We start from the raw sequence: 51,915 nt of genomic DNA, 5'->3' as shown, positions 1-51,915 counted from the left end.
CTCTTCATCTTTGCAGACACACTCCAGAATGGGTCTGGTAGAAATAATAACAACACAATAGTCCAACTGCTGTCACTTAAAGAGTTACAAGTATTTGCTCGTCACTTCCATCATATCTGTGTAATCATATCGGGGGAGTGATTGAGTCAGAAGCTAGACGCCAAACACACACTATGTTCTACTACCGCAATAAACGGTCGAACGTGAGTTATCTGACTGAACTAAACATCTTTTGAGTTTTGAGTTGACAACTGAAGGCTTCCACAGGTTCTCTGCCATGTTTGGAAGGGGAGAGTGACGTGAGGGGTGTTCAGCTGTAACATGCATTTCACCACTAGATGTCTAAATTCGACACACTGTACCTTTAAAAAAATATTCTTACATCTTTATTATACTCTTGTTGAAAAGGTTAAACACTGTGAAGTAACATATTTCTGTCCTGAGTCCTGAGGAAAAAAACATTGAATCTATCTATTCTATCAATCTGTTGTCATTTAAACATTGCACAATCTTGTGAAGTTTTACACACAGTACTGGTACTTTTGGGTTTTTTTGGGGGGTGGGGGTGTAGTGGGTGTTACAATGTTTTAATGACCCCAGCTGTTTGTACATATCTACCATCCATCCATCCATCTACAAGCAGCCTTTGTCATTTAAACATTGCGCACTTTTTACGCAATTTTAAGCAAAGTACTGGAAATGTCGTGGATCGTAACTCCCACTCTTCAATTTTTAGAGGGGCCTAGTCCTCACTTTCATTTCAGGGTGCATGGATGGCCAATTGATGGAGGCAGGAGAAGGAGGAGTGATCTCAGAAGAGCAGGCAGCCCAGATAATCATTGAACGCGTGCGCATTGTGCGGAAAGCAGCAACACTTTCTCTCAGTCTCCTCAACAGATGGTTCAATGGCTAATTTGAAGCCCTGTGTGTTCAGCTGCTGTATCCTCGCGTGTATCATCTGCGCCGTGGCACTGCTCTGCGTTTGGATCGCGTCACTGGCGGAGGACACATGTTCCAGCGGAGGCTTCAGACGCGCGGCCGTGTCTGCAGACTCGAAAGACTGCTCTGACGTTGGCATGTAAGTAGCTTCCTGAAACAGGAAAGTTTGGTTTGAGCTCCAAAACATTACAAGATCAGTGAATGTTTGTGTTAATAGATAGATCGTTTATTTCACTGTGATAACTCCAGCCAGTGTCAGTATTACCGGCCATGTGTGTGAGACACAACAGCTGAACTGAGTAATGACATAAGCAGTTTAAGAGATTTGATTTGCTCTGTATGAAGAATAGAGATTATACCTGGAGAGCAGTCTGCAGACCGGCCACTGATTCTCCGTTCATGTGAAATAAATGTCATGTCACATCCCCAAACTGAAAAAATGCTTTGAAAGCTTGATATCTAATATCGTGTTATGCGTGACTGAAACTAGTTGCCATGAAAGGACACGCGATTGGACTGTACTTCAGCCAAGACCAAACCTCAGGCTATTAGCTGTGGCAGATCTAGGATTTTACAACATCAGGGACCATAATTAACAGAGAGGAGCAAATTATATGTCCAACAATTGTGCAAAATTCCTGATTCAGTAAGATGCATTTACGTCGTTCCTTGTTTGCTGTTTGCTCTAAAGATTAACTTTTTTGCAAATTGTTCCTTAAGCACTTTATGTTGTACTTGAAACAATAGAAAATAAGGATTTTTCACAAACTGTCATGTTCGTTGTTAGCATTGTTAGTGAGAGAGTGAAGAAATATTTCTTTCAGAACAGGGGCACTTAAAGGTCCAGTGTGTAAGATTTAGGTGAACGGGATCTATTGGCACAAATTAAATATAAAATAATCTTCATGATGTTTTCACTAGTTCGTTTCATTTAAATTGTATGAATTGTAGTTTTCTTTATTGCAGAAAAGGCCCTTTATATTTAAATACTTTATATTTTTATTATTACGTTCTGTTTTTAACAGTAGTCCAGACTGGACAAACTAAACACCTTTTGAGTTTTTATGACAACTAAAGTCTACAACAGGTTCTTTGTCATGTTTGGAAGGTGGGGGTGAGGTGAGGGGTGTTCAGCTGCAACATGCAACTTCACCACTAGATGTCACTAAATTCTTCACACTGTGAAGGTGCATGAAAGAGAATCTCCGTAGAGAGGACCTGCTCTTAGTGTTAATATAAAGAGTCCATTCTAGGGTAAAGAGAATTCAATACAACAACAATTCATACAATTTACAATAGTGAAAACATTACTAGGATTATTCTATATTCAATTTCGGCCACTAGATCCCATTCACTTAAATCTTACACACTGAACCTTTAAGGGGTCAATCAGATTTAAGCTGGGGCCAGTGCCCCATGAAGCCCCATCCCTAGTTTCACCCCTGGTTATAGAACCTAATGCCCCATCCCAACTTCTTTTTCAGACCATCAGTTTCAGAGTTTCAGATCAGAGCTGCAGGACAAGTGGATTTTGTAATTCAAAATAACAGACTGCAAGAGGATACAGGTGTACGTCCACAAAAGTTTAAAAATAAGGAACCTCAAGTTTCAACGTTTCAGAACTTCCTGTTCCCAATGTACATGAACCAGTTTTTAGATCATCATTTACAAGGTTTTAACCCTGGAAGCAAACTGATGCACTGGGAGAATAATGAAAAAATGCAATTACACAGTGAAGAACTTTTTTTCAGCCTTTCAAAACACTGTGCAAGGCTTCAAAACGGATCTCGCAAAAGCTGTTTTAATATCAAGCTTTCAGATTCTATTTTACAGTTTCAGAACATGACATGACAAGATTTTCTCTCATAGTCCTCACTCCTGTTGGTTTATTGTCCTGTTTCAAGTGATTATGAAAGAAAACCAGGGTTTAAAACTCCCTGGGATGTCAGTCATTCTAATGAGGCCACCCCCTCAGCGGTGAGGCCTAATGTGAACTCAGTCTCTTTCTCTAAATATAGAGAAAGTAAAAGAGGTGAGATTCTTTTTCCTGTGCATGTAAAACGTCCGGCTTTTGTTTTCAGTTAATGAAAGTTTTTCTTTTTGTCGACAAGAATTGTCAGGAGTTCATTTCCCAGTTCATAGCAGAGACAATGAATCAGGTTTCACAGGGTTAGTGCTGAGGCAACTGGCAACACATCCACGTGATGGAAAACACTTTCAAGGACACGCTCTGACATTTATATATTTAAAGATAGAAATCAATAAAGTTTAAGACTGCTCTGTTAAACCTGAAAAACAGAGCAAATCATTCAATTTTACTTGAATCGATAAGATATAACAAACACAAAAGTCTTCAATCCTTTTATAGGGATAAAAAATAGACCACACCTGAAAGAATCTATCAGGATTGAAACAAACTGCCGCATCTGCACACAAATTGTATCATCAGTTCAGTGTTTCCTGTGCAAACTATGCAATCTTCATTTAATTTGGCTCCTGCTTAATGAACTTATTGCATCTCCGGTTTAAAGGCACAAACCAGCAGTGACCACTCTGCTAACACGGCCTTTGAGATGCCGTTAAATTGATTCCCCGAATAAATCTTAATCTGTTTCTCCGCCTCCTGCTTCTCTGGGTCTGCCTGACCTACGGAGCCAGAACATTCCCAATGCTGCCTTCTCATGTCGCTCAGTGAACAAATCTGACCCCTGTGCCGACTCCTGGATGAAAAGACTCCATTCTGAAAAGGATCCAGATTTCAGGCTGCTTGTTCTATTATGGTGTATAATTAAGTCAGTGAGCTAAGCTAATAAAAAGTCAGCCTCAAGCATCAGGACATGGCTTAACGTGCCTTTTGTAAGCACTCAAATATTTCGTCATGTAACCCTGAGCTGCGCACTTCATATCATTCAGCAGTTTTAAATGCTCTGTGGGTCGGCAAACTCTGAGCAGTCAGTGACTGACTGTGAGTTCACATTTCGCATAAACCCTGTGAAAACTGGTTGTTTTTCCAGGAAAATGCTCCAGCAGGGAGGGTCGGCAGTAGATGGCACCATTGCAGCTCTTCTGTGCACGTCCTTGATCAATCCTCAGAGCATGGGGATCGGAGGAGGGTCTATATTCACTATAAGAAATAAAACAGGTGGGGGCCTCTTGTTCATTTACCCCCACTTGGGTTTTGATCTTTCTAAAAATGATATGTATTGATTGTTTTAATCTCTCATCTCTTCTAGGCAGCGTTAAAGTCTACAACTTCAGAGAGACGGTGCCAAAGTCTTTCCAGCCAAACCTGCTGAATGACTGTCCCACCACGTTTGGGCTTTCCCTAGGTGAACAGAGTGGTGCATCAACGTCAAATCACTAATATTCTCCTTATACAGTTGTTCTTCATAAACCGTCTGAGAGAAATGTTTTACTAATCTACTATCTTACACTTTTAACAAGGTGTTTCAGGTGTCCTCTTATAAGCCTGTTAGAAATAACAGGTAACACTTTATTACCTCCACCAAGGAGGTTATGTTTTCACCCCTGTCCATTTGTTTGTCGGTTGGTTTGTTTGTAAGCAGGATTCCGCAAAAACTACAAAACAGATTACTATGAAACTTTGTGGAAGAATGCTGCAGTATGGGTCAGGGAAGATCCTATCACATTTTGGTGGGGATTCAGGACTTTTTAAAAATAAGAATAATCATAATAAGCGGTAGGAAGGAGCCTGCTCGCAGTGCTTTGTGGATGAGGAGGAGGATTTTAAGTCGGATGGGAGCGGGAGCAGGTGGAGGTTCTGGCCGTCAGGGGTGATGTGGTCACAGGAGCGGGTATGGGTTCGCAAACTGGCTTCTTTTTGACATTTTCATCATTTATGGATCTTGATTTTAAAAATCAGGCACATTAAGGGTTAGTGATATTGATTTTTATGCGCAATTTGGTGCAGCTTGATTGAGTTTAAAGAGGCTTGTTTGGCTTGGTGGAGGTATGCACTTCTAGTTTTCACTGCATTGCTCCTTCTATTATACGCGTCAGTCCATCTGAAGTTTGTATCAGTCACGTTTCCTTCATGTGTTGAATGCAGCTGCACTGTTTCCCTCCTCGCCTCTGCAGGCAGCCAGTGGATCGGCGTGCCCGGAGAGCTGCGGGGCTACGAGTTCCTTCACAGACAATACGGGAAACTGCCCTGGGCCAAGCTGTTCGAGCCGACAATCAGACTGGCCAGAGAGGGCATCCCTTTGTCAAAGTATCTAGCAAAGATCCTGAATATCCCCATGGTGAAAGGCATCATGGAAAAATCATCTCTTTGGTACAGCTTCTTATTCACTGAATGACTTAAGTTCTCCAAAAGTGATCATTGTCAGCAAAGCTCGAGAATATCTGTTGTGAAGAATCCCTGATAAGAAACATTTGAGGACACTGATAAACTCAAAGGGTCTAAATTCCCAGTTTAACTCATTTCACATTTGTTTTATGTAACCTCCCCGATTAACAATTAATCCCGAGCACTTAACCATCAGGATTTCACATTGTGTCATAGTTCAGCCTGGTCGACTCGCTCACTCCAACACTTTTTAGATTAGTGGAAATGACTTCTTTGCCAACATCAAAAAAAAGGTTAATTCTGTTTTTCTTACCACAGCTACATGACCCACAAATAAAAACAGCACTCGCCTTCTTTCAGAAATATTTGTGAAATGTTGCTTTTCCCTAATGCCAGGTTTAAGAAGGGGTCGTCTGGGGGTTAATTGTGGTGTGCAAAACTCTGTGAGACTGAATCAGAGTGAGTGCTCGGATGCAGAAACAGAATATTTGATGCATGTAATTTAATAGATGATCAGTGAATTGCATGAAACACACAGAGGTCACCCAAATGAAACTATTGCATTGTACAAGTATCTCCATTCAATGAATTTTGTTTTGTTATATTTGTAACATGTTCTAATGCATAGATTTTTTCTTTTCCAGTTCTCACCAACTTTTGTGCGACAGGAACAAAACTATTCTGAGCCAAGGAGACACCCTGTATTTTACTAAACTAGCTGAAACCATGGAAACCATAGCCAAGGGGGGGGCAGATGCCTTCTACACTGGAAAGATAGGACATGACTTAATTCAAGACATACAAGCTGCAGGTCGGGGTGATGATGAAATACTTTTGGTTGGGCAAGCGAGGGGGAATATATGGAAAAAGAAAATGGGATAAATATTGCGCACTTAAAGGTGGTTTTGCTATTTCCTTAGGTGGAACGTTAACAATGGACGATCTGAGGTTGTACAAGGTGCAGGTGCAGGATGCATGGACGATTCCTTTAGGAAACACTCGAATGCACATCCCGCCACCGCCTGCTGGGGGTGCCCTGCTTGGCTTTATTCTCAGACTGATGGAAGGTTTAAAAGGTTGTTTTATCGTGTTTATCAAATTACAGCATCTAATCATTCACTGTGAATTATTAGGAAAAATCAAAAGACAGAAAAACATTTTTTTTAATGTACCTTGTTGTTCTCTTGCTCTGCAGAGTTTTCCTTGACTCCAGACTCCTTGAGTGTTAAACAAAGGATTCAGATTTACCATCATTACATAGAGGCACTTAAATTCGCTAACGGACAAAAGAGGAGCATCAGCGATCCTGTCTTTAATGGAATGGTTGGATACTTATTTAATTCCTTTTCATCTTGTGGGCATCTAAATTTTGTAGGGACTAAATAAAATCACGATTGGTCGAGTGCACGCATCCCCAGAACACCACAAATATATTGTTGCAGTTAAGAGAATTTAGAGAATCCATTACCTTCACTGGGAGATTGTTAAGAGAGAAATCAGCCAAGTTCAACCCCCTGCATACACCCCCATTAAGTCAAGCAGAAAAGAGGGAGCAGCAGTGTGAGATCCAGTGTGGACATGATTACATCTCAGTCCAGCACAACAGAGGATGCTTCAGCACTGTCTCATTGTGATGTCCTTTTTCCAGAGTGCAAAACATCTGATTGATCCCTCCTTCATTAACCGCATCAGAAAGATGATCTCAAACCAGACTCATGAAAACTCCTACTACTACAGTGTCAAGCCGCCACCCGATCACTTCGGGACAACACACGTGTCGGTCCTGGATGAAGACGGACTGATCGTCTCTGCCACCAGCACCATAAACCAATTGTGAGCAAGAAGAAGCCGCAGACTGAAGCTTTACGCATCACTGTCTGATTCTGAGAAATGATGCTGTGATACAAAGTTCATCCTCTCAGTTTGTTGTGTGTTTTTCGTTGTATAGATTCGGAGGAAGCATTTACTCCCCACGAACGGGCATCATCCTCAACAATGAGCTGTCTGACTTCTGTGGGCGAACAGACACAGTGAGGGCAGGTAAACTCACATACAGGACCGGAGCCCTTTAGCCGAAGCCATTTGAATCTAAGACATTTACTTAACTTAAGATGTTAAGTCTCTTTTCAGGCTGATGTGGAGTCTAACTGTTGTTGCAGGTGAACAGCCTCCCTCCTCGATGACTCCTGTGATACTGGAATTGGAGTCTGGAGGAATCCTCGTGATTGGTGGATCAGGAGGAAGCATGATCCCCACAGCGGTTGCCTCGGTAACTCAGTTGAACCTTGCATACTTGTTTGTGTGGTTTTCTTATTTGTTTGCTGACTTGACGATCCGTTGTTGTCGCAGTCTTTAATGAATCACCTGTGGCTGGGGATGAGTCTGAAAGATGCCATCGCTGCTCCCATCGTGTATGTCGACACAAATAACAATGTGAACTATGAGACTGGTTTTAACAAGGTGAAGTATTTATATTTCCATCCTCACTGTGTGTTTACAGCATTCAAATTCACCAAACTGTGAAATGAACACCATTTCTATTTAATTCATGGATTCTGACGGAGATTATCGGGGCATAATCTCAACAAATAGAGATTTAATTGACCTGCAATCAGTTTTAAACTCTTGAAGTGGGAAGGATTAGTGGTATTAATGTGTTTGGGTGTGTATGTGTTTCCCCTCAGTCTGTGAAAAATGGCCTCAGGGATCTTGGACACAAAGAAGGAACATGGAAATTCTTCCTCAATGTAGTCAATGCTTTGGAAAAAGACAAAGGCTGCATTGTGGCTGTATCAGACGAAAGGAAGTTTGGAGTGTCGGCTGGATACTAACAAGAGAGACGCTGAGGATGCAACGCCATCCCACTAAAATCCACCCTGAAGACTGACAACAGCTTTAGCCTTAAGAAAAATGCTGCATCCCTGACAACATATGTGAACAACAGGAAGCAAGTAATCTCAAAGGATATGTCCAGTTTATCATAACTCCATCTTTTCTATCAAACTAGTCAACTTAGTGAGTTTGAGTTGAAGAAATTACGCCGAAACCAAAACTAGTCACATTTTCTGTCTAAAAGAACTGTGGATGAGCCATGTAACCCTTCACAGTGATACCCAGACAGACATGTGAGTTGAAGGCTGTTGAGCGATGTGAGCCCCAACTTTGACTGTGACCTTTTCAGTGAATGTGAAACAGCTTCATTCAGGTTCTACAGCACTTTCTGATCTTCCTTTAAACATAAAGGAAACTCTGTAGAACGTATTTTTCGAACAAACAGAGCAGATTCTCAATAACAAAATCATTTTAGTTATTTTTTCACAAATCTTTTCTATTTTTTTACACATGATTTGTAAAATAATTTCACACTTTTGTTACAACTCTGTTTTGTCACAATAAATAAATTCCAAAAACAAAACCTGTCTTCTATCATCACCAGACCGTGCAGGTTGGTTAGCTGAAACCTACAATACATTTTATTAACCACCCTCTTCCTCTCTTTCGACATTTATCTGATCAGCAACAATCTACTCCATGTTTTCCTGTTTGCCTCATTCCACAGCAGCACTGAAACAATAGACGCAGTAATGAGATGCATTTCAGTGGAGAGACTCATGAATTAATGATGATTTCTGAAGTGGATTCTGCTCCATTTTCCTTTGAGGCAAGAGATGTGAATTATGAGAACATGCAAATCTTTTGTCTGTCTGAAGCCGCACCATCTTTGTTGTATGACAAATGACTTAATGTGGATAAGCTGTGACTGTGATAAGCCCTGGTGTCGTGATATCACCCTCTTTGTACAAACAGCCACTTAAAGTGAGCGACTGTGAGGAGAAGAGGCCTCCGCTTTTTCAGTCGGAGAAGACGCTGCTGAGAATTTTGTCGACTCTCTTCAACTTCCAACACATTTTTAGTCACGATGTCGCCTGATGAGGCAAAGTCAATTTGAATTGTGATGCATTCGAGGCAGATGGGGTGAATAAAATAAAAATACCTTGATATACACAGGGCTGTAAGGTTTTATTTTCTGAGCTGTAGAAGTGAGGTCGTCTTTAATTGGGCCTTGAAGTAAAACTCCAGCTGGACTCATTTTTACATTCACCATCTCTTTGAAAATTATTGGCATCACACATAAGATATTTTACCATTACCACTACTGTCTTGGGACCTTTGTTTTATGTCCTCTCCCATCTCTCCCAATATTTTGTTTTCTTTCTACAAGACAAGCAAAACAAGCCAACGCTAGAATAGCCCTCAGTGGAGCCCTGACCTCCAGCAAGTCCCAACAGTCCTCTAATGAAACCACATTTAGTTTCACTAAATCCAAATTTGTATTTGGATCTCCACCAAATAACACACAGTCCCCCAAACATGGCCTGTTTTTTCATCAAAAAACATCCAATCACTATGTTAAAGAAAGTGATAATAAAAAAAATCCTGGATCCGCCCCCTGACTTGGATTCAAACCTAAGATTAATGGGTTCTTTGCGGTTTTACAACATAGTTCCACTAAGTTTCATGGTAATTTGTCCAGCTTTCTCTCTTACAAACATAAGAACTAAAGAAATATAACATCCTTGGTGAAAGTGACAAATATTAAATGAAAGGACTTTAATCGAACATCTGTCACACAGATGACCGGGCAAACATTTGCACAAAGCATCTATTGTACCAATCTGACAAAAGCATTAAAACATTATATTTGGTGCAATACATGCTTCAGATGGCTGCACTTGCAGGAGAGCTAACGTGCACAATGCATAAGTTGGCTTGAGTCCTCTGGTTGGGTTGCAACATGATCTTTGCGACATGTTTTACAACCTTCTTTTTCTCCATTTCGCAGTTGAACTATGTCCTATCAATGCAGACAAAATGCGCCAAAAATAAATAATTTCCATTAATAATGGAAATGACCAAATAAATAATTCAACACAGGAAAATCCTTCATTGAATCTAGTTTGTGTTGTGAGTCAAACACTGTTTTATTCACATATCTTTATCCCAGTCATTTGCAGCTAAAAGCTGATAAAGTCATTATAAATGTACACTTTTATACATTTCAGTAATCATGCAACACATTTTACATCCGAGGCCTGAGTCCCAGTGGGGACAGTGAGCAGCAACAGCTGTAATGTTGTTATGGGATCATTACAGGCCATTGCACTCTGGGTTGTGGGAAATTACTGTAAGTCATTAAATATGTGCTGAAGGACTGTTTGTCCCCGAGGTGTTTTACAGCAGCTCTCAGATGCTTTCTCTGTTTGCCATCACCTCGCATGAACGAGCCCAGTGAAACATGTTAGTTTTAAATGACAGAGTTGATAGTTGAGTTCACTGTTGAAGTTTATTTTTTTAAATATTTCGTTTACTAGTTCAGTTGTTAGTAATAACATTTTAAAACTCGATCATTGCAACAAGCAGCTCCACACAGCTGATGATGTGTGCTTCATAAATAAGTGGGAATCAAACATATTTCTGACTGGGACAGGGTAAAAATGATTTCGGGATTAAAAAGTAAGTGTTGTCCAGCTTCAGTTTCACCTTTTATAAACCTGAATGCCAGTATAACTATATTAAATAATATTCCACATCTTCCCTCAAGTTCATTTCTTATTTACATACAAAGATGAGGTGACATAAGATTCCATTTTCAGAATCAGATTCAGACTGAGGCACTTTGTTGTCGAGGTCATAACAATGTTTTTTTTGTTATCTGCTCCATTATCTGAAGTACATGAGCATTATTCTAACGTAATGAGAGAACAATCAATGTCCAGGAGGGCTGAGGGTGGTTCCTGCTCCTTTAATACCTCTAGTGTTGCGATTCACGCAGCTACAGTCCCTCTGCACAATCACAGGTGTGTGTTTACGACCTCAGTACCCCGCAGCGTAGGCCCACTTGCGAGGATCCGACTGAGCGTGGAGTCCGTCCTCGTCACGAACCACCGCCTGCACCACAGCTCCTGTGGATTTGAGGTACTCTGTCTCGTGGTTCTTCGATGCCAAACCATCCAGGATGCTCTGTAAAATGACAAAGTAGACTTATTCCAAAATGTAGGTACAGAACGTGTTAGCATAGATTGGCTCAGAGATAAATGAGTTTCACTTAGATCAGTTTATTGACATTTGCATAAATACAAGTCCAGCTCTTCTAAGAAAAACAAAGAGCAGCAAAAAACAAATGAATAACACAAAATCGGTTGGATGTTAATGTCATATAAAAAGTTTATATTGGAGCATTACTAACAGATAAGACCTCAGGACCAGTTTGGTATCTATTGTTTTATGAGCCAGCTGATGTTTTCACATCCACGTGAAAGAATAATAATCAAGGTTTCGTTCTCTTATTCCAAAGTTTAAGGAAGCAATTCATTTTAAATGTGTGGAGTGAAATATCCTGGTAGAAAAGAAAGAATAATGATCAGGGCTTTCCCAAAGAGGTTGTAATCTAATAATTCCAGAAATATTTGTATGTAGATGACAAGATGATTTATCTGCTTCACATAGGAAGTGTATTTCCTAGGGCCAGAAGAAGTGCCGTATTGAATTTGGTGTGATTTAGACATGTGATTTGTTCAATATTTATAAAATTTGAATAGATAAAATTCTCCCGGTGGGGTTCTGAGTCTACAGGTTCACTGAACTTTGAATAACTTTGTGCAGCAGCGGTGATGCAGCTTAAGGGTTCTGCAGATTGAGTCCATGAGCTGGTTTTTATTTGCTGCGGCTCAATTCCAAACAATGTGCACTTCACTAGTCTGAATAATTAAACAAGGTTCTGTATTTACACCTGCTAGTTTCAACTGAGTCATCAGTAATATTTACTGTGCAGGAAGGGCAGCAGAGTTTTTATCTTTACCTGAGCAACAATGACAGCTTATCAGCAACTCTGGTACAATATGTGGAATGAAGTTGTAAACTTGACAAGCACTTCTGATGTATCATGAAATTAACTGGTTTTTATTTTTATCCAGACCACAAACAACACCATTTCCAAACCAGGGCTGTGATATTTTTCTCCTCGCTCCATTACAGATCCCTGAAGGTAAATATAATGAACAGTGTCCCCGGTGCCAGTTTTTGGTTGAAGGATTGTTTCCACACCACACTGCCCTGCTGTTCATCATATAGATCAGAGCGGTTTGCCGTGTGGCTGTGACACTCACTTTGTCAAAGTCAGGCTCGGCGACAGTAGTGTTGGGACTCAGCTGGTTGTGGAGCCTCGGCTGCGACACAGCTTTTTCCAGATCGTAGTTGAAGAACAGTGCATTCAGAATCACCTGCAACACAGCAAACACACCCGCCACGAATAGTTTAACAACAATAACAACACTACCACTGATTTATACAACGCTGCTTCAGCTCCGTACCGAGGTTCGTGTCTCACCTGAGCAATAGAAGTGGTGATTTTCGTTCCTCCTGAGCCTCCGACCACCATCTTAACCTTGTTGTTTTTATCAAAGACGATGGTTGGACACATAGACGACATTGGCCTTTTCCCTTTGAATAGAATTGTAAGTTCAGTGTTAATTATGTTTAATGTTGTGATTGAATATTTGATGAACAGCACAATTGTGTTGATGGGCTTCATCGATGCATATCCTCGCAAATATTTGTAACATAAACATTTACATAAACTTTATACACATAGCATGTACATCCACTGTCTTGTATGTGACCCCATTGTCGTAACATGTGTTGCAGAAGTGGATCCTGAGGTCACCTGAATCAATAGTGACATTTTGTTGTACTCTGGTTTAATTCTGTTTATCTACTCAGCTGACTGACACACATCCTTTCCACAGATAACATTATTTCCTATCACACAGAGAAATGATGCAATCTATAAGTCACATGTTCCAGACACAGAACAATACACCCCCCCCCCCCCCCCGCCTTTTTTTTTTTTATCAGGGTGTAACCCACACAGAGATTCTACTCAAATATAAACACAGATACTTTTTCATCACATTTGCAACATCCACCTTGCACGTGTGATCCTTTCTGCAGAAAGCTTCAATAAAACTCACTCTGAGACCAAAGAAACATTCAAATTTCCACCACACTTCTAAATTGTGTGAATACATTTGACTGACTCCATGTTTTTGTCTCAGTTCATAAAAAACGCAGTGAAACATTCCAACCCTGTGTGTGTGTGTGTGTGTGTGTGTGTGTGTGTGTGTGTGTGTGTGTGTGTGTGTGTGTGTGTGTGTGCGTGTGTGTTTATCTTACCTGGCCTGATGAAGTTGTTGGGTGAAGGAGGCACTCCAAAGCCATTTGTAATGAACGGAGAGCTGAAGTCGTCCATCTCGTTGTTGAGAAGTATCCCCGTCAAGTTTGACATGATTTTGGAGCCCAAACTGCAGGAAACCAGAAACCATTAGGACATCAGGGAAGTTAGAGACACACAGTCAGTAATATTGCTGAGAATATTTATCAAGTCCAGTTAGGACATCATACAAATGGTTGATGGTGCTGGTGGCTGCCACAGCACTTCCATCTTCTGCCACCACAGACATGTGCGATGTCCCGTGGTTGTCAGGCAGGAAAAACTCCGGCTCATAGTATGCAATGGGATGTGTGGTTTCATCTGTGATCCTTTCACGCAGCTCATTGGCATAGAAACGTGAAGTCATATTCTGGATGAGCTTTCGGGACGATAGAGGAACAAAAAGGGTTTTTAAATGCTTTACTTGACAGCAAATATATTTGCTTAGTATTTAATTTTCTTGTCATTGGAGTCTAATCCTGGTTCAATTTCAACAAATTCAACATAAACTTGAAACATGAGACACTTTTAGGGGATTTTGTTGAAGTGGTCTAATAATGATACCAGCATTGGACGACTTCCCACACAAATCTATGTACAAATTCAATATTCCTTTAAAGTATTTTAGTTCCCACAGATAAAACTGCTATTTTGTTTTCTGGAAAAAAAATCACTTCACCCCAAAACAGCAGTGAGGCTGCACTGTGAGGGGGAAACTATGACATACAGCAAATCTGATAATATTTCATGATGGAAAGTCCCAGTGGCTCCAGTGATGCCAATTACAACACTAACTACTTTAATCTCTACATGCATTTGCTTTTCTAAGGGTTTAAACTGAGCCAGGCCACACAGCAATGATAATCACTTCCACACAAGGTTAGTAGCTGTTAAAATATATTATATAAGATGTTTTTATCGGTTTCTAAATGCGCTGGTAACAGCTGACACACTCTCCACACAATTTCCGTATAAAACACTGACAAAACCAATTAATCATAAGAAATTTGACTTTCACTGCCTTTATTGTGTGATTCACTTCCATCCCCCAAAGGAGTTGTGAGTCACGACCTTACATCTGTGATGTTGAGAAACTTCCGATCTCCGAGCAACGTCCTCTTTGCATAAGCGAAGCGAAAGGCCTCCACGATGCGATGGTACGTGAGGATCTTTTTCCCAGTGCTCGCCATACTGTCTGAGGTGAAGTTGTACCCTGTAGAAAATACAACTGACATCAGTAACTCAATTTAAACCACCGCCTCATTCATTGGTCTTCATTCCAATGGCTGCTCAGGTAGATGGAGACAGCTAGAATAGACCCAGAATGCCCCTGTGTTTTTATTTAGTCTAAACGCTGTTGTGACGTGACCATGAGTATTAGCCTGAGCTGACAGGCACAGAGGAGGAAAGTGGAGGAAAGCCTCTGGGAAACAGGCTGAGGTTTGGTTTGATGGGTTTTTCAGCTGTCAGAGGGAGACAGCTGAAAAGAAAGTTTTAGGCATTCTCTGAAATGTGTGCGGGAAGCCTCCACCACTCAACTGTGTCCAATTAGAGGCAAATTGTTGAGATTAGTGTTACTATGAGGCAGGAGGGCACAGTAAGTGGGTGGTCAGTCAGAGGAGATCGAGGGATGGTTCAGGGGGATTAAACACTTTAAAAGGAAGTTTCTCATTTAATCCCAAGAGGCAGACGCTGTCACTGGAAAGAGACAGTGACTTCAACGCGGAGAGTTTGGGTTTTTCTGTTTCAAACTTAGAAGCAGCCAACGGAAGGAGGATGTTGAAATGATTGCATGATGATAGAAGGTAAGGAAAGTAGAAATGAGGCCCCATCTGATTGTTTCAGGCAGCGTTACCAGATGGAGGATTGTATTTGTATGAAAATGTTGCCCTTTGTACAATGTATGATAAAAAATGTAAATAAATTATACATAAAATAGGTTGCTTTACATAATAAAACAATGACAGGTGTTGGTATTTGTTCTTTAATTTCCACACTTTAAGTAGCAGCTTTTGGATATTTGGAAGATTAACTAATCGTTTTTAATTAATTTGACTTGATTAATTTTACCATTACAGCTATTTCATTCAGGGATTGAAACGTTATGTTAGTCCTTGAAAAAGTCCTTGTGCAAGAGCACAGCTGGGAAATCAGTGGAAGCCAGACCAGCTCTGGTTTCACACAGTTTTCATGCTGAGTCCTGTAGTTATAGTTTTTTATTCAACAAAGACGAGTCTGTGGATCAATATCTTCAACTTTACAACAGACGTGGAAGAGTTGGACACAGCTGCAGGAAACATTTTGGCACAAATATTATTTTTTTATAGCCAAGAATTTGAATATATTCTTCACAGCCTATATTGAATTGTTGCAGACATGTGACAATATGGTTCAAAGCACTCTTGGGTAACCTGAGGTCGACTGAGCTTTTTATTTTAAGGGTAGATCAGCCTGCTGCTCACAGAGGAGTCCTTTCTGCGACAGTGAATGGTGAAGTGAAGGCAGCTCACATTAAAGCTCGCTCTCTTCCCACTCAGGGTGCTTTTGGACAACACATCAAGGCTTACCATTCAAGATGTTTAATATCAGTGAGAGCACAGGGCCGCTCGCGGGGGCATTTGGAACAGCCATGTTGTACTCCCCCACATCCACCCTTAACGGGTCCTCATCCAAGACAGCCTCATAATCCCTCAGATCCTCCATCGTGATGATACCACCTAAACACAGATCGACAAACACTGGGAATGCACACTTGGCCAGAGCTGGAAACACAAATCCTCCTATACCATGGAAATTGGAGGAGCATGTTAAATACTATATCACACATCCTGAAGTCCTTTCAGCATGTGCATATTCGTGATAACGGCAGTCACAACATTTATGACAGCTAGAATGTAATTTTGCTCCGTGGGAACAGAAAGATGATCTAATCTGCACAAATATAATAAAGTTATGAAGATGCAACATCTTCACTGTGAATCACAAAGCTGGAAACTTGCTATTGCTGTTATTTGCAGTAGGTGGGTTCATGTTCAGAGTGGAGTAAATTCAGTGTGTATACTGCATTACACACTGTGACAGGATGAGCAATGGAAAAACTAAGAAAAGCTGCTTTTTCTATGAGTAATATGTGCTTATCTATGTCTCTAACTAGAAAAAAAATAATTTTAGGATAACATTACGTGAAGTCTGGCTATTTGAACACAGTCTAAGAGGTTTCTAAAGACAATCAAAAATAAATTACCTGCGGCCTGAATATCAGTGACAAGGTTCTGAGCCAGTGTTCCCTCGTAGAAATCACCAGGACCCTCCTCAGCTATCCTCTTATAGGTTTGTGCAAGCTTGGTAAATACAATGGTTTCATTTTCTTTCAGGACTTCACCTGGTTTTCCACAAAACACTTCACTGAAAGAGAGGAAAGGATAACTTAAAGTATAAAAAGTTAATGATTTTATCTGTTTATTGACGGATGCCTCAGGCTGACGTCCCTCACCATAGAGCTGCGTCCTTGATGATCGTTTCGTTGTTTTTGGACAGAGCAGAGGCAAGTGCCCTGCCCAGAGGAAAACCTTTTTCTGCAAGATGAATGCTTGGCTGGAACAAGTCTTTCCACGGCAGTTTACCATGTCGCCTGTGTGCCAACTCATAACCTCGAATCTCCCCTGGTACAGCAATAGACAACCCTCCTGCCAAACAAGGGGAAACAAGGGGACAGGTTCTTGTATTATTGGCTCATAACTTATTCCAAGTTTTGGGCACTTGTACAAATAGTTTTTATTCTTACTTTCCCTGAGCCAGTTGGGTCATTTGAGACAACACAGACAAACACTAATCTTTCATTGTCTGTCCCTATCACAAGGCCATCTTCTGTGACAATAGCTTTCCTTGGCTCATTTCCATGTCTGATAGCAAAGGTTAAACATTACCTCTCTGAGATAAATCTGTACTGTTGCCGAACATGTTCTCTGATGCATTGCGTGGTGCCGTTTCCCTGGCATCGATGGTTTCAACTTTACCTGTTTAGAAGTGACAAAGGAGCAAATGACGACAGGGTCCAGGTTATCTGGGAGGTATATGGGTTTGTTGTGCGGGTGGGGAAGCAAACAACAGAAGATTTTGTTGCGTACCACTTGTTGCATTGTAGATTGTGAAGAAGAGTCCTCCTCCGATGCCCATGCTGTGAGCATTCATGAGTCCAACACAGAGTAAAGCAGCTATGGAGGCATCTACTGCAGATCCCCCTTTCTGCAGTATATCTCTGCAGTAAAAATGATTTAAACAAAGAGGAGAGATAAGAGGAGGATTAGAGTAAACATCTTAAGACCCTGTGCAGGTGAAGCATGTAATAAACACATTCAAATAAAGCAGGTTAATTTGGATTACATGCATGAGTGTGTCTCTGCGAGCAATGATACATCTCCTGTGTTTATTTTTGTATGTTTGAATGCACAAACAAGCCTGTACAGTATGTCTCACCTGCCGACCTCGGAACACGGTCCAGCATCTGCTGCCACAGCTGCCTTCGAGTACACATGCTGACCTGGGACCTTCTTTCTCCCCACGCTGAAGAAGACACCCACAAAAGTGGCAACGGACGCCAAGAGCAGGATCGCCAGGGCCACAACTATTGACTTCTTGACCATTTTAACAGCTAAGGAGGGATTAAATAATTTATTGAATGTCTGTTAAGAGAAAAAACTTATAATTTGTGTCTGAAAATGTATGAAAAGCCACCTGAAATAAAAATAAACTGCTCTTTAGGGAATAAGAAACAAGCAAACCCCACAGTAAACTCATCAGCAAGAATTACGCATCGCATGTCATGAGACTAGAATGTCACTTGGTAGAGTGCACACCTCCGCCAAGGCCCAATAGATATCAGTTCCTCAAATGAGCCGGATTTTTGATTTTTGATGAAAACACAACTTCCTTGGCGGATGTAATTAACTGGAACCATCCATTGAGCTGATCGGACCTCTCCATACAGTTGGCTACACATGCATTTTCAATAAAGCCAATGGCTTAAGTGGATTATCAACTGACTCCAAAAACTTCCATTCCATCTCTAAAAGAGAATTCACAAATTTGAAGCACTCATCTTAAAACTTACACATTGAAATACATAAACAGTTAAACCTAAATGCATCCAGCCTTTCAATAGACATTATGCTACAGCCCAAACATCCCAAAATAATTTTACACTTACGACGAGATAACCCTAATGTCAGAGGTGGAGTAGAATTTTTAAATGTCCAAATAAAAGTAGGTTAATCAGCCATTTCACACAGAAACGACCTGCTGTATACTGCTACTGTATACTGCACTGTTTCAAAATTTACATTTAAAAAAAATACAGCACAGATAAATAACATGAATGTTTACTGAGTTCTCTGTGGCCAATAAGCCTCTAAATGATAGTGTCAACATCCTGTTGTAACTGTGAAGTGATCCAGCAACGAGGCTGTGAGTCATCCTGGCTCTACTTTCTGCAGCCAATAAGACACAAAGAGAAAAAGCCGCCTGGAGTATTTTAGCCTAATAATACCTCCAAACCCTAAAGCCTACTGTCATGCAGATTCCATGTTTGTCAAAAGAATGAAACCAGATTATATAACAGGCAAGGGAAATGACTTAGTAGCACAACACAAGAGATTCTGTTGCATGTTACAGTGCACAAGCCATTTATATAAAACTGCAGCCTGCCGTCACATCTTTTACTGCGACAAAAGAGACTCCAATTAAAACCTCTCAAAATGCCTGACTCAAATTCTTATCTAATCTAATAATTTTGTGATTCAGATCGACTATTTCTCAGAAATTGCAGCTCCTGAATCGCTGAGATGAACGATTATCTGTCTTACCTTGATTTCTCTCGGCAGGCCTCAGCAACTGGCTGTTCCCTGTGAGCGTTTGCCACAATGTGCAGCAGTTGATAGGTAATAGGCTTACTGTGGTGCTCAATATGTAACTACTAGCAAAGTCATTAAACTTTAACCCACCCCACCATAAAACCCTAACCCGTGAGGGATAACAAATGCACACACAGACAGAAGAGACGGCTTGAGAAGACATTTTGAGCTTTCGTTTAAATAATTAGTCATCTGTACTCAATCTTCGCATAGCGGAGCAATTGCACGACCTTGAAACTGAGTGTAAACAACAATCTGCTGGATGAATGGTTCATTATCTGCCGTGCTACTTAAATGTATCCGTGTTAACATTAACTAGCTGTAGCGTCACTTTGCTGGTGGTTCATTTCAAATAGATGACATATGACTGTGGGTAGTCAACAGAAAATGATAAAGCAGGGCCCTGTTTCACAGCTCCTACAAAGCAACGCAGCCCTACAGAATAAATATTCTGGGGTTTTTTGCGCAACTGCTCACAAGACCTCTGATATTTAAAGTTTGAAATAAAGAGCCTCCTCACCAGGAAAATGAAGGCTTTCAGGGCTGCAAGGAGAGGATCACATCTGCCACGAGGGGAGGAAAGAAGAGCAAACTGCAGGGGGACAGTGTGAAGGGGCGCAGCGCTGGACAAGTAGGGTCAGTTAAATAAGCAGGCAGGCCAATAGGTGGAGGGCAATGGGGACAGTGCCTGGTTTGACTTTCTCAACTCTGACATAGGTCCAAGTGAAATATCACTGGTATAAGAAATAATTTTGACTTGCAAGTGCTCAAAACTCTTCCACATGGCCTTCAATGTGTCTCCCAATCCAATTGTTATATTATATTAGATAAGCAGCACTTTTTTCTCAAAGAAAAAACAGAATCTTATTTCTAAAAGGAAATGAAATTATATTGAGCCATTTTGGCTTTAACAGTTTCAAAAATACTGGTAACACTTATAATTGACACTGATAGCACCATCTTAGGAGTCGCAATAAATGCCGCCTCTTTTGCATTCATGTTGTCCTTGCATCAGACAGTGAGCTCCAGCTGCGATAACACTAACAGTTGTGTTTTCACAGCTGCAGCCCTTCAGCTGCACTAAATATCTTTAGAGTCACAAAGCTCCGTTGCAAACAGAAACACATGGAGCAGTGTGTCACGGCCCATGTTGGAAAACTGCGCTCACATCCGAGCAGCTCCCACCTCAACCATCACAGGCAGGCTTTTTTTTAGAAGTGACAAGTTGATGGCTTAATGTTTTGAGGAAATGAAAAGTTGATCAAAGCCTTAGTTCAGGCTGGTTGTTTATTTTCAGCTGTTACCTCAAATAGCTACTGGCACAAGTATATTGGTCTTATTCCATGTTATTGTAGTATTGTTGCGGTTTTCATTCATTTTTATTTGTATATTTAAGTATATATTTTAAACAGGAAAAAGTTGATGTATTAAATTACAACTTCCAAGAATCGATTTAACACCAATGTTGAAAAAAAACAACAGACAACCCTAGCCGAGCCCTCCAATGCATTCAATTGGCGAAGCTGCTTTAGCTGCCAACTCTTCCTGCTTCCACTGCAAGACACTTCAATATGGTCGAAACGGATTCATCCGTCGAAGCTTTCGTTGTTCTGAGAGAATAAATATTCCCTGGGTTAATAGCCTGGGGTGTCCTTGTTGGATTTTCCTTGATTACACTGGTTAACTATCCAATCACAACCACCCTACGTTGCCATAGTAACCACTCTGCACGACCTTTCTGTGCTCCCCACGGTCATAAGCTGTTTTCAGACAAGCACTGAACACCGGTTAATCACCGGACCAGCGTTCAGACTTTCTCCGGAAACACCCCTTGTAAGAACTCGACAAGAGATCATCCCAATGATTAACCATGAGTGAGTGGGTGTGTTGATGACATTTCTACCATGTGAAGGACCCAGAAATAAAAAAAAAAACAAAAAGAATACAAGCATCTCAGGATGAAAAAGCAGTGTCACACACGTATAAACACAGACGAAGATGTCAAGAGAGCTTTTGGTGATAAGTGCTGACTCCAGCGTCGATGTGCCGTAAACATGTGATCTCCACAGTACAATTAATACATTAGGTCCTGTCAGCCAGCTACTTTGAGAATATAAAGAACAGATGACAAGCTTGATAATACATGACACACTCATCTGTGCTACAGTGGTGCCACAAACCCCAGGAAACACCGGTCTATAAATCACTTCCTGTGCTGGAGGGAGGTTTATGAGACCACTGAGACACCTAGACCAAGAAGAATGAGTCAAGCCTGACGCTGTACAGAGGAGGAAAACCCCACCCATAACAACTAGGGCTATGATTCACCTTTAATTTAAATGATGCAAACTCATAAACAACTTTTAACGAGTTAAACCTGGTGTCCCTCCTGTACTGAGAGGCAGGACAGGGATAGAAGGAGCAGCCAAGGAGTTAAAACTAAAGACCATAAAAACTTCACTTTCCCCAGTTTGGTACAACTGCTCCTGGAGCTTGATTCTCGCTGCCAACCCTGATACATCCTGCACCAAAACATCCAAGTTCACAGCATCTGTGCAGAGACAAGAGGAAAGGTCAAATATATTGTGGAAAATACAGACAGTGGCAGCTCACAGTTTCTTTAAAATTACTAAATGTCCTCTTGTGCCTGTAGTCAGCAATCATAGCCAGCTTTCCAGTGAAACACCTCACATCCCTTTCAGGCCTTGCTGGATGTGTTTCTCTTCAGTGGCTCCAGAACAGCAGCACCTGCTTTCTGCCATCAGCGATAATGATGCTGTCAACTTTATGCAGAGTGGGGCGGCTACAACCCTTCCCATGAGGTTGCTTGAAGAAAGCTGGCGCTTCGTGCAGCCCAAAAGGAGACAGGCTAAATTGGTAGAAACATTGTTGTGATGAGAATGCAGTTTTCTCCTCAGACCAAGAAACCCTGCTCAAATCCAGATTCTGGAAAAAGCATCCGGCCTGAGCATGAGAGAGCCAATTAAATCCCCAAATCCAGACAGACAGTGCCAGTGAGAGCCATTAGACTTTACTACAAGCATGACAGGGATACGCCAGGTGCTGAGGGACGATTCAATCACTCTATTCTCCAGCATAAAGCTCACTATTGTTTCCATGGCTTTGCATTTAGTCTAGGAGATCATGGTGGGGATTGCATCTCTTTGGTGATGTATTATACATGTTGTCTTTTGTTATTCATGAATGAATTATCAAAAGACAACAATATTTCAATGCTTACCTAACAATTCATTGAATTAATACTGGAAGAAAGAGTAAGGAAATCTTAACATATATCTGAGTGATAGAATATATCAAATAACATTTAGTAACATGTACTGAACTTCTGATTTAAAACCGTGATCTGAAGCTAATATGAGGCTTTAGTAGTGTGAAGCAGATTTCTGGGTAGAGCAGGACATAGAGTATACATTAGACAGTGTTTTTGTCTACAGCGTTGGTTGTTATCACCAAAAGATCTTATGTCTCCAAGTTGTCATTTTTGCAGTGCCTTCTACGTGTATGGTCCCTCCTTTATTTTCTTTTTGTCCTTTTCAGTTGTGCATCTGTCTCATGTTACAAGCGTCGATCGTATGAAACCTGTTTTAATGTGCATATAAGCACCTGACTAGAGAAACTGTGAACATTTCCCATGAGGTTTAGTCATCTAGGTCATGAGAGGATTAGATGTTATTAGAATGACAACATTTACAGGATTTGAAGTTTAAAAGAGTAACTCACAACCAGGCATGTGGGATTGCACCTCTACCTCACTGAAGCAGGGTGAGACATTAAACCACGAGAGTAGCAGCTGCTTTGTTACTATTTGATAAAATACCACAATACCACCGTCACTCTTTCTGAATACATTTGACAATAATTTCATCACAAATGCACAGACACTATCCAGTGTTACACATAACAGTAACTGATATGAGACGTTAGTTTGTCCTTCACAAACAGCTGTTCACCTATTTATTCAAAGTTTGCTGAGGATAGACACAGTCCGCAGAATCCTGAACTGGAAAATCAATTTACAACACAGATCCTAACAGAATTCAAGAAGAATGTTTACCTTATTCATGACAGAGGAAATTATGCATCAGCCAGTAAGACTTAATTCTAATGAAGTTGTGAAGCCCAAGCTAACATTTTAACACCAGCGTTTCATTGTAAATACTCTCTACAGGTATTAATAACTGTACAACAAAACAATTTCTCCACTCACCTCATTCTAATATCTAAAACAAAATGATTCCCCTGCACTGGGAACAAAGCACTTTCACACACGACTAACCTGTAGTGTGGACAGAGGGATGAGCCGGGGAGATGTGGATTGTTATCTCAAATTCTGCAGGACTATGAGGAGAATCACTTGGAGCATGCGCTTTTGACTATTATTCCTGTGGATAAACCACAGTAACTGTTGGTGACCTATTGTCAAAAAACTGCCGCAGCAAATTCTTTATTCTGGTTTACAACCAGATTACTAATGAGAAAAGGATATTACTCCTCGCTCTAAGAAAATACAGATTCAAACAACTAAATATTTTCATTCACACAAATGTGAACACATGTTGGTGGGTATTACAAACAAACATGGCTCCCCCCAAAAAATCTCATTAACATTTATAAACACCAAATATGACTTTGAATCCCTTTCAACTGTTTTCTAACAAATGCATTGTGGGAGGAATATATGTAGATTGAACGATGGTTGCACAGTAAGTTAGCATGTATGGTGTGTGGGCGTGGCACATTGATGGCTCATCTAACAAGTCATAAATCAGAAATTGTTGTAGCGTAGATCTGACGTCTGAGTGAATGTGTCGAACATGGGGGGACAAGGGTCAAGTTTCTGAGTCACAGTCCAGTTACTCATTGTTTTTATTTTCTTCCTCACACTGTAAGGTCTTCAGTGCTTCTCTCTTTGTCCTCCAGAGGCATCTGAGCAGGTAAGTACTGCCTCTCACGTTCATTCTCCTCTGGTACCAGGGGAGAGTGTGGTGAGAAACCAGATACATAGTGAGTGTCTTTCCTTGCAGGTGTTTAAACAGCGGAGCGTGCCAATTCCTCTGTTTATCCGTTCATGGTTTGGGTTCTTCTGACACATGCTGACTTGCTAGAAGGTAAAAAGTACTTTCTCTGCAGGTATCACAAACCAGTTACCCAAGTTTCAGTCTTTCTTGGAATCATTATCTCAGTAGTCAATAATGTTGGTTGTTTTTGGGTGCCTGCCATCTAAAGTGCCTCAGGTCCTGTGAAACACATTATATAAATTCAAGCCATTATTATCTTTAATTGTCTGGAAGTGTTTTCCTGGGTTAGGCCTGGAAACCAACAATACAACTTGAAGAAGTGGATGGTTGTGCAACGATCAACCGCTACTAGAGTGCAGAGTCTAAATGAAAATAGTCTGGGGAAAATATGTTGAGAGCTGCAGGGCAGGCAACGTCCATGAACCATACCCCAAAAACTCAATTTTCAATTCTGGTGTTGAAAAAAGAAAGCTCCCTGGTCAGATGCACCCAAAAGTAGCATCATTGACATGTTCAGACACAAAGAGTGGATTTGTGAGGAGGCTTATGTTCCATGGTCCAGTCAACACGCTCTCAGGGAGGTTGCAATGGGATCTCAATTTTCCCTAACTCAGTTTGGAGCCATTCATAGATTGGCCTTGTGATTTGGGAAAATGTATGAGTGGTAATAGCCCAGCCCTCATCCATCAACATATAGGTTTGATAACTGAGGACAGTGGTGATTTATGCACAGCACCGGCCTTACTCTTACCTTATCCATCTCAAGTGACAGAAAACACTGGAACTTGGCTACCAGCCTCATGTTGAGAGTGATTGCACTTCCTGAAACACAGAAAAGAAGGATGAGATGGATGTAGCTTATCAGCCAAATTCTCCACATTTTCCATTTTTCTAGACACATTATTCCATTAATTATTTCAGTTCAGTTCTATTTGTACAGAGCCAAATCACAACATTCATTAGCTCAAAACACTTTTCAGGTCAAGACCTTAAAACATTAAAGAGATACCCAACAGTGGAGAGGAAAAATTGCCTTTTAATCAGGAGACACCACCTAGCAGAACCAGACTCCGTGTAAGCGGCCATCTGCCTCGACTGGTTGGGGTGTGAGTGAAAGGGGAGAGAGCAGAGGTGCGTAGAAAGGGGGGACAGAAGAGAAAAAGATCAATGTATGGTACATTAAAGCAGAAACTAGGTAAAAAAAAAACTAGCTCATACCTGCACCAAGGCCCAACAGTTCCCTTATAAAACTACATTTAAATGCACTCTATCCTCTTTTTTGGGATCCACTCCAAAAAACCCATTCCTCCACAAACTTTCATGGAAATTGGTTGAGTAGTTTTTGTGTAATCCTGCAATTAAACAAGCAAACTTATGGTAACACTGGTTTTATCCTGTGGATATTGTGAGAGACTCATTGTTAAATTCACATGAATTAAGTATCAAACTGTTAAAAAACAGTGATGACTGAACAAAGAACAGAGACTCACATGTAGGAATTAGGCAAAACTCAAGAGTTCAGATCAACAGTGTCAGTTTTAATGCAGAGGTCATACATGGGAAGGTAGTCAGCAATGTGAAGGTTACAACGAAGCCACAGGTAAAAATCACAAAATCCAAAAACAAGCTGAAAGGCATCAAAACTTACAGGTCAGAAACACAGGCAACGTTCATACACAGGAGGGCAACACGAGGGATGAGCGCTGTAAACCCACATGAACAGACACAACACGGCAGGGAGGTGGTGTATGTGTGAGCAGGTGAATATATACTGAGTGAGGGATTGGTTGATGTGATGCAGGTGAGGTCAGAGCAGTGGAGGGGAACTGAACAATGGGAGGAAGTGAAGCTGGAGATCAAAACAGAGGGAGTGAAGAACAAAATAAAACAGGAAGTGAGAGTCCAGAACAGACGGGTCATCACAGAAATACTGTTTTGAAATAAGTCATAGAATTCATACAAGAGTGGAATAATAATAAGGTAAAATACGTCGCAGCATATTTGGCGCTGGTGACCAAATCGGTAGAGCATGAAATGAAGTGGAGGCTGATATAAAATAGTAACAATAATAATAATATATTATTATTATTATTATATTATTATAAACTCGTGATATATAAAAAACATTTTCTATCCATCCTTTTACTCATCTACCCATCATCTATCCACTTTATCCATCCATTAATCCATCCACCCACCCACCGATCCACTCCATCCACCATCATCCATCCATTCACCTATTGTTTCATCTATCTATCTATCTATCTATCTATCTATCTATCTATCTATCTATCTATCTATCTATCTATCTATCTATCTATCTATCTATCCATCCATCCATCCACCACAGTAACATCCTGTGTGTCATGATGTGAGGTTAGATTCCACAGTCTCGGGCTGTGCAGAGTCGTGATGTGATTGGCTGAGGAGGGCACCAGTACTGAGTGAAGCAGAGGATGCCAGAGTGCTCAGCCAGTGCATGGACGGATGCAAAGAGAGGGGACGACGCCGAGACCCTCCCCACATCATTATTATTATCACAACTCTTATTATTATTACAGTGATGCTTTAACAGGTCTGACTGGGAACTTTTGCAGGACTCCTCTCCTGCGGGCTGATGCATGTCTGCGCACCTCGCAGTAAGTTCCAGTGTGATGTTTTGGCTGCACAGTGTGAAAACCCCTCTCTCCGCCACTTCCAGCCGCGCGTCCGCTCACAGCCAGGAGTGACATGGGCTCCAGGCTGACCAGGCAGAGGAGCCTCGATCTGGAGAGCAGATGGTCCAAGAGGAGACGACAGAGGAACGACGCGCTGGGAGAGGGCGACAGAAGTGGCGGGGGAGACTTCTTGTTCACCTCGCTGATGCTCAGGTCCGATAAGCTGCCGGGGATGATGCGCAGGAACAACCGCAGTCCGTATGTCCGACGCGTGGCGTGGCTCCGGGAGATCCAGAGGCTGCTCCGGGAGCAGAGGATGGAGCAGGCGGCTGAAGTGCTTAGACTGCTGAGGAAGGTAAGAGATTAAAATCTGTTGTCAGTGCGCAGGAAACTTTGTTATTGACTCTGTAAACTGGGTTTGTGTGCATGCAGAAAGTTTTCTGACTCACATGAGCAAAGATTCAGTTTATTTTGAATCTGTAAACACCATTTGGACTTTATATTCAAGGAAAAAACAAATTAAATGTGTAAAAATAAAATCTGAAAATGTTTCAGCCCTCACAACATTCATGTAGTCCATCATTTTCACCATATGTCTTGTACAACATCAGTTTATCCAATATTCTGCTCTTATTAAATAAAATCTGACATGTAGGCTACAGCCCAGTGATTCAATAATATGAGCCATAATGATCCCAGCAGCTGGAACAGCCGTAATCCCTCTGGCAACAGGCACATGCATCTGCAGGAGACATGATGTCAATAATTTTTTCAAAAGTAAAAATCATATAATCATTTACTTTTTGTAACTTCTCATAATGGTTGTACATTAATCTTCACCCTTAAGCTTTAAGGACATGCCTGCACTGTAAAGCAGCGCTTGCAAATGCCTCGTTTGTTGAGGCACTGGTGGAAATCACCCACCTGTGCTGTGTGAAAGGGAATGGTCATGGAGGCTGCTCATGTTCTGAATATTCAGTGAGCTCCAAAACACTGAACACTGGGTCTTTTATGCCAACTCTTTAAAATATCCCAAAATGATTGAAAAGAAGACTCAGCAAAATGAACAGATGTGACTTTCTGATCATTTGTGCAGAGAGATCAGGAGAAAATCAGATTTAGAGCATATGGTATCTCAGGTTTCCATTTGACATCGCACATTAATGCTATATTATTTTCGCTTGCATGTTTGTTCAAAATCTCTACCTCACAAGAATAAAAGAGAGGAAAATAAAGATGGCAACACCATATCATTGCACTGTAGAGACTTAACACCATCTTTTCAGGGTTAAAAGAAGATCTTAAAATCTTAGATGAATGGCATGCTGCAGGCATATCTGCTCTCTTTTTCTGACATTGTTTACTGTTCCCTGCTGTGACGACGGTTTGAAATATACATAAAAGAGAATATTAACTACACAGAGGAACATGTGAAGGTGCAGATTATCCAAATGTAAATGTCATATATTGGTAAATAGCTCTCATCTGCCCCTGTTGCACATGCAGATTGGTGCAAACCTATCCCAGCTCCACTTCTCACCATCTAAAGCTTTAAGGTGAGGGTGTGTTTGTCTTATCTGTAACACGTCACTGTGTAACACCTTCCCTGATTTAATCCTCCTCTTCTGAAGATTTATTCAAACTAGGGAGAAGAGGAGACAAAAAAACAGAAGGAAATCGTGTTTAGGGCTCAGCTTGAGCTTTCATGCTGCCTGCTGGTGGCTGCGCATTGATCAGACAAGAAGAGTTTTGAAGTTCATACAAAAGCAGTTCTGATCAAGAGAGCCCCCTGTCATGAAGCTCCCTGCCCATCTGTACAGTGCTGTAGAAGAAATTATACAGATGTGTGCAGATTAAAGCAGGAAACGGCACTGATGGGAACTGAAGACTACGGCTCTGCACTCAAACAATAGACCGAGGGTATGATACTGTGGGTGAGGGATGAATTTAAATCTGTAAAGCTTTATATTCATATTTATGTGAAGCAGGAGGGACTCATGCATAGCTTGCTCTACAACTTCAGAGTTTTCCCATATCTATTGAAACAGTCCTGCTGCCGGTTTTATCTTTCAAGGGGTGAAAAGGAATTTTGAAGATCAAGATGTAGATTTGTTGGTCATGAGCACAGGTGCCTTTCCCCTTAGCTCGGCATTTAAACTGCTCACGAAGCACGAATAATCTTGCCATCGCTCACCGAGGTGACGCCGGAGTGCTGCCACTGGTGTCTGTAGTTGGGGCTGAAGCCAAGTGTCTGACTAACAATACGTCAAGACCGAGGAGAAAAACACATCGCCTCGTTGTTGTTTCTCTCAGGGACGGATGAATTTGGAGATAATCACCTTGAGATGATGGATTCCTGAACATGTTTCCTTCACAAAAAAGAACGTCATTACAGGAGGGGACTAATAACAGCAGCCTCCTGGCTGTACACCTCCATCGCAGATCTGCCTTCTGGGCTATTAAGCTGATTAGTTTGGGATCTTCGAGGTATTCCCGAGTAAACAAAGAATCAGCAAATGGTCATATCAATTATGCTACAGCATGCAAACTGAGTAACCAATGGAGGGGACGCTAATTAAAGTGCTCCCTGTTGTGGATGACGAGCATTTTTTTATGAAGTTAAAGGTTACCTCACAACGCATACGTTATTTTCTGCAATAATCTTCAACACAGTTGTTGCATATAAAGTTGCACCGGTTTGATGATCAACAGAAATTCATATTCATTCAATATATTCAACTAAACAAAAGTTGAATAGAGGATTGATAAAGAAAATCACCATTTCTTGAGAACTCCTCCTGCTCGCTCTGTTCTCCTTTGTTTTAGGGTACCGTTACATGTACAACTGTAGCAATAACAATGGAGATATCAGAATATAGTCGTGTATCAGAATGTATAAGAAGGAGCTAATCCTCACATGTCCTGTCACATCTGACTAAGCTGACATATTGACCTCATCCTCCGTCAAAGCACCATTGCCCATGACTGTGGGAATATGTGTCTTTGAAACTTCCGCTTTATATTTTCACATGAAAACCACAGTCTTGGGTAATTAAATTGAGGGTCAGAACATTTTGTCAAGTCAGTAAAGAATATTTAATCCTTCAGTCCAAGAAAGAAAGAAAACAAAGCTGGAGTTCACCTGACAGCTCTGAAATGTTTCCTCCAGTGAAGCAGAAACACTGTGGCACTGTGCACTATATTTAATTGGATTCTAATGAACTGCATGTGTGGGATGATGCTCTGCAATCCAGAGCTTGACGTTTTATTCAGACTTTCCATGATGAGGCAGACATCATATTAGATATGCAGCTAACACAAGGACATTTGTAGCGAGATCTGAAATCGTGCAGGCAAGTGTACAGCACGAATCCTGATGGTGACAAGTAGGAAAACATTTCATGCTTTCATGATTAGGAATCAGCCAAATTAATCCGTGGGATCAGATCTCTGATGTGTGTATTTTAGTTTCAGCTGTGCATCCCCCACGCAGCTGCACAGACAAAACATCATATCTGATGTTGCAGCTGCACAACAGACACATTATCATCATTGCAAAATAGTCTCCAATTTCCTCCTTGCACCCATTTTTTGGATTTTTTTGTGGCAGCCAGCGTCTGCGCTAAATGAGGTTTATTGAAGGGCAGGCAGTGGGCTGGTCTGGAGGATAGCCCAACATCAGGGAATCCCACAGAGCTCCGCTGTGATAAATCAACTCAAAAGCTGGAGGAGGAGAAAATGCTGATGGGAGTTTTCCTCTTTGCCTCCACTGTGCCCCAAAGTGTGAGGGCTGTCAGAGCTTATAGAGCATGTTTTACACAGCCTCAGCATCCAGCCTGCTGTTGGAAGAAGCTTTTCATTTTCTATAGAGCAGACAGTATTGAGTGTTCTAGCTGGTGCAATTTTACATGACAGAACTACTCAAACGAGGGGCTGCTGGTCCCATGAAACGTGTTTTTCTCTTCAGCAGCAGTTATGTTGATGATGTAACATTGAGCATTAGCAGAGGAAATCATCTTGTAACATTTGTTCTGGATTAAGAGACATAATTCATTTGACTTTCTTTCCTCAAAACCTTTCATCTTCATCTTATTTGTTTCATCCTCTCGGCCTCATGTCTTCCCTGCTGTTTGCTGTGCTGCTTTTTTAATCTACTTTATTTTTGTTGCTGTGTGTGTGTGTTTGTGTGTGTGTGTGTGTGTGTGAAATTGTTTCTTACCTAAGCTGGATCCTAATGTGTCTAGACATCCTTTCTGAGGTCCTGGTTACAGTTTGGGTTAAGATGTGAAATGTGGTTGGGTTAAGGTTAGGATCAATTGGTCATGGTCAGCGTTAGGGATAAGGGTTTCACTGACATCAGTGTCGTGTCCTAACAAGGATATATGTAGGTGCGCAAACTTGTGTCTGTGTGTCTGGGTCTTGTTCATGTTGTAGGGACCTAAATCTGTGGGGGAGCCTGTCTTCCTTTTAAAGGGACAAAAACAAAGCCCCCCCGCCCATAACAGAAATCATTCCCTTTAAACTAAGGGCATGCTTTAAGGTTAGGTTTATGTCAGAAAGGAGGTTTTGTATGAGGCTCCAGGTAATGAGAGTAAATCAACTTAATGTCTTCTGAAGTCATGGAGACATGACCGTGCGCGTGAGTGTGTGGCTGCTGTTTGCTGGTGGGGCCATTTCATGTGTCTGAAGACATTATGTGATTTTATGTTAACGGTGCTCGAAGCATCACCTGAAGAAGCAGCTTCAAAATCTTTACAGTGTCACTGCGAATAGAAACTGACCGAAGATGATATAAATATCATCATCCACTCCTGGGGAGGTTTCCTGTTCCCTGCCTTTATTTAACTTTTGTGCACATCACACAGTGTTTTCCTCTGAATTGGTCTTGACCGATTGATCTCAATTACTACAATTTCACCATCCACTTATTCGCACTCTTCCAGTGCTTCTATGTGCAGTGATATCACACATCAGGGGCAATTTGGGGTTCATTATCTTGCCCGAGGACACTTCAGCACGTGGAATGGACGGTGATCAAACCACCGACTTTTTAGTCAGAAGACGACCTGCTGTAACTTCTGAGCCACATCCGCCCGAAATTGTCAGGATAAAAGGTAGAAGTCAGAAATGCATTTATCTGGAATCGAATCTGGTATGTGTAAACCTTGCTCTCAGTGCACACGAGCACACACACACACACACACACACACACAAAGCTCAAAGAAATACCACCCCACCCCTATCAGCTGGGTGTTATCATCACTCCAATGGCAGAACCTTATCAGCCATGGCCTGATAAGAGGAGCGAGATGAAAGGGAAAATAATGAACAAAAGCTTATAAACACTGACAATCTCTTTCCATTAAACTATCCATGAAATATCAGTCGAATATTGAATTAAGCTCAGCTCAGACACGACTGCTTTCATCAAACAAATAGAAAGGAGATAATCGAATCCCTGTCTGTCTCTTTACTTTTTCCTCTCAGGACCTGGGCCTCCAGGGGACGTCGCTCAACGACATCTTGTACAAGAACGCAGCTTTTCTCAACCTGGTGGACCCCATTTCTCATGAGCTGCTGCTCAGTCTAGCTCGGGACCTGCAGTGTCCAAAAAGGGTAAGAATCACTAAAACAAATCGGTCTGACTCTGGATGAAGCAACAGAAGAGAACAATAATAGGTAAAAATAAGTCACTTTGTACATTGTGGACATTTTCAGTTTTATCGACTGATCAAAGTGCATTCTGTAAAGTTCTGTAAAGTTTATGAGAAGTTTTAGCTTCTCATAAACCCCTGATTCCCAGCTGTAAAGAGGGACACGTGCATGCTGTATGGTGGGGTACAGAGGTCAGGGATGGATGGCGAGGCTACAGGGACGACCTGGATCAGGGTTTGACAGCAGCTGTGCTCCAGGACCTGCAGGTGCGCGACTGAGATTATGTGGTTTGGTTGCTTCCTACTGGCAAGTGTGAGGAGTTGCCCAGTGGCTATCATGCTGAGGTCAACAGGCACTGAGGCCTGTGGGTGGTGTGGCTTTGGCTCCATCAGTGAGGGCACTTTGAGGGCAACGACCTTGTGGCCTGGGGAGGGTGGTGATGCTGGACAGAGCTGTGCAAACACTTAGCCTGTCCAGGGTGCACCCCACCTCTCACCTCTCACCCAATATCAGCTGGGTTTGGCTCTAGCGCCTCCGCAACCCTCAAAGGATAAGCGCTTCAGCTGATACATGGGTGGGTGTAAAAATACCAATACGGTGGAGGGGTCCAGTCAGTGGGCGGGTGTTTGTAGGTATGGTGGTCTTGACTTTTCTGGCAGAGAATCTCTAGGGTTTTATTTCTTATCATTCGAAATGTATATATATTGTTTCAGCATTTCTTTGCCTTAGTTACATAAACCACTTTATCAAAAAGACCATGCGTCACTGAGTTGCACTTTGCCACTTTGCCATATGGCACAGTTCTGTATCAGGGTTTTATCATTGTCTATATTTTATTAACGTCCAATGTCTAAGGTTTATCCATATCAGTAATATTAGTACACAGCAGTATACCAGGCCTGAATGCACAGAAAGCAGATTTTTCATCATTAAAACTGATTCTGCACAGGTCAGATTTATTTGGTTGATAAAAATCAAGGATGCTCTGTGATTTATCCAGACAGAAAGTCTGCTCATCCGCTTGTAACCTGGCATACAAATCAAACTTATTAAAATTCAAATTACATCTCAAACTTGTGTATGAGGGTGAAGAAGCTACAGCGGCAACTCTGAGAAGCTGTAGAACACAGACCCGGGGGCCTTTCAAGCCTATTATGTTCTTATCAGATTGAGGAAAAGATGATTTCTCCTCAAGATAAGGTCGGTGTAGTTTTTACTTACAGAGCTCTGATGATAATCACCTGTAAGTAACTGATCTGATCTGTGTGTTTTGCTTCGGCGAGGAAAGCCCAGGAGGACGGGACGGATAGCGAGGAGCTGGCAGCTCTGACTGGCTGGCGACCCGTGGCAGGATTCTGTGTCAGACGTGACGAGGATGTAGAGAGGCAGCGAGCTGGGTTTAAGGCCCTGCGGCTTCTGTAGATACTGTTTTCCACTACACTGAGATATATTCAGATTATATATGTACAGCAGTCATGGTCGTTACAGATTAATCTAATGTATGTCACGTTTCCATGCAATCTGATTTACAAACCCATGATTCATTGCTAATGTTGCTTTTAGAGTTACAGTGCTGCACATTACATGCTTGAGTCCTCCACACCTCAGTTTCCCAACAACGCTCTCACAATGTGAATCAGTATGCGCTGCTGTTACATCGTGCTCAGTCATGCGAGCGGCTGAAACAGCAGCTCAGAACGTTATAGAGTATATGAGGCATGTTTTGTTTGTCGCCCAAGAAAAGAAGTGGCAGCGGGAATGGTTAATCGCCTTTAGGTAAATTGCCCCTGTCTGTTTCTCTCTCTCGCCACATTGCCTCTTCCTTGTTGTTGTGTTGTACCATTAATTAGATTTAGCCTGCTCAGCACAAACCCATTCCATTTAAAGCCTTTGACGGGGGAGGAGGAGGGAAAAGAAGAAGGTGAAGACGAGGAGGAGACGCGGAGGAAGACGCAGGCGAAAGGGAAACTAAATTAGTGTTTCTATGTAGAAAATGTTTGAAGCAGTTGTTTTCATGTGACATGAAAGAGACGCTTTGTTACCATGTGGAAATCAGTGCATCAGTAGTTTGCCGGAAAAAATGAATTTATAAATGCCTTCTGCTTTGAAGACGTTTAACCTTTTTTCAGTTTATTGACATTTGAGTTGAGTTTGAACATGTTGATAAATCATGTATGAATAGTTTTACATCGTAGATCCCCCCCACCCGCTCCCTCCTCGCTCTGCTAGACATGTACTGAAAAACAAACAGGAGGGAAACAGAAAACCAGATATACATCTAGAAGTATTCGCACCCTGCGTTTATCCCTCATCTCTTGACATACTAATGTCAGAAATTATAGATCAGTAGATTATCAAAGTAAACCAGAAAATCAAATATCACATTCTCCTTATTATTGCTCTTATCCATCTTCAGAAATGAACTAGAGGGGAATTCATACTGTGCAAACCTCCCCAAAAGCTGATGAGCCACTTCATCAAATATTGCATGTACATTTATCTCCTGCTGCGTTTCCAGAGAAGGCCCAGGCCATTGTCTAGAGTTCATATCTGAAAACGACTTAAGATATTTAACATTTTACCCGGCCATCATCCGTCCTTTGTGTGTGTTGCAGGAGACAGACTCCTTCAAGTCCACCAACAAGATCTGTCGGCAGCTGATGTACCACCTGACCCCTCACTCCAAGTGGACGAGACAGAGCGTGCCCAGGAGGAAGTCTCAGGCGTGGTGAGTGTGTCCTCTCAGTGTGTCGTAGCACTACAGATGAAAAATGCCACAGTTTACTCGTCCTCCCCGTGAGGATCAGCGCCGCTCATAATCCTCCACAGAGCCTCTCTGAAATACTCAGAGGAAGTCTGGGACTGCTCCTTCACCTGGGACGATCTACCTCCAGGATTTTAAGGTTTCATCATGTGTTTAAAAGGTTTAAAGTTATTGGATCTCAATCCCATAATGACCAGAAATCTATTTTTGATCTTTACTCTGAAATACCTTGGCCCCAGAAGATAAATAACTTATACTAATGAAACTTGGTGGAAGAAAATAAAATCCTGAGGTGAAAAATTGCAAAAAAACTGATACGATTGTAATGAGAACATTCTCACACCAGCTGAAACACTTAACGATCCAAGCAGCCCAGAGTGTTCTTCTGTCATTACCCCACATCATTAAGGTGTGCTCCTAAAACTGATCTGCTGAAACAACGCACTAAGATAACTAGCAGGAGTGAACAGTCTGGGATTTGAACTTGATACTGATCATTCGAGCTCGAGTGAAAGAAAGGAAGAACGACAGAAGGTCACCGACTGCAGCAGCAAACAAATGAAAACTCTCAGACGAGGCAACAGGTATACGTTTGTGGCGTTATTATGATAATGACGATCACCAGCCTCCCTCTCCCAGAGCAATTAACCCAGATTGAAAGAGTTTTTACAGCATGAGTTAACTTCCTGCTCGTGTCTCTTGGTTGTTGCGTTTCAAAATAAGAAAACAACACGAGCAGACTCTCGCAGTGAGCTCATTAGCAAGCTCGGCTCTGTTTCCCTCGCAGCCTCCACTGCGACCACCCAGACAGCCCTGTACCGCGGGACTGTTTCCTTTGCTCGCTACAACTTGTAGAAAACCAACGTCTTTGGATCATGTGAGACATTGGGACGTGGTTTTCATGATTTCAGATGCTTTTCTGTTATCGATCCTCTGTTTCTCCACCTCTCCCTCTCTGTCTGCCTCCTTGTCTATCACCTTTCCTCTTTTTTTGTTTTGTTCCCTAGCTCCTTGATTTCTCCTGTTTTAAAATTCCTTCCTCTCATTGATTTCCCTCCTCTGCTCTTCTTTTCCATGTGGGATTTTCTTCCTCTCCTCCTTTTAAGAGAGCATTTCGCTCAACAGTTGCCACACAGAGCGGTTCTGCAGTTTGAGCCAAGGCTCTGGGGAAATGCTCTGTCAGACGGAGAGAGAGAAAGAGAGGGGAGGTGAAATTACTGCAAGGTTGCAAGGCTTGCTTCTAATCTATCGCGAATGAGATCGGTTCATATTTAGGAATGGGGGAAAACCTATATTGCGTGCTTACATTCTCATTTTCTCTATGATGCGATAGTGAGAAAAATGCTTGATAGATCTAGAAATGTGTGATGGCCTGCTCTGGAGCGGGGCCTCCGATTGGATTGGTTTGGTGAAATATATGCAATTGGTTGCAAATCTTCCACAAATATAAGACATAAATCAAAACTCAAGCTTCATTACTGCGCCCGGCTTTGCTTTTATAACCCAGCAAGTGCAAAGCAAGTGTGCCACGCTTATTAAAATATCAAGGCAATTTCATTTTTTTTTTCCTCGCAGCTGCAAGTGCCAGGCTTTGGAGAAATACAGTATTGCCGAAGCCCTTAGAGGAGATTTTAATGTTATTGTAATCGGTATTGGATTTCAGTTTCATCAAGCTCCAGCACATTTGGATGAGATTGGACTCACGACTGCAGATGCGACTTTCACTGCTCGTCTTTACTGCAAGGCAATAATTGATGCCTAGAGCAGCTATTACAGACCTGAGTATATTTAAAGAAATAACTGTGGTTCAAGACGATTCTTCTGTTCAGTGTTGAGCCTCACCAATAAGACTCTGTGTATATTAAAGGAAATCTGTGTCCATCTGGTGTTTCTTTTATTTTGCTGCATTAATCAGCGTCGAAAACATTGTTCAGCAGGATTAAGCGTAGTGCTGATATTCCGTCGTGCAGACTGATGATGAGAGTGAAACGAGTCGTGGCTCTGACAGCTGTTCGGGCAGGTGTCATCAGCTGTGGCTGAGCATTGATAGTCTGTCTGAGTCGTGATTTGTGACGCAGACCTCACAATTCTCAGACTCAAGTCCCTCTCCTCCCACAGCTCCCTCTCTGAAGCCGGGCCAAAAGTCATTTTTTATTCATCTTTTTATCAAGCTCAATATAGTCGCCAAACACTGGGACAATAAAGTCACAAGCAGCGGTTTATCAGCTGCCAAAGAATGGGTTGAATAACAAACGATGTCCGATAACCAGAGGCTGATTTCAGTATCATGAACAACATCTGGAAACACTTCATGTCCAATGATGCACACTTCAGACACTGTGGAGTACAGCCAATGTCCTCCATTGATGTCATGTTATTTGAAGCTACAAAACGTCATGACACCTGAGACTGACTCCCGATTGGTTGGGTGTGTGTATCAGAAGGACTGCGCAGACTTTAGCTCCAAATGCACAAGATGGCTGCTTTCATATCCAAGATATTTTGCCTTCGTCCAACTTTAAACGTAGCATTTCTTCGCAAATGTGTATTTTTCAAATTTTTCATTGTCGTGCATGGCGTTGTGTTTGTTCGCATGCAAATGACATAGCTGTGTGAAGGAAAAAAACAGGGGCCAAAGGGAGAAGTTCAGACTTTGACTTTTCACCTCTGCACAGCTGGCCAGTTGAGGAAAGAGGTGGGCGTTAAAAATCATTCTCACATACACACTATAGAAACTCACACATGAGGGGGTCTGAAGCAGTTTGACCCACCGACAACCTCTTCTGATCCAAGCCTAAGAGTCGAGATGTAACATCAAACAGGGCAGAACAAGAATTTTGGCTGTAGGTGTAACATACAAGTTTCAGCTTCCAACTTTCTCCACTTTCTCACTGCTCAACGTTTAAATCATCTTCCCATCCCAGCGGTTGAAACTCTCTCCCTGCTCTGGTCTTGAAATACTCTCTCCCCGACAACAAATCATCCTGTGCTGCTGCTTCCACTGGTTCCCTGTGGCTGCTCAGATTTCAAATCCCCAGATGCTGACACAAGAGAATGAGACTCAAGTCGCCTCCTCCATACTGTCCTGCACACCAGCCGCCATCGTGAGTCTTCCAGACAATGCAACAAATTTTCACTTTATATGACTAATATTTGAAAGATCACCACCTTCTTCCCGTATCTGCTCATATACGATTTAAAAAAACGGATTTCCTGTAATGGAACCTCACGTCATCCTCTCACTCCTGAATCACACCCTGAGAAAAGCCGCGCAGGCATCTTGACTCAAACTAGATTTGGTTGCGTGGTGAAAAGTTTCTGTGACATCTGTGTAATTTTATGCTTATCAACGCTTTTTCTGCTGCATTTCATCAACTTTATTTCTATCCCTGGTTTCCTTGACAGCGTTTCACCTGCTAATCATCACGGAAGCGCTCTGTGGGATTCTCTCTCCAGCTTCTCTCTGCTCTGCTCAGACTAATTTGCTTTAATCTTTAAAGAAATCCCTTTTACTTCCCTTCCTCGCTGTTATTTCTGAACCTCTCCACCGAACATGATCCTTCCGGGGCCACAGTGATATTGTCACGGCACCGCTCACCTTTTCTGCTCACCTCACTGCTGTACTTATTGGTGATCCATGGATTTAAAGTCATTCTGATTGACAATTTGAATTAGAAAATACATTGAAACTCAATCTCATTTCGCTAATGGATGGTTTGCAATAGGTTTTTTCAGATTCATGGTTTCCAGAAAGTGAACATTATTATTTACTGGGTAAAGTTGACTCATAATATAAGTGAATTAATTTCAATAATAAGCCATCACCCTTTTTTTATTTGTTTTTATTTAAGTTTCCCTATGTGCAAATGAAAAACATCTGGAAATAAACAAAGAAGAAAGGAATATGAATAAATATACAAATATACATATGTACTTTTTTTTTTTTTTAAATGTAAGTAATATAAGAGAAACTATTTTTAAAAATGTTACTACATATATGCAAAAATGAACTTCTACTTCAGTTTATTTACTCCACACGTGGCATCTGTACGCTGATCCTGTGTCCTCTGCCTTTAAAATGTGTACGTCCTATTTCTGAAGACGAGTCACCCCCCTGAGGTGGGAGGGTCAAACAGGCTCTGACTCAACAAGCCCGACCTCTGCCGAACCTACAAGGTCAACTCCTGAGGCGTGGGCAAGAAATTCTTGGGAAAGAATATGTGAAAAAGTGAGAATTTTTCATTTTTGAGAGCGCAATCTCTTTTTTTGAGAGGATTTGCTCATGTCTGAAGTTGGACATGGAATATTCCACTTGACTGCACGCTGCACTCCGTCTGCTCAATCTGCTTTCTATTTGACCTCCACTTTTAATAGAGACTTAAAGATCCAGCCGCCATCCACATCCATCAATAATTGAGGGCTTCCCTCGGCACAGGCTGCTGGGGGATGAGGGGGAAGAAGGAAAGAGATGCTCGGTATCCACTGCTCCGATCTTCAGGGCACAGGGCCATAAAGAAATGAAAAGATGCAAGGTTGAAGGTGCTTTTAAATTGATAGAAATTTTAAACATCAAATAACAGGTTTGTTTTCATTGCTTGGATATTAACTGTAAATCTGAGATAATGCTAATGCTGCCTCAGAACAACAGAAATAAGGATTGTTGTAATGAATTGTGGGTCTCAATCCTTTACAACAATCAGGTTTCACTCCGCTATCCAGCTGCTCGCTCGCTGTGTTCGGAGCCCTGCATTTTAATGCTGGTTTCATAACTGTGCCTTGACATAATATAGCAGACACAGGCGCACTACTCCATGATATACAGTTATGTAATGCAAACTGTTTTCTATGTGTTCCTTCGCAGTATTCTTCTCTCGTCAGCATCCAGTTTGTCACATCAAATCAAATCAGGGGAGAATTTATGGCTCGTCTTTGGAGGACATTTTGCATTTTACACGCTGCACTGTTGCGTTATGGTACGTTCTGTGCCAAGCGTTTTTTTTAATCGTTGGCACAAATATGTTTTTATCTTCGGCAGGATATAAAACTATTAGGAGCGATCCACGTTCATGTTGGGCTGCAGAGTTGTAATGTTTTCTTTCCCGTTTGTTTTTTTCGCTGTATTTGTGATGTGCTCCTCCTACCATTGCTCGTTCTATCACTTCAGAGTAGTTTGTGTTTTGCACTGAAGGAAAACGTCCCTTCTGTTTGTGCCGTGCTGGTTAAGGCCCCCTTTTCTAATTCAAGTCACAAATGACTGGTGGGAATTAATAACACATCTTCAGATGGGATTTAGATTTTAATGACTTGTACTTAGATTCTCCTGTTTCTCTTTCTAAGGGCACATGTGCTGCTCCTCTCTGCTCTCACTTCACTCCATGTTCAGCTCCGCACCCCCACAGACTTCAAATTCAAAGTTACCGAGAACCCAGTGACTGATCTGAGATGTCAAAACACTGCACAGCCCGGAGCTGCTCTGTTGGTGCCGTACAATGGTCGAAGCCTTAATCACCCCATTCGCTAAATGTTTCACTGAAATTTAATCCAAATCCAAATGAGCTTTCAGGCTTTTTTTTCCCCTCCCCAGAACATGTGCCATTATCCCTGTGAAACTGGAGGACACGAGATAGTATATGCAATCACCACTTTCATGTTTCCCAGAACATTTTCTGCAGAACCGTAGTATCAGTGTGACAGAGAGAAAATGGCATATTTAACGACATTTTTTTCTTTGCTCCGAGTGACTGTAAAGGATTCTCATTAAAAATGACCCTAAGGCATGAGAGTTACATCATTTGATGCTAAAACGGAGTTGAGTTAAACAAACTGGTTGAGGAAGTGTTCAGCTATGAAGTGTGCAGTCACAGGCCCGAGGGCGCGTTCACATAAAACACAGGCACAGAAGCAAAGGAGCCGTCCTTTACCAGCTCACCTTTCCTGCATGAGTTTGTACATTAGACCCTCGTAGGGTCTACCGCGGCTGAGCCAAACGTTCTGTGCATGTATTATACAGAAGCCCGGAGGCAAAACAGCTCGGATCGATACGAGGAACAAACAAGTCAAGACCAAAGCGTTGATGAAGCAGACATTGATCCGACCGATCCCACGAGTCTGAGGAACGGCTTCCACATCCAGTGTTTCTCAAGTGCTTTTATTTCATTCCCCCTGAAATGAGTCAAGTGTCTCGCTGCGTGCTCAGCAGGACATAAATTTACAGAGTTTCTCCTCTTAGCTGAGATACAGTATCTCTGCTCACTCTGATGTTAACCAGACTGTTGTGTTTTTAAAACATGTGGGCCATGCTCAGGGCTTTAACCAGAACAGCAAAACAAATCCTTTAAAATGATGTCTGCAGAATATTAAGATTCTCACCCGTTACTATCAAGCTGCATGTGAAGGAATCTAACGAGGTTTACTTCATAAAGAGTATAAAGTTTTATGAATGGTAAAAATGTGATCTAGTAATATTGTAATGATTCTTTATAAAGAGATCTTTTGTAGTGCCATATGCGTCCTTCTCTAACATTAACTTTTTCTTACGACATATACTTTAGACTCAAACATTTTTCTCTTTTATTTTCTAAATTGATGGAAAATATTTATAGAGGACAGAGGAAAAAGATGAGCCGATTAATGAGTGATTAAAAAGTTCTTTTCAGTGTCAGAAGCTAATTTCCCAAAATGTTCTAATATTTCTTTAATCATCAGCTCCAGTAGCTTGGGTGAAGTTACAGACACCAGTGCTGAAAAAATGTAAAAGTAAAACCGTCTTTAACACTCTCTGCCCTTGGTTATATTAAATCCCACATAATAAATGAACATGGGGGGGTTATAACCTTTACCACACTCCCCCATATCCCTGGACGTATTACTGATTCATGAGGGTAATGGAGGGTACCATGTATTCTATGTGGGTGGGCAGATTACAAGTTTTTCCTGCCATTTCTTTAAAACTCTGGCAGAAGACTAGTGAAGGTTTGTGAGTCTTGTTATGAAAATGTTGCCGTGTCTTAATCCTGGAGGATGCAGTGTCAGCCCCATGAGCCGCCTCCACCTCCTCCTGGTTCACCAGCGTTTGGTTACATTTAAAGGTTCAGTGTGTGTAGATATTAGAGACATCTAGTGGTGAAGTTGAATGTTGCAGCTGAACGCCCCTCACCTCACCCTGTCCTTCTAAACATGACAGAGAACATGTGGTCGTCTTCAGTTGTCGTAAAAACTCAAAAGGTTTAGTTTGTCCAGTTTGGGCTACTGTAAAAAACATGGCCGCCATCCCTAGAGAGGACCGGCTCCCAATGTAAATATAAAGTATTTAAATATAAAGGAGCCATTCTAGAGTAAAGAACACAACAATTTGTACAATTTAGATGAAACACACTAGTGAAAACATCACTAGGAATATTTTTTTTTTCCAATTTCTGCCAATAGATCAATTGAAGACTGATTGTGTCACAGTGGAGCAACTAGGCTCTCCAATTATGAATTTATGACAAATGTGTCCTTCGATCTCTTAGAAACAAAGGCTCCGATGGATGAATCCTTCCAACCTCTACCAACAACAAGGCGTCCAATGCTTGAGTATAACGCTTCAACTGAACCAAACAGCAAAATAAGAAAATAAAAACACCATGTAGGTTAACAGAGCTACAAACATACTACCTGAGCAATCAACATCTCAATCTGAACAAAAGCTGAACCCTGAAATCCTCCATGAAGGGGGGATCTGTTGCAGGATTGTTAGACTGTGTTCGTTTTAGCTACTTGTTCCTATCAGTCTGACAGCTGAGTGTTTTTGCACAAACTCATTTCCATTACGTTGCATAAGAGACGCAGCTGGAGCAGATGCGTGGTGTTTGCAGTTGTCGTCTCTGGGCATCGGAGCCTGTCTGAGTAAATCTCTGTATGAACAGCAGCAGCCTGTGAGATCCATCAAACCAATGGAGGTTTGTCATCCACTACAAATCCCATCCAGTGTGGTTGAAACACAGATTGAATTGCAGATTCCTCAGCAGCGTATCCCTCAAAATTCTCTTTCTCAAATGCTTCTTTAAAAAACACGTCCTCTGTTTTTTTTTCCCACATGTTTTATTTCTTACCTCTGGGGTTTGCATGACTATAGAGCGGCGAGGACCCTTGTTCAGTGCGTAAAAGTTAACAACATCCCCGAGGAAAGACAGGCTATGAAAAGCAATTAGACAGCCTGCCTGAACCCACATTTAAACAGCCAATAGTTTGACACTTGAGAGTCGGCTCTTATTAGATTCCTGTACTGTTTTATCAGTCGCTCCTGAGGAAGCCAATAGATGGATTCGCCTCAGTTGTTTGCTTTTAAATGAGTCCTCGTACAGGGGACGACGCTCTCGGTTAGCGTCGTGTTTATGCCGGTCGACTACACTTTGAAGTTGTTTGTGTCTGAGCTGGTCCAAGAGGATGTGCACCACTGCCTACGAGCATGGCAGCCACATCAGAGGGAGCCAGATTAGACATTTTGTTTTGTTGTTATCTTTTCATGGTGACGGACTACAGTGTGTGCGATGTGGCTTCAGAGACGCTAGCTGCGCGCCCGGGCCTGCGTCCAGCCGAGCAGCCTGTGGGTGGAGCTGTGCCCACGGAGCAGGAAGGTTGCAGATTTGGAAGGAAGTCTGAAGTCGACCTCACTTAATCTCATTAAAAACACATTAGATTTCCACCTCCCCCCCCCCTGCACCACCCACTCAGCTACAGGAGCGACCCTGCCTGACGCTGTCTCATGGAGCCGCTCCTCCTACACAAACACAGGCGCTCACACGAGAGGGCAGGGATCCAGTTGAAGCAAGAAAACCCTCCGATAAGTACGTCCAAGAGAACAGGAGTCGATGCTCATAATTAGTTTCATTACAGTAAAGTGCATAAGCGGCACGGTGGTGCAGTAAACCTCCTGTGGTCGAGCGTGCCAAGAATCTGCCTGATGCAGTCTGACTTTTAAAAAGACTACAGTTGAAATCAATATTTGATTGAGCTCAGGAATGTTTTGGTCATATTGATGAAAAATGAATTTGAAGTCAAAGGTCAAACATTTACTGGTTTCAGCTTTCTAAGTATAAGTATATATACTGTTTATGGAAATGTATTGGACTAAACTTTTGGACTTTCTGCTGGTTAACTCTTAAAACAAATACTCTTTATAAACAACTCTACATTACAGTAGCAAACATCTACCAGTAGAGGCCAAGATAACTAAAGAATGAATGGAATTTTAACATAATATATGTATAATAATATATATAACATTATCAGCAACGAGTAAATATGACAGATGGCATATAGATGGACGACATGGCAGCTCCCAAAAAGTCAAGCATCTGCATAATGCGGTTGAGATGAGGATTTTATATTTAATCCAATTTTAATTTAAATCAGTTTAATCAAGCTTCACCAAATTTCACACACTCATTGACATCACTTCAGTAAATATGCCAGATTTTTTCATCAAGATCTATGAGCTATTCTCTGGCAAAACAATAAAAATGTTGACATATGCCCTCTCTCACAATGTTAAAGTAAGTTTTGCATCTAAACCAAAGTTTCATGGGTTCTGTCATGACCCATATCACATCCTCCACCTAGTTTTGTCAAAATCTGTTGAGTTGTTTTTGTGTAATCTTGCTCACAAACCAACCAGCCAACCAACAGACAGGGCTGAAAACAGGTAAAGATGAAAGAGTGGATACAAGGTCTCAGACAAAGTGAGACTGCAAAAAAAAAAGGGCCAAAAAACAGAAAAGACCATGAAAGAGAGCGACAGTGAACAAGAGTGAGGATGTGAAGGAGGGAGAGATGAGTTATTGCCTCCTCCTAGAATCAATAGTCTTCAAATCACAGCCTCGGTGTGCTACGGATTTTTTTTCTTTCCCTGGAAGGAGCAGCGAGGGTGACTGATGTAGAGAGCACAGCCTCCCAGACAGAACGGCGAGCAGAGCGAGATGCGGGGATAATCCTCGCTTGAGGAAACAGGGACAAGGCATAGGCAAACAGACTCTAAAGACAAAGAGAGGCTTCTTTTAAACAAAGTCCCACATTTCTGCTTCATCCTCATTTGTTTGGCAGATGTCTTCGCTGTGGGAGGTGATCACTGCTGCCTTTAGTCTTGCATGCAGGCGCCTTATAGCTCCTATGAATATTTGACCACATTCTGGTATAGAGAGAACACTTAGCTTCATATTGCCCAATGAGGGATACAATGATCCAACCTGACAGGTGTGATACTCTTAGTGCTGCTCGTCCCTGAGATGGATTCACCTTACACCTTTTGTCTGAAGTCGTTATGACTGAAAATGGATGATACTTGGCGTTATCGCTCTTATCGTTTCAGGCTCAGCTTTGTCCCTCTTCAGCGTGTTCGTCCGTCCGTCATCCAGCCCGTTATCCTCCTGTCTGTCCCGCGCTAAATCTCCAGACCTCTGACTGAACTTAGAGGAGGAGGCTGCTACAACTTTAATGTGTGTGCACTAATTATATAAAGCGACAGCCAACAGGGGCTAACTTAGTTTAGCACAAAAATAAAATAAAAATTAATAATTTCTGTGTTTATTGGGTTCAGGTTTATTTGCCTGACTATCGCCTCGTTCACGTCAATACAGATTTTTAGCAAAAAAAGCTTTCCTCTGCGTGTTATGTCACAAAAAGAGGTTTTTAAAAACTCAAAATACAGATTCACAAAAACTCAGTTTTCTTTGTGTCTGTGTGCAAAATGACGGGGAAGTATTTGTTCAAAAGAAGTAATGCAGATCAGATGTATTGCTGTGTCCACGACCCACAAAGGAGACGGCCTCTGTGGCCACATAGAGCGTGATTTGGATCACGGCATAGCGACAGAGCTGCAGTTAGACACAATAAGAACACTTTCAAGCCCCTTGGTTTTTTCACGTATACTGTCAGCTGTTTAATTTAGCCTGATCCTTACTTCTAAACATGAAACCAAACACCAAAGCACTGGAGTTTTTGGTCTCATCACTTGCTGCCACCATTAACTCTTCACCACTGAAGGCGATGAATCCTAGGCTGGCCTGAGAAGGATTCACGCTTTGGAGTCTTCATTGCTCAGGGGTGGAAGGAGGTATTTAAGGGGGCCATTGAAATTGGTAAGCCTCAAATACAGCCTCTGAAGGATGCATCCCCGGAATTAGGACACAGTTAATATCTAGGCTAGCTGCTTGTTATAGCTTCATATTTAACATACAGACATGAGATTGGTATCAATCTTCAATCAATCAAACTCTCAGCAACAAAGCAAATCCACACTCTATATGTTTCCTGTACTTTTTCAAACACAAGTGACCTGATTTCTAAAAATGAAAGAATCCTTATCTCTCCTGAATGTTTTACATGTTTTCTGTATGTCACATTGTCCCGTGTGCCAACAACCACAACCTCAGCTCAAAACAAGGTTTTTGTTTGGGACACATTGGCAACGTCTTTACTTTTTGCCTTGTTTGAACTGCTCGATGATGAATCGGGAGAGAATATCCCCAAAACTGAAAACAGCTGCTGCCATTTAGAAGATGAAACTCAGCCCTGGAGGAAGAATTTGTTGAGGGACTCGGACCGAGACACATTTAAAAGCAAATTCTCTGCATTATTGATTGCAACACTTTCTACACTCTAATGCTGCATACTGTTTCTTTTTGTGCACACATTGCAGTTTCCCTGTTCCTGTGGGACCGTTCGGTGCCTCATTACAGACCCTTATAGATCAATAACCTCTGTATCATTATGTAAACACTGTTTGTCTTTACACACTTCTGAAATGCTGACTGGTAATAGTGAAGAATTTGCAGACTTGGGTTAGTCTGCAACAGTTTGGCATTTGTGCCTCAGAGAGAACTTGTAGATAAATGAGCTTTGTTTTGTCTCCTCTGTCACAGTCTGAAGACCACGCTGAAGAAGAAAGTATCAGGCGACGTGGTCAACCTGTCTGGCATCCCACTGTCGGGCCGAGACGTCCACCGCGTGGCCTTCTACCTCCAGAGCAGCAGCGACGCGGTGACGGCCGTAGACCTTAGCTTCACTGAGCTCCAGGACGAGAGCTTACGGCTGCTGCTGCCTCACCTCGGCTGCCTGCCCAAACTCACCATACTAGCTGTCAATGGCAACCGTCTGACGGTGGCCGTCCTGAAAGACCTGACGGACACGGTTAAAGATCCAAAGAACTTCCCCTGCCTGGCCTGGATCGACCTGGGCAACAATGTTGATATCTTCACCGTGCCACAGCCGCTGCTTGTGGCCCTGCGGCGACGCTTCGGCCTGCGCAGCAGCCTCCCCACCATTTACGAGTTCAGTGAGGCGCAGGCGTTCGGTCACTACAACCCAAACATGGAGACCTCTGTGGAGGAGCCCAGCCTGTGCGAGGAGGGCGATGTGGAGGAGGACGACAGGGAGGAGGAGGTGGACAGGCTGGAGCTACGGGCCTGGGGCTTTGGTGAAGAAAATGTGTCAAAATCTGTTCCGTTGCACTTCTGTGGGAGGTGATCGCTCAGAGCTGCTTCCTTTCAGAGGGACTGGTATCCCTCTGAGTCACCTCGCCCTGAGTGTAGCCTCCTGTGTGAGCAGGTGCCGTCGTGGCAGAAGATGAATCCAGCTTCTGATAAAAACTTTTAAATAAGTGAGTGTGTTGTTTTTCCCTCTGAATGCTGAAGTCCGGCAATGTGATGCAGACACTCAATGATTCCACCTCCATTCACCCAGGAGAAGTCGGACTGAACTGAATAGACTTGCTGTTTTTCGTTTTTTTTGTGGAAGCTTCCTGTTATCTGTCACTGTCCACTGAAGCAGCTGAGGGTTAAGTGCCTTGCACAAGGGCACCTCGGCGGTGGGTGTTAAAGGTTGGAGGGGGAGTCTTACTAATTCACATTCCTTGAGCACATTTTTCTATCCCTAACTTTGCTCCTGCTGCCCCTTTTCTGTGAAAAGTCAGAATGAATCAAAGTCACTAAAAATCCCACTTAAGAAAATCAATCAGTTTAATTTCTGCTCATGTTTTTGCTTTGACATAGAGTCTGAACCCACTCTCCTATACAAGTGAATGGAAAAATGAACTTCAATCTACAGGATATAATTTTAGACAGAACTCTGCAGTGAGACTACGTTCACATAAAGATATGCCTCCACTTCATCCTGTTGGAACACATTATTTACAAAAGAATTATTTAAAAAAATTGCAACTTATAGTAAATAAAAGAAGCGTCCTGAACACATCTTAATTTAAATCCTGAGCCCTGATGCTCCAGTACATGTGTTTGATGTTTGATGCAGCCTGATACATGAACACGACACCGACAGTGTTTGGACGCGAGCTGCTGATGAACCGATCTCCGCCTCTATCAGGTCTCATTAGACCCGCTCAGGCACAGATGGCGAGCCGCAGATCTATTTTTTCCCCCGCAAACAGGACTAGCCCCAAATAATTTTGTCCACTGGTGGTTCATGAATGATTCTATTTATAAGTGGAAATCATAAGCAACATGAAATATGCCCACTCTGTTTTAAAAGGCATACACAGAGTTATATGAATCCATTACAAACAGCTGTTTTATGTTCTCCTGTGTGGAGCTACAGTCTGCACATTAATCCTTGTTGTGGCATGAATAAATTACAATGTTTTATTAACTGGTGTGTTTTTTTAGATATGTAGGTGTTATATTTTGGTATCGTTTTTAAAACGTGGACAAGACTGTTTACTGTTGGGCAATAATCAGACCCCACAGACAGAGAGTGTGTTGCATCCAAAAGACCTTTTCTCCTATTTAATCGAAAAAGGAAAGGCCTCAGTTTAAACTCTAGACTGTGGAGAAAGATGGATGCATCTCTACGCAAACGCCACGAGGGAATCAGAGTCCGCGCTCAACACTCAACCAATCTCAAAACATTCTCAGCTGTCAATCATGCTGTTTCAGCCCATTTAATAGCGTCAAACAAGTAATTAAAACCAAACTTACTGGGATAATTAAACATCCTGTACACCAATGTGACAAGAACTACGTAAATTGTAAATATGTCCCATATGCTAACCAGGAGCAAGCAGGACTAATTACATATACTGCAGCCAGCCACCAGGTGGTGATCGAGACACTTTGGCTTCACTTTTGGGAGATTTCGTCCATCTTTATATATAGTCAAAGGTGTAAAATATTATTTCAATACATTTCCTGAAGAATTTGAGATTATTTTTTGAGGGATTTATTAAATATTGCCGCATGTGAACGCAACTCTGCCAGAGCCCAGGTCGTTTCCTGCCTACAGATGTTTTCTGTCCATGCTAATGTTCAGGAAAATCTGTTTATTTGTGTTTACAGGGATGTTAATGAGCAGGATGCTTGGTGTGTGTGTGTGTGTGTGTGCGCGCGTGTGTGTCTATGAGAGTATAATTAGAGTGTGTTCTGGACACGCAGAGTAAATTACTACCTTTGATCATAGAAATGAAATGTTTACTAATTTGCACGACTCATTTGCACATGAGGACGACTGCACGAGCTTTGTTTTTTCAGGGGGAAGTTGGTGAATTTTCACACAAATCACTGCCATGATAATAACATTGGTACCAGTAGTTGATTTTGTCCCCATGAAATCGTGGCTTGCTTTTAAAGAAAAAACTATGTTTGCTTGCTGTTGCTTAAAAAAATAAACATGATTTGAATAAAGTTGGTCTTTTGTGGACTTGTCTTCTTTAACTGTTTATTTATTACACCACAAGTCAAGACATAAAATAGCACTGGGCAGTAGATGGAGACTTTATTGATGATCGATCATGTTGTTACGCAGCACATCATAAAACATTTCACCAAGACCAAACAGTGTGTTGTCAAATGTGAAGATAAAGAACTAATCATTGGATTGTGAGTCTTTTTAAATTGTATTCATCTGAAATGTGTTAGTCTAACAAAATACATTCCTTCAGCTGCATTAAATGATGCTTTATGATAGATAAATAGTGATAAATATTCATATTTAAATGTTTTTAAACCAGCAGATATAGAGTAACATCATTTATTTGGACTCATGTTTCTGTCCATCTGATGAATGTAAATCAAATATTGACTTTTTTTTGGTCTTTACTATATAAAGTACATATAAAAATAACTTTGGTTTATGTAGCTTTCAAGGTACCCAATGCTGTTTTATATCGTTAGTAAGGAAAAAGAAATACAGTAAAACTGAATAAATAAAAATAAAACCTAGGACAATGCTGAATATTCACACGGGATATATCTACTATATAAATGCTCCACTGTATTAATGAGCTGGTCAACCAAAACAATGAGCTAAAAGATGAAAACAACTAAAGATGATTCTTTGTGTGTTCATCATTACGAACTCTTTCACACCATAAGCAGCCATTTGATCCATTTTTAATAACAACTATAGACACATCTGTAAAAATGAGGTCTATACGTAAAACCTATGTCCTCCTGGAGATGTGTTGTTTTAATGGTTTTGCTGTGTACCAGGATTATTTATCTGCTTTTTGAAAATCTGATCTATCAAGAGATATCCATTCATCCATTCATCCATTCATCCATCATCCGTATCCTTTAAAGGTCCCGGGGGGAGCTGGATCTACATGTCTTAGGACTGTGGGAGGACGCCGGAGAAAACCCACGCAGACACAGGTAGAACATGCAAACTCCCATTAGGATGTAATTTATAACATGTTTACATTTTATTATATTTGATTTATGGAGATGAACAAAGAGGTGGAGTCTGAGCCGTCTCTGCTCCAACACTTCAGGGAGACATTAGAGACTCTACCGCTGCACCTGGTTTCCACGTGAGCATTTAATATTGTGTGTGGATGAGAATGTTGCCGTGGACCCGTCAGAGGCTGAATAATATCAACATCCTGCTGACTTGTGGAAGCTCTGCTAGCGAGGCATTTTCATATTTGCAGTGGGGGGGGGGCTGAGGCCATCCATCTTCTATTCCCAGTTTGTCACTCTGAACAGAGGAGTGTCAAATTACAAAGGGTTCGCGGCTGGTTTATGGCCGACACTCAAACCAGCTGCCAACACTCAGCAGTTCAAATTGACTGTGTGCAGTTTACCAAACGTAAACAGTGTCTTGTGTACAGTTGTGGGAAGTAGAGCATATGCACAATTCAAGTAAATACAGTACAGAACATATCGCTTTGAGGTACTTCAGGAAAAACATTTAAGAAGGAACCAGAGGCCCAACAATCAAAGTGAAATTCATCCAAACTGCACCAAATTGCACCAACTCATAGAAATAAGATCTTTCTTACAAACATAGAAAACAACCAACAAACAAATGGACAGATGTGAAACATAACCTGCTTCGTTAGAGATCATCAATTCTGTTAAAAGATATATTATTAAATATGTATTC

The 51,915-nt window shown here is 41.6% G+C and overlaps 3 protein-coding genes across 5 annotated transcripts; 2 read left to right on the top strand and 1 right to left on the bottom strand.

Moving 5' to 3' along the window:
- Positions 1–748: 748 nt before the first annotated feature.
- On the top strand, positions 749–8,663 carry ggt5b (gamma-glutamyltransferase 5b). Its single transcript, XM_020081784.2, has 12 exons — positions 749–1,078; positions 3,954–4,081; positions 4,173–4,268; positions 5,038–5,233; positions 5,893–6,059; positions 6,169–6,324; positions 6,444–6,571; positions 6,897–7,081; positions 7,197–7,288; positions 7,408–7,517; positions 7,598–7,708; positions 7,933–8,663. Exons 1-12 carry the CDS (start codon positions 906–908, stop codon positions 8,077–8,079), a joined length of 1,689 nt encoding a protein of 562 aa, XP_019937343.2. The 5' UTR covers positions 749–905; the 3' UTR covers positions 8,080–8,663.
- Positions 8,664–10,195: 1,532 nt separating this feature from the next.
- On the bottom strand, positions 10,196–25,752 carry ggt1b (gamma-glutamyltransferase 1b). 3 transcript variants are annotated; one of them, XM_020082549.2, is made up of 14 exons: positions 25,684–25,752; positions 25,217–25,287; positions 17,994–18,168; positions 17,645–17,775; positions 17,444–17,533; positions 17,011–17,203; positions 16,762–16,922; positions 16,085–16,234; positions 14,594–14,730; positions 13,709–13,896; positions 13,481–13,608; positions 12,636–12,748; positions 12,415–12,528; positions 10,196–11,269 (listed from the first exon to the last, which is right to left on the bottom strand). In XM_020082549.2, exons 3-14 carry the CDS (start codon positions 18,158–18,160, stop codon positions 11,123–11,125), a joined length of 1,719 nt encoding a protein of 572 aa, XP_019938108.1. In that variant the 5' UTR covers positions 18,161–18,168; positions 25,217–25,287; positions 25,684–25,752; the 3' UTR covers positions 10,196–11,122. The 3 variants fall into 3 exon arrangements, with proteins under 3 accessions (XP_019938108.1, XP_019938110.1, XP_019938109.1); XM_020082551.2 differs by lacking the exons at positions 25,217–25,287; positions 25,684–25,752 and adding an exon at positions 19,947–20,024; XM_020082550.2 differs by lacking the exons at positions 25,217–25,287; positions 25,684–25,752 and adding an exon at positions 19,379–19,482.
- Positions 25,753–27,053: 1,301 nt separating this feature from the next.
- lrrc75bb (leucine rich repeat containing 75Bb) lies at positions 27,054–50,216 on the top strand. Its single transcript, XM_020082552.2, has 4 exons — positions 27,054–27,477; positions 32,610–32,738; positions 35,393–35,505; positions 47,442–50,216. Exons 1-4 carry the CDS (start codon positions 27,196–27,198, stop codon positions 48,043–48,045), a joined length of 1,128 nt encoding a protein of 375 aa, XP_019938111.2. The 5' UTR covers positions 27,054–27,195; the 3' UTR covers positions 48,046–50,216.
- Positions 50,217–51,915: the final 1,699 nt, after the last annotated feature.

The sequence above is a fragment of the Paralichthys olivaceus genome, chromosome 18, assembly GCF_024713975.1.
Source record: "Paralichthys olivaceus isolate ysfri-2021 chromosome 18, ASM2471397v2, whole genome shotgun sequence".
In the NCBI taxonomy this organism is placed as follows: domain Eukaryota; kingdom Metazoa; phylum Chordata; class Actinopteri; order Pleuronectiformes; family Paralichthyidae; genus Paralichthys; species Paralichthys olivaceus.
Note: the sequence above shows the minus strand (reverse complement) of the source record. Positions and strands in the feature narration are given on the sequence as shown.

Excerpts from the sequence above, each read along its gene's own strand:
- ggt5b (XM_020081784.2), top strand. The coding sequence starts at position 906 with ATGGCTAATTTGAAGCCCTGTGTGTTCAGCTGCTGTATCCTCGCGTGT. Across the intron at positions 1,079-3,953 it reads GACTGCTCTGACGTTGGCAT|GAAAATGCTCCAGCAGGGAG; the intron begins GTAAGTAGCTTC and ends TTGTTTTTCCAG. Across the intron at positions 7,289-7,407 it reads AACAGACACAGTGAGGGCAG|GTGAACAGCCTCCCTCCTCG; the intron begins GTAAACTCACAT and ends CTGTTGTTGCAG.
- ggt1b (XM_020082549.2), bottom strand. The coding sequence starts at position 18,160 with ATGGTCAAGAAGTCAATAGTTGTGGCCCTGGCGATCCTGCTCTTGGCG. Across the intron at positions 17,534-17,644 it reads AATCTACAATGCAACAAGTG|GTAAAGTTGAAACCATCGAT; the intron begins GTACGCAACAAA and ends ACTTCTAAACAG. Across the intron at positions 13,609-13,708 it reads ACCAGCACCATCAACCATTT|TTTGGGCTCCAAAATCATGT; the intron begins GTATGATGTCCT and ends GGTTTCCTGCAG.
- lrrc75bb (XM_020082552.2), top strand. The coding sequence starts at position 27,196 with ATGGGCTCCAGGCTGACCAGGCAGAGGAGCCTCGATCTGGAGAGCAGA. Across the intron at positions 32,739-35,392 it reads ACCTGCAGTGTCCAAAAAGG|GAGACAGACTCCTTCAAGTC; the intron begins GTAAGAATCACT and ends TGTGTGTTGCAG. Across the intron at positions 35,506-47,441 it reads AGGAGGAAGTCTCAGGCGTG|TCTGAAGACCACGCTGAAGA; the intron begins GTGAGTGTGTCC and ends CCTCTGTCACAG.